Genomic DNA, 72,089 nt, shown 5'->3' on the forward strand with positions numbered 1-72,089 from the left:
TGATTCGTGATTTTAGCGTTGTTTGATGTGATTTGAGGTTTCAAATACATTTGTATGATATTTTAGGACTTGTTGGTGGTTTGGGTGGAGGTCCCGAGGGCCTCAGGTGAGTTTCAGATGGTTAACGGATCAAAAGTGGGACTTTGCTGGTGCAAAAGCTGCTGCAATTTTTCTGCTGGAAATGCTGTCAAAATCGGGCTGCCTATCAATGTGATGACCCAAAATGTCATATTTAAATTTAATAATTAATTTTGTGTTCTAAGAACTATTTACCATTACTCGACTTGCGTGTGCAGTCCGTAAAAATTTTCCGGAAAGTTTTCAGGTGAAAAATGAATTAAAATGTGAATTAGAGCTTTAAAACTCAACTGAGTTGACTTTGGTCAACATTTTGAGCAAACGGACTCAGATCAGTATTTTGATAGTTTTGGTAGGTCCGTATCGTGATTTGGGACTTAGGCGTATGCCCGGAATCAAATTCCGAGGTCCCTAGCCCGAGATATGGAATTTTGATAAAAAATTTAAAGTTTAAGTTTAAATAGTGAACGGATGTCGAATTATGTGCAAATGACCCCAGAATAGAATTTTGATGATTCCAACAGCTCCGTATGGTGCTTTTGGACTTAGGAGCGTGATCGGAATTTTATTTAAAAGTCCGTAGTAAAATTAGGTTTGAAGTGGCTAAAATAGGAATTTAAAGTTTGGAAGTTTGACCGGAGAGTTGACTTTTTGATATCGGGCTCGGAATTCAGTTCTGAAAATTTTCACAGCTCTGTTATGTCATTTATGACTTGTGTGCAAAATTTGAAGTCATTCGGACTTGATTTGATAGGTTTCGACATCGAATGTAGAAGTTTGAAATTCTAAGTTTCATTAAGATTGAATTGGAGCATGATTCGTGATTTTAGCGTTGTTTGATGTGATTTGAGGTTTTAAATAAGTTCGTATGATGTTTTAGGATTTGTTGGTGTTTTGGGTTGAGGTCCCGAGGGCCTCGGGTGAATTTCGGATGGTTAACGAATCAAAAGTGGGACTTAGCTGCTGCAATTTTTCTGCTGGAAATGCTGTCTAAAATCGGGCTGCTGTCAAAATCGAGGTCCCTTTCAAAATCGAGGTCCCTGACAAAATCGAGGTCCATGACAAATCGAGGTCCATAACAAATCGAGGTCCCTTACAAATCGAGGTCCATAACAAATCGAGGTCCCTTACAAATCGAGGTCCCTAAGAAATCGAGGTCCCTTACAAATCGAGGTCCCTTACAAATCGAGGTCCCTAAGAAATCGAGGTCCCTTACAAATCGAGGTCCATGACAAATCGAGGTCCCTTACAAAACGAGGTCCATGACAGATCGAGGCTGCCCATGATCGAGGCAGTCCACGATCGGACTCACCCATGATCGGACTCCCATGATCGGACTCCCCCGTGATCGAGGTCACCCTGGACAGATCTGTAAGTTATAAAAACAGGGAGGCTTCGTCCATTTTGCCATTTTTAACAACTTGGAACTTGAGCAGAAGCGATATTTGATATATTTTCATGGGAAAACATTGGGGTAAGTGATTCTAACTCGGATTTGGTCAATATACACGAATATATCATTGTTTTCACCATTTAATTAGTGTTTTGAGATTGAAATTTGGAAAATTTTAGAAAATCTCATAGAAATGAAAATTTAAGATTTGGAGGTCGAGTTGTTATCGGATTTAGGTAAAATTGGTATGGGTGGACTCATAATTGAATGGGTTGTCGGATTTTGTAAGTTTCATCGGATTCCGAGATGTGGGCCCCACGGGCAAATTTTGAGCTAATTTCGGATTTTAATGAAAATGTAATATTTTCTTATGAAATTGATTACTATAATTTTTGTTGACTGTATCGAATTAATTATGACTAGATACAAGTCGACCGGAGTCGGAAATTCGAGGAAAAAGCATAATACTTAGTTAAATTGGACCAAGTCGAGGTAAGTGACTTGTCTAACTTTGTGTGGGGGAAATTTCCCATAGAATTAATATGAATGTGATTATTGAAATGTGTTGAAAGTCGTGCACACGAGGTGACGAGTGTGTACACGGGCTAAATGTGAAAGATTATATTTTTAAATTGTGTAGATCGCTATTGCGCATTTATTAAATTATTTTATCTTGTTATATTTTTTATCAATGATATGAGATATATACTTCAAATTTGTTTGACCTTTTCCTACTAATTGTTTGACCTGTTTAGTTGAAACTTGGTTTCTTTAATTTTGTGCATTATTTGAAGGTTGATTTTCTTTAGATTAAATATTATTAATATGAAGTATTTGACATTTTTAAACTTGATATTGAAGCAACGTATTAAAGATTTTGAAATATTATTTTCCTGAATTATTTACTCCTGAATATTTTTGTACTCATTGTGATGGAGCAGTGAGCTCTTTATTGTGGAAAAATATTATTGTTGGATTATTTTGGCATGAGCCGTGAGCTCTTTATTATTGAAAAATATTGTTGTCGATTTATTTTTGGAAAAATCGAAATATTGGGCACTTGAAGTGCAGATTGTGATATATTGTGATATTGATACGCATGCGGTGGTATAAGGTCTGGGTGTTGAAACGCATGCTGTGAGATAAGGGTGGCTTGATACGCGTGGCTAGTAGGGGAACTACTAGAAGTCATGCGGTGTGATAAGGGTGGCTAAAACGCGAGATGCTATTTCGGGAAAAATATTTTTTTAAAATAAATTGTGAAGGCTCCCGCGGTGAGATAAGGAAATGAGATATTGTGAAATTATTTATAATTTGGGACTACGAGGCGGTACCTCGGTAGTGCCCTTGTTAATATTGATTTATGGCCATAGTTGCCTTCGATTAATTGTTGTGATTTTCATAAAGTTGAAGGGAATTATGTTTTGATTTCATGAGATATTATTTGCGATTATTTGGTGTCATTAAATGTGACATACTATTTGATTCATTTCCAGTGTCATTTTATTTTACTATATTGTTAAACATTTTACCATTCCATTATTATATTCCAGTAGGGCCTCACCTGACCTCGTCACTACTCTACCGAGGTTAGGCTTGGCACTTACTGGGTACCGCTGTGGTGTACTCATACTACGCTTCTGCACATCTTTTTGTGCAGATCCAGGTATATCTTATCAGACCAGGCATCAGTAAACTAGCTGTACGAGGAGACTTCGAGGTATATCTGCCAGCGTCCGCAGACTCCGGAGTCCCCTTCTATCTTACTATGTTGTCTTCCTTATTTGCTTTAGACTCTCATGTATAGAGACATAAAGAATGAATTCTTAGAAGCTTGTGACTTATTTCTACCAGGTTTTGGGATTTAAAATTGTTTGAATTGTAGTAAATTTATTTAAGATATTTATTATTATTCCGCATTGATAGGCTTACCTAGTCTTAGAGACTAGGTGCCATCACGACATCCTACAGAGGGAATTTGGGGTCGTGACAGTCAAAATCGAGCTCCCTGTCAAAATCGAGCTCCTTGACAAAATCGAGGTCCCTGACAAAATCGAGCTCCTTGATAAAATCGAGCTCGCTGACAAAATCGAGCTCCCTCACAAAATCGAGCTCCTTGTCAAAATCGAGCTCCCTGACAAAATCGAGGTCCTTGACAAATTGAGGTCCCTGACAAATCGAGGTCCTTGACAAATCGAGGTCCCTGACAAATCGAGGTCCCTGACAAAATCGAGGTCCCTGATCGAACTGGACAGATTGAGCTCCCAAGATCGAACTGGACAGATCGAGTTCTCAAGATCAAACTGGACAGATCGAGCTCCCAAGATCGAACTGGACATATCTGTAAGTTATAAAAACAGTGGCATTCAACATTTGCCATTTTTGACAAACTTGAGCTTGAACAGAGGCGACTTTTGACAGATTTTCAAGGAAAGACATTTGGGGTAAGTGATTCCAACTCGGATTTGGTCTATATACACAAATATATCATTGTTTTCACCATTTAATTAGTGTTTTGAGATTGAAATTTGGAAAATTTTAGAAATCTCATAGAAATGAATTTTTGAGATTTCGGTGTCGATTCAGAGTCCGATTGGAGTGAAACTGGTATGGTTGGACTCGTAATTGAATGGGTTATCGGATTTTATAAGTTTCGCTGGATTCAGAGATGTGGGCCCCACGGGCAAATTTTGAGCTAATTTCGGATTTTATTGAAAAATGTAGTATTTTCTTATGAAATTGATTCCTATAATTTTTGTTGACTGTATCGAATTACTTATGACTAGATACGAGTCGATCGGAGTCCAAATATTGATGAAAAAGCATAATACTTGGTTAAATTGGAGCAAGTCGAGGTAAGTGACATGTCTAACCTTGTGTGGGGGAAATTTTTCTAGGATTGGTATTTATTGTAATATGATGAAAGTCGTGTACACGAGGTGACGAGTGTGTACACGGACTAAATGTGAAGGATTATGTGTTTAATTATGAAGATCACTGTTACATATTAATTAAATTATTAGATCTTGTTATATTCTCCATTAATGATTTGATTTGTCTACCTTAAATTTGCTTAACATTTTTCTGCTAATTGTTTTACCTGTTTGATTGAAACGGTTTCATTTATACTGTGCATTATTTGAAGGTTGATTTTTCTTTAAATTAAGTATTATTAATAGGAAATATTATTTTTCTGAATTATTTTATTCCTGATTATATTCACAAGATTTTTGGTACTCATTGTGATGGAGCCGTGAGCTCTTTATTGTGGAAAAATATTATTTTTGGATTATTTTGGCATGATCCGTGAGCTCTTTATTATTGAAAAAATATTGTTGATTTATTTTTTGAAAATTGAAATATTGGACACTTGAGGTGGAAATTGTGATATATTATGATATTGATACGCATGCGGTGGTATAAGGTCTGGGGATTGAAACGCATGTGGTGAGATAAGGGTGGCTTGATACACGTGACTAGTAGGGGTGACCACTAGAAGTCATGCGGTGTGATAAGGGAGGCTAAAACGCGGGATGCTATTTTGGGAAAAATATTTTTTTAAAATAAATTGTGAAGACTCCCGCCGTGATATAAGGAAATGAGATATTGTGAATTTATTTATGATTTGGGACTACGAGGTGGTACCTCGGTAGTGCCATTGTTGATATTGATTTATGGTCATAGTTTCCTTCGATTAATTGTTGTGATTTTCATAAAGCTGAAAGGAAATTCCGTTTTGATTCCACGAGATATTATTTGCAATTAATTGGTGTCATTAAATGTTACATACTATTTGATTCATTTCCGCAGTCATTTTTATCTTATTAAATTGTTTAAATATTTTTCCATGTCATTATCTATTTTTCAGTAGGGCCTGACTTGACCTCGTCACTACTCTATTGAGGTTAGGCTTGGCACTTATTGGGTACCGCTGTGGTGTACTCATACTTCGCTTATGTACATCTTTTTGTGCAGATCCAGGTACATCTTACCAGTTTAGACGTCAGTGAAGCTACCTACGCACGTAGACTTCGAGGTATATCTGCCAGCGTCCGCAGACTTCGGAGTCCCCTTCTATCATTTTATGTTGCTTCCTTATATATTATCTAGACCTTGACATATAGAGACATTGAGAATAAATTCTTAGAAGCTTGTGACTTATTTCTACCGGGTTTTGGGAGTTAAAATTGTTTGAATTGTAGTTTATTTATTTCAGATATTTATTATTATTCCGCATTGATAGGCTTACCTAGTCTTAGAGACTAGGTGCCATCACGACCTCCTACGGAGGGAATTTGGGGTCGTGACAAGTTGGTATCGGAGCACTAGGTTCATAGGTGTTATGAGTCACAAGCAGGTTTAGTAGAGTCTTGCGGATCGGTACGGAGACGTCTGTACTTATCTTCGAGAGGCTATGGAACTGTTAGGAATTATTCACTTCTTTGATTCCTTATCATGCGCCTTTGTTGATTTCAAGGTTCTTAACAATTGTCTTTATATTCTATCATAGATGGTGAGGACACGCACAACTGGATCTGATGATCAGACACCCGCGCCCCCTGTTGGAGCCGCAAGAGGCCAGGGTCGGGGAAGAGGCCGAGCCGGAGGCCGAGGAAGACCACGTGGTGCAGCCAGTGCATCTGCACGAACTGCTGCACCAGAGCCACCAGTAGCTCCAGTTGGAGAGCAGGCACCTGAGACGCCTGTCACTACTCCTGCACTTTAGGAGACTCTTGCCCAGTTTTTGAGCATGTTTGGCACTTTGGCTCAGGCGGGATTAATTCCACTTGCTCCTGCCACATCTCAGGATGGGGGAGGAGTGCAGACTCCTGCCGCCCATACTCCAGAGCCACGTGCCCAAGTTGACCATGCCCCAGAGGTTATACCAGTGCAGCCAGTTGTCCCAGTTCGGCTTGAGATTAGGACAGCAGTTTCAGAGGGAGGGCAGCTCAGGCTCGAGAGTTATAAGAAGTACCACCCTCCCACTTTCAGTGGTCTAGCTTCAGAGGACGCTCAGGGTTTTCTGGAGGAATGTCACTGTATCCTTCGTACTATGGGTATCATGGATTCCAGTGGAGTTTCTTTCACGGCATTCCAGTTTAGAGGAGCAGCCTACCAGTGGTGGCGGGCATATGAGTTGGATAGTCCGGCTGAGGCAGCTTCACTTACTTGGACTCAATTTTTAGATATGTTCTTGAGGGAGTATGTTCCTCAGAGTATTAGGGATGCTTGGCGCGCAGAGTTTGAGCAGCTGCGCCAGGGTTCTATGACCGTGTCAGAATATGCGGTCTGATTCAGTGATTTGGCTAGGCATGCACCAGCCTTAGTTGCTACTGTTCGAGAGCGGGTTCGTAGGTTTATTGAGGGTCTTCACCCTAGTATCAGATACAGTATGGCCCGAGAGCTAGAGATGGACATCACATACCAACAGGTGGTGTCAATTGCTAGAAGATTGGAAGGTATGCGGACTCGGGAGAGGGAAGAGAGGGAAGCTAAGAGACCCCGAGATTCTGGCACATATAATAATTCTCGTGCCCCAGTTGCAGCCTGTCATGGTAGAGGTTATGTGAGCCATCCTATTTATTCAGCACTTCCAGCTTCCAGTGGTATTCCGACTACTCCCAGACCTCAGGTTCCATATTATGCACCACCAGTGTCTTCTGTACCTCCTGTACGGGGTGCTTTCAGCGGACAGTCTAGTCGATCAGGCCCGAGCCAGTCCCAGCAGCCACGTCCTCCGAGGGCTTGTTTTGAGTGTGGTGACACTCGCCATATTATGAGAGATTGCCCCAGATTTAGGAGGGGTGCACCTCCACGGATTTCTCAAGCCCTACCTATTCCACAGGGTCCTCTGGCTTCTCAGGCCATGATTTATGCACCAGTTGGCACTCCACCCGCACAGCCAGCTAGAGGTGGAGGTCGGGAAGGTAGAGGTCGCCCTAGAGAGGAGGCCAAGCCAGATATTATGCCCTTCCTGCTAGGACAGATGTTGTCGCATCCGATTCTATTATCACAGGTATTATTCCGGTCGCCATATTATGAGAGGTCGGGAAGGTAGAGGTCGCCCTAGGACAGGGATCTTGACTTTGGCATTGATTTGTTACCGGGCACTCAGCCCATTTCTATTCCACCATATCATATGGCCCTAGCAAAGTTGAAAGAATTAAAAGAACAATTACAGGAGTTGCTTAATAAGGGTTTCATTCGGCCTAGTGTATCGTCTTGGGGGTTGCTCCTGTCTTATTTGTAAAGAAGAAGGATGGTTCTATGCGGATGTGTATTGATTACCGCCAGTTGAACAAGATTACAATGAAGAACAGGTATCCATTGCCACGTATTGATGACCTATTTGATCAGCTTCCGTGTGCCAGGGTATTCTAAAACATTGACTTGCGTTCAGGCTATCATCAGTTGAAGATTCGAGATCCAGATATCCCGAAGACTGCTTTCAGGACTCGGTACGGTCATTACGAGTTCCTTGTGATGTCTTTTGGGCTGACCAATGCCCTAGCAGCATTTATGCACTTAATGAATAGTGTATTTCAGACCTATCTTGATTCCTTCATCATTGTATTTATTGATGACATTCTGGTGTATTCCCGGAGTCAGGAAGATCATGAACATCACCTGAGGACTGTGCTTCAGATTTTGAGAGAAAAGAAGTTATATGCAAAGTTTTCAAAGTGTGAATTCTGACTTGATTCAGTGGGATTTTTGGGTCATATAGTTTCGTGCGAGTGGATCAAGGTAGATCCAAAGAAGATTGAAGCAGTGCAGAGTTGGTCCAGACCGTCCTCAGTTACGGAAATCCGGAGTTTCCTTGGTTTGGCTGGGTATTATCGCCGATTTGTAAAGGGTTTCTCTTCTATTGCTGCATCTATGACCAAATTTTAACAGCTCTGTTATGTCATTTATGACTTGGGTGCAAAATTTGAAGTCAATCGGACTTGATTTGATAGGTTTCGACATCGAATGTAGAAGTTGGAAATTCTAAGTTTCATTAAGCTTGAATTGGAGCATGATTCGTGAATTTAGCGTTGTTTGATGTGATTTGAGGTTTCAAATAAGTTTGTATGATGTCTTAGGACTTGTTGGTATTTTGGGTTGAGGTCCCGAGGGCCTCGGTTGAGTTTGAGATAATTAACGGATCAAAAGTGGGACTTAGCTGCTGCAAAAGCTGCTGCAATATTTCTGCTGGAAATGCAGTCAAAATCGGGCTGCCTGTCAAAATTGAGCTCCCTGACAAAATTGAGCTCCCTGTCAAAATCTAGCTTCCTGTCAAAATCGAGCTCCCTGACAAAATCTAGCTTCCTGTCAAAATCGAGTTCCCTGACAAAATCGAGCTCCCTGACAAAATCGAGCTCCCTCACAAAATCGAGCTCCCTCACAAATCGAGCTCCCTGATAAAATCGAGGCCCTTACAATCGAGGTCCCTGACAAAATCGAGGTCCCTGACAAATCGAGGTCCCTGACAAATCGAGGTCCCTGACAAAATCGAGGTCCCTAATCGAACTGGACAGATCGAGCTCCCAAGATCGAACTGGACAGATCGAGCTCTCAAGATCGAACTGGACAGATCGAGCTCCCAAGATCTAACTGGACAGATCGAGCTCCCAAGATCGAACTGGACAGATGTGTAAGTTATAAAAACAGTGGCATTCAACATTTGCCATTTTTGACAAACTTGAGCTTGAACAGAGGCGACTTTTGACAGATTTTCAAGGAAAGAGATTTGGGGTATGTGATTCCAACTCGAATTTGGTCTATATACACAAATATATCATTCTTTCACCATTTAATTAGTGTTTTGAGATTGAAATTTGGAAAAATTTAGAAATCTCATAGAAATGAATTTTTGAGATTTCGGTGTCAATCCGGAGTCTGATTGGAGTGAAACTGGTATGGTTGGACTCGTAATTGAATGGGTTGTCGGATTTTATAAGTTTTGCCGGATTCTGAGATGTGGGCCCCACGGGCAAATTTTGAGCTAATTTCGACTTTTATTGAAAAATGTAGTATTTTCTTATGAAATTGATTCCTATAATTTTTGTTGACTGTATCGAATTACTTATGACTAGATACGAGTCGATCGGAGTCAAAAAATCGAGGAAAAAACATAATACTTGGTTAAATTGGAGCAAGTCAAGGTAAGTGACTTGTCTAACCTTGTGTGGGGGAAGTTTTCCTAGGATTGGTATTAATTGTAATGTGATGAAAGTCGTGTACACGAGGTGACGAGTGTGTACACAGACTAAATGTGAAGGATTATGTGTTCAAATTATGAAGATCACTGTTACATAGTAATTATATTATTAAATCATGTTATATTCTCCATTAATGATTTGATTTGTATACCTTAAATTTGCTTGACATTTTCCTGCTAATTGTTTTACCTGTTTGATTGAAACTTGGTTTCATTTATACTGTGCATTATTTGAAGGTTGATTTTTATTTAAATTAAGTATTATTAATATGAAATATTATTTTCCTGAATTATTTTATTCTGGATTATTTTCGCAAGATTTTTGTCACGACCCCAAATTTCCTCCGTAGGATGTCGTGATGGCACCTAGTCTCTAAGACTAGGTAAGCCTATCAATGCGGAATAATAATAAATATCTGAAATAAATAAACTACAATTCAAACAATTTCAACTCCCAAAACCCGGTAGAAATAAGTCACAAGCTTCTAAAAATTTATTCTCAATGTCTCTATATGTCAAGGTCTAGATAAAATATAAGGAAGCAACATAAAATGATAGAAGGGGACTCCGGAGTCTGCGGACGCTGGTAGATATACCTCGAAGTCTCCGTGCGCAGGTAACTCAATGACGTCTAGGCTGGTAAAATATACCTGGATCTGCACAAAAAGATGTGCAGAAGCATAGTATGAGTACACCACAGCGGTACCCAGTAAGTGCCAAGCCTAACCTCGGTAGAGTAGTGACGAGGTCAGGTGAGACCCTACTGGAATATAATAATGGCATGGTAAAGTGTTTATCAATATAGTAAAATAAAATGACATTAAAAATGAATCAAATAGTATGTCACATTTAGTGACACCAAATAATTTCAAATAATATCTCGTAGAAATCAAAACAGAATTTCCTTCAACTTTATGAAAATCACAATAATAATCAAAGGCAACTACGGCCATAAATCAATATCAACAAGGGCACTCCCGAGGTACTGCCTCGTAGTCCCAAATCATAAATAAATTCACAATATCTCATTTCCTTATATCACCGTGGGAGCCTTCACAATTTATTTAAAGAAAATATTTTTTTCGAAATAGCATCCCGCGTTTTAGCCACCCTTATCACACCACATGACTTCTAGTAGTTCCCCTACTAGCCACGCGTATCAAGCCACCCTTATCTCACCGCATGCGTTTCAACACCCAGACCTTATACCACCGCATGTGTATCAATATCACAATATATCACAATTTGTACCTCAAGTGCTCAAATAATTTAACTTGCCAAAATAATTCAACAACAATATTTTTCCACAATAAAGAGTTCACGGCTCCCTCACAATGAATGTAAAAATATTCAGGAGTAAATAATTTAGGAAAATAATATTTTAAAATATTTACTACGTTGCTTCAATATCAAGTTTAAAAATGTCAAATACTTCATATTAATAATATTTAATTTAAAGAAAATCAATCTTCAAATAATGCACAGAATAAAAGAAACCAAGTTTCAACTAAACAGGTAAAATAATTAGTAATAAAAGATCAAACAAATTTGAAGTATATATATCTCAGATCAATGATGAAGAATATAGCAAGATAAAATAATTTAATAAATGCGCAACAGTGATCTACACAATTTAAAAATATAATCTTTCGCAATTTAGCCCGTGTACACACTCGTCACCTCGTGCACATGACTTTCAACATATTTCAATAATCACATCAATACCAATCCTAGGAAAATTTCCCCCACACAAGGTTAGACAAGTCACTTACCTCGACTTGCTCCAATTTAACCAAGTATTATACTTTTTTCTTGAATTTTCGACTCCGATCAACTCGTATCTAGTCATAATTAATTCGATACAGTCAACAAAAATTATAGTAATCACTTTCATAAGAAAATATTACATTTTCATAAAAATCCGAAATTAGCTCAAAATTTGCCCGTGGGGCCCACATCTCAGAATCCGGAAATCTGACCTCGTCACTACTCTATTGAGGTTAGGCTTGGCACTAACTGGATACCGTTGTAGTGTACTCATACTACGCTTCTGCACATCCTTTTGTGCAGATCCAGGTACATCTTACCAGTTTAGACGTCAGTGAAGCTACCTGCGCACGGAGACTTCGAGGTATATCTGCCAGCGTCCGCAGACTCCGGAGTCCCCTTCTATCATTTTATGTTGCTTCCTTATTTTTCTTTAGACCTTGATACATAGAAATATTGAGAATAAATTTTAGAAGCTTGTGACTTATTTCTACCGGGTTTTGGGAGTTGTAATTATTTGAATTGTAGTTTATTTATTTCAGATATTTATGATTATTCCGCATTGATAGACTTACCTAGTCTTAGAGACTAGGTGCCATCACGAACTTGCGGAGGATGATGCTTCGCCTGGAAGCGGTGATGACCAAGCTTCATTTCCGCCACCACCAACGGAAATTCCTCCGGACCTTGAAGGATTTATGAAATTTGTAAGAGATACCATGTAAATTAATATGTAACTTGTATTTTGGCACATCTTGATTAGTTTCTTTTTCTTCTCAATGGTGGTATTAGCACCTTGTTGTGCTCATTCCATAGAGGAGAGGAAGACTAAGAAAGATATTGCCATGATTTTTTAATGCTAGAATAAAATTATAACGCATTGCTTTAAATATCTCTTTACAATATTTTTGTCTTTTTATATACCTTAAGCTATACATATAGTATATACTATACTCGCTCTATCTCTCTCTCTCTCTTTCTCTCTCTCTCTCTCTCTCTCTATATATATATACACACACACACATCTTACTATATACATAGTATATAAGCCATATTCGATAGTATACATCTTAAGATATACTATATATACATCTTAAGATATATATATATATATATATATATATATATATATATATATATATATATATATATATATAAGATGTATATATAGAATAGTATATATATATATATATATATATATATATATATATCTTAAGCCATATTCGATAGTATATAAATATATATATCGAATATAGCTTATAGATTTATATACTATATATACATCTTAAGATATATATATATATATATATATATATATATATATATATATATATATATATATATATATATATATATATATATATACATCTTACTATATACATAGTATATAAGCCATATTCGATAGTATACATCTTACGATATACTATATATACATCTTAATATAGTAAGATGTATATATAGTATATATATATATATATATATATATCTTAAGATGTATATATAGTATATAAATCGAATATTAATGTATAAATCTTAAGATGTATATATAGTAAATTGAATATAGCTTATATATCTTAAGATGTATATATAGTATAGTATAGTATATATATTATAACGCATTGCTTTGAATATCTCTTTACAATATTTTTGTCTTTAAATTTGAATTAAAAAATTTTAGTGGCCAATCTGTTCCTCCTCCACTTCCCCCGGCTCCCCGGCCGAAACCTGTTACCCGTCCTACACCTGCTATTCTTGATAGCGATAATAGTTTATACATAGTATATAAGCCATATTCGATAGTATACATCTTAAGATATACTATATATACATCTTAAGATATATATATATAGGTGACAATTCTATAATATAATTTACAAATTGCCTTAGATATTTTTATTATCATTTTTTTCTCTAATTTGTATATAAAAAAAAAATTTAAAAATAGAAAGTATCCATTGGGCCCACTTAGGCCCGCTTGGGTCCGCTTAGGCCCGGGACCGGCCCACTTAACTCGGGACCGTTAGTTCGTGATCCCGATATATATATATATATATATATATATATCTTAAGATGTATATATAGTATATAAATCGAATATTAATGTATAAATCTTAAGATGTATATATAGTAAATCGAATATAGCTTATATATCTTAAGATGTATATATAGTATAGTATAGTATATATATTATAACGCATTGCTTTGAATATCTCTTTACAATATTTTTGTCTTTAAATTTGAATTAAAAAATTTACGTGACAATTCTATAATATAATTTACTAGGAATTGCCTTAGATATTTTTATAACCATTATTTTTCTTTAAGCTTGTATAAAAATAATTTAAAAAATAAAAAGTTTTCGTTGGCCCCACTTAGGCCCGCTTAGGACCGTTTGGGCCCGCTTAGGCCCGGGACCGGCCCACTTAACACGGGACCGCACCGGTTCCAACGAGAAGTCCGGGACCGCTTAGGACCGGCCAGTCTAGGACCAGCCCACTTAGGACCGGGCCCGCGAAGCCAACTTAGGATAGGGCCCGGCCCACATGCCACCCCTAGGCGCATCCTATCCCACCCGGCTACACTATCAGGATCATCCTCATCATGTCGCCTCTTTATCGTAAGATGCGTTGCAGCATGATCGTCAGTAGGGCTGGTAGGCTCGGTAGAAGGGGTCGTCGGTCCAGCAGTAACCTACAGAATAATAAGATATTTTAGTATATGAAATATGTATTAGTAATGTACGTGTTAAGTCATATAAATTTAAACTGTCTTACCATGGTTTTGTTAGGCTCCTGAATATAATCATCCGTCGCAGCCATGTCAGTATCGCACAAGGTGGCCTCTGTGACGGACGAGGTTGAAGCCTTAAAAAAATATTTTAGATATTTATGACTAATCAATGAGATAAAAACAAATATAAATAATAGTAATACAAACAAAATTGCGCCTGTGAAATATCCTCAGCATCCCTCGATGATGAGCCATAACTCAGTCGGCGCCCACTATCCACATCTCGTATCGAACGATCATCAGCAACGGTCGATGGGTCAGGAAAATACTGATCTCAATCCTCTCGCGTAATGGTTGTGCCCGCGATCAACAATGGAGCTGACGAGGGTACCTGCAAAGTCCCTGGAGTAAGCTAAAGGCTGAATTACGGCATATCACTATGAGCATGGTCTGACTCATGGAGGTCACCCGGCGGATCAACTCCAACATCCTCAACAGGTGCCTCAACGGCCCCTTGCTGAGACCACCTCATCACCGACCCCCACTACCTCGTGGGACATCCCTACCTCGTGGGACATCCCTACCTCTCTGGGCACGCCTACCACGTCAACCATGTTCCGACTCTACTGGTGGCCCACGATGGTACTGCTCTGGCACTATATACTCAGCCTCGTATCCTAAGTGCTCATCATCTCGGGCTCGCCTCAATGTATGAGAAGGCAGATCGGTAACCTGCCGGCCATACTCATGCAAACGGCTGCTCCCTCGTCGGTATGCTGTTGCATCTGCAGTCCCAACTGGTGGAACAGATATAGGCCAATAGCCTTAACAACATGTAAAATATAATTTACGGAACGCTAGGTTAACGTTATTAGTAAGTATAGCAAATAACATACCAGTTCCTCGTGCCTCCCGGCGTATGGAACGTACCGACCGCCAGCGCGATAAACGGGATTCCAGACAAAAAGTCGGGTAACACTGCGGTACCAGCCCATATAATCATGCTCAGTCTCTGTCCGGTCAGGTGAAAGGGGGCAGAATCAGGTCATGTCGCTGGTCCCAAGTATCGATCTGCCTCTAGCCATGCCACATATGTCTGGTCCACCCTGGAACGATCATCCCGCTGGTAATGTGTCATATGCCAAGCGGGCAGTGGCGGTACAAGCTATGGGTGACCAAACTAGCGAAGTACTCGCTCGGTGGCATAATGCTCGACAATGTCGAGACACATCAACGGGACAAAAGAGCTCTATATAATTCGGTCGGTCGAGCAATAATCGGGAAAACCGGCTATTAGCTCGTCTATGTATGGCCTCCAAATGAACAATTAAGTAAAAACAGGAAATGTGAGTATATGCAATACATATAAAGCCAGGCCATGTAAACTTATCTATACATTTACCTGTGCGCCCTCCAGCAAATCCAACAAATCCCTGCAATAGGGATGATTATGTCGAGCCTCATACTCTCGTCCATATCCTCGCCTATCAACCCACCTCCTAGCTAAAGGGAGAAACGGAAGTGGTGCATCCGGAGCTAAGGGTGGTAGAGGTGGCTGCAACTGCAAGAACCGCACCTAGTCCCAAACCTAATATACAACGTGGACGTAAAATTTAAGGTATATTTTTACTAGGTATGTTATAATGAAGAGAGTATTCAACTATGTTTTCACCTGCAGCAGCGGCAAAAATCCTGCAACGTCTCGCTGGGTGCCCATGCTCGCCAGGCACATCTGCCTGTACAAGTAACCAAGAACAACAGCACCCCAGCTGTAATGATGTAAATCATCTAACCGCTCGAGATTATGAAGAAATCTCAAGCTGACTAGGTTCCCCAAAGTGTTCGGGAACAAAACCCCTCCAAACATAAGCTACAGCAACAACAACCTCATGTACCGATGAATATGAAGCTCCGGTGTATCATCTGTGATGTCAGCGTGCATCGCCTCCAAATACTGCCGGACGGGCGTCAACTGCAAACGACTAGCCCCAATCAATGCAGTCTTATCCGGTGGTTGGAAACCGGTGAGCCGCTGCAGCATCTCCAGGTACTGCAAACCCATATAGTCTCTGATGGCATTCTGCAAAGCAACAGGGTGTCCATCAACGGGCAGCCCATACAGGACCTCCACGTCCTGAAGTGTGATAGTGGCCTCGCCAATGGACAAATGGAATGTGTGCTTCTCCGGCCGCCACCGCTCTATTAGGGCCGTGATCAATGACCAATCCAGCTGCAGCCGGCCGATCTCTACAATCCTATAAAAACCCGTATCCTGGAGGCGTCTGACTATACAGGGATGGAGAGGATGGGCCCTAAGAAAGTCCCACATATCGTCTACTCTCCTGGCGGGGAACATCTGGGCCAGTAATTGTCCCTCCCATATGTAAGACGACCTATGCTCGCCTTGTAGCAACAGTAGCTCTAGCGTGGTAGGTCCGGGATGGAAAGGCGGAACCTCCATGTCGGCTACTGTAAATTGAAAAATATTAATTATATTATTTTACTTTAATATTGTGATGACCCAAAATGTCATATTTAAATTTAATAATTAATTATGTGTTCTAAGACCTCGAAAAGTACTATTTATCATTCCTAGACTTGCGTGCGCAATCCGTAAAATTTCATGGAAAGTCTTTATGTGGAAAATGGATTTAAAATGTGGATTAGAGCTTTAAAACTCAATTGAGTTGACTTTTGCCAACATTTTGAGAAAACGGACTCGGATCAGTGTTTTGACAGTTCCGATAGGTCCGTATCGTGATTTGGAACTTGGGCGTATGCCCGTAATCAAATTCTGAGGTCCCTTCCGAGATATGGAATTTTGAAGAAAAATTAAAATATTTAAGTTCGAATAGAGACCGGATATCTAATTATGTAAAAACAATCCCGGAATAGAATTTTGATGATTCCAACAGCTCCGTATGGTGATTTTGGACTTAGGAGCGTATTCGGAATTTTATTTGGAAGTCCGTAGTTAAATTAGGCATGAAATGGCTAAAAGCAAGAATTTAAGTTTGGAAGTTTGACCGATGAGTTGACTTTTTGATACCGGAGTCGGAATCTAGTTCCGGAAATTTTCATTGCTCTGCTATGTAATTTATGACTTGTGTGTAAAATTTGAGGTCAATCGGAGTTGATTTGATAGGTTCCGATATCTAATGTAGAAGTTGAAAACTCTTAGTTTCACTAAGCTTGAATTGGGGTATGATTCATGGTTTTAGCGTTGTTTGATGTGATTTAGAGGTTTGACTAAGTTTGTATGATGTTTTAGGACTTGTTGGTATATTTGGTTGATGTCCCGAGGGCCTCGGGTGAGTTTCAGATAGTTAACGGATCAACAATTGGACTTAAAAGCTGCTGCAGTGTTTCCTCTTCTGTTGGATATTCTGTGTTGATATCGAGCCCAGGTATCGAGCCCAGGGTTGATGAGGCTCAGCCTCGAGCTTGAGATCAAAACCACGATCGAAGGTCCAGCTCGAGAACATGATCAAAGGTAAGGCTCGATGTCTAGGATCGAGACCCATGCTCGATGCCCTGATCGAAGGCCCATGCTCGATGCTCTAATCGAAGGCACATGCTTGATGCCCTGATCGAAGTCATGCTCAATGCCCTGATCGAAGGCCCAACCTCGATGTGCTGATCGAAGGCCCAACCTCGATGCCCTGATCGAGGCCATGACCGAGGTCCAGGCTCGAGTCTGTGATCGAAGCCGCGATCGAGGCCTAGTTCGAGGACCAGTTCCGAAGGCTACTGGGCAGTTTTATAAAAAGAGGGCATCCATCCCATTTGCCATTTTTGACGAACTTGAGCTTGAGCAGAGGCGACTTTTGGCAAATTTTCAAGGAAAAAACATTGGGGTAAGTGATTCTAACTCGAATTTGGTCTACATATACAAGTATATCATTGTTTTCACCATAAATTAGTGTGTTGAGATTTAAATTTGGGAAATTTTTAGAAATCTCATAGAAACGAATTTTTGAGATTTCGGTATCGATTTGGAGTCGGATTTGAGTGAAACTGGTATGGTTGGACTCGTAATTGAATGGGTTGTCGGATTTCATAACTTTTGTGAGATTCCGAGATGTGGGCCCCGCGGGCAAATTTTTAATTAATTTCGGGATCTTTTCTTTAAAAATATGGTATTTTCTTACTGAATTGATTCCTATAATATTTGGTGATTGTATCGAATTATTTTGGCTAGATTCAAGCCAGATGGAGTTGGATAATCATGGAAAAGGCCTTATAGTGGATAAAATTTGAGCAAGACGAGGTAAGTCTCTTGTCTAATCTTGTGAGGGGGAAATTACCTCATAGGTGATTAAAATTAAATAATTGTTGCTAATAGCGGGGGCTACGTACGCACGAGGTGACAAGTGTCCGTGCGTAGCTACTATTAATGCTAAAGTACGGGTAGTTTAAGACTCAAAGCATGAATTACTTGTGTGAATTGTATTCTTTATTAATTAAAATAATTGATGTATATATTGTGAATTGTCATGAAAAGTAGAAAAATATGAAATTTTCATATGTTTAATTTTTTTAAAATCAATTAATTGTTAAAAGAAATTGTTCTCCTCCCAAATTTTATTATTCATAAGAAAATGTCATCCTTTCTTGTGGAGCGGGCCGAACGCCTCGGCAGGATAGATGCATCTATGGATCGCGCCGCACGTCCCTCGGCAGTGTACACGACACTCTGGATCGGGCCGTACGTCCTCGGCAGAAATCGTGCTTAATAATAATAATTACACGATACTTTAATAATTTATTTTAGCTTGTGAAGCTAATTAATAAATTGGAAAATCTTTAGAATTTAATGAATTATTATTCTTGCTTGTTAAGGAATTAATTGTTACTCTTGTAAATGATATTTAATTGATAAATTAGAAATTATTTGAATTGAAGGAATTTAATTAATATATTGAGAATTGTTACATTTGAAGGAATTTGATTATTTCCGCTGATTAAATAAATTATTATAAATTCTGTAATTTATGCTGATTTAAATATCCTAGTTTTATTTCAGTTATTATTGACCCATAGTTAGTGTCAAAGTCGGCCATCTCGTCTCTACCACTTCGAGATTAGGCTTGATACTTACTGGGTACACGTTGTTTACGTACTCATACTACACTTTTTGTGCAGGACCTGAGACAGGTACTAGTGGAGGACCTATCATCACATACCCACGTCATCCCGAGGCATAGTGGTGAGCTGCCTTTCTGAGCCGTTCTGCAGCTACCAGTGTCTCTTCTTATATTTATATTCTGTCTATTTCAATTCAGACAGTATTTGGAGTTTTGTATAATCTACTAGATGCTCATGCACTTGTGACACCGGGTCTTGGCACACACATTGGTAGAAGTTGGTATTTATTATTTTTTTGGAATAAAAGTTTAACCAATGTACGTTTGACTTATTAGTTGGCTTGCCTAGCTATAGTGTTGGGCGCCATCACGATCCTATAGGCGAAATTGGGTCGAGACAAATATGTTAGTTTTATTATTTTTTTATGTTTGTATGTTACTCACCTATTTTTTATTATAATAAAATTAAATAATTAATTTTTATAATTACATAATATTTAATTATTAAATATTCACATATGGGTTCCAGGCTCGATATTTGAGGCCTAGTAACACCAAGGTATACAGAATTCTTGTGTTCATGATGAGAAACTTTTTTCGATTTATCACTCAATAGGTTTGTTATTTTAAATATTAGTTTATTATTTATATGTTAGTTTAATATTGTATATGTTAGTTTTATTAATATATATATCTTAGTTTTATTATTTTATATGTTAGTTTTATTATTATATATTTTTGTTTATGATTCACTTATTTTTGGCTATAAAAAATTAAATAATTAATTTTAATAACTATACAGGATTTAATTATTAAATATTCATATAACAATACTTAGTCCGGGAAATATTATTATTTTCTCATGTTATTTTCTTACAATCGTTGACTAGAATTGGACATAGTTTATGTTTGAACTATCAGCTTTTTGACTTATTTTTGAGTATAAGAGATACTTAAATGATTAATTTTAATAACTACAAGGATACTACGCTAATGGGCACTGCATTTTACTATGCTAAAAGGGCACTACATTACAAATACAAGCACTACATTAGGCCACAAGATACCACTAGAGGGAACTAAAGTAATAATTTATATATTTTACTAGTCTTTAAGCAAATAAATAATCTAAATCGGATAAAAACAAAAAATAAATTTAATCACAACACATTCACGAAAATACATATACCACAGTAAAAAGTAACTAATTAATATTGTTTTAACAACTAATAATAATTTCTCTATTTTTACTAATTTTTTAGCACACTAATACTATAGTCCGGATAAAAATAACAAATTAGTTAAATCGCAAAATAATCACAAAACAACATAGAACACATTAAAAATAACTAATATGAATTTTTTATATGAGTTTTAACAAAAACTAAGTCGAAATACCTCGATTTTAAATTTTTGGAAAATTGAAGATTTGGTGATGTAGAGCCGAAACAAGCAACCCACTTCGAGATAACACCTTAGCTAGGACGTGAGACTGAGAATCTGTACTTTTTATGGGATCGGTGGGCTCCACTCGAGCATTTTTTAATTAAAAATAGGGGGCGTTGTTTATAATCTTTAATTTGGGGAGGGGGGGGGAGGAGGAGGAGAACGACACTGGTTTGGTGGAGAAGGGGACTGAACGCCCTTTTATGTGGGTATAGCGCCCTTTATTAAATCTCTATACTATAGCATCTTAATAAAGAGCGTTATACCTTCCCTCTCATTTCAGGTTCAAATATAACGCCCTTTCAAAGGGCGCTATACCTTAACGGATAGTTAAGGTATAGCGCCCTTTAAAATGACGTTATATATATTTTGGTCATTGTGTTTTTTTCCACACATTTTGGTTCTTGGAGTCCAAAAGAATCACATTTTGGTTCCGAACTCTCTGTAATAGTAGTATAATAATATACACACGAGAATGTCGTATTCTCCTCTCCTTGTGTACGTTCACTTTCTCAACTCCCAAGTATTGATCCCTTATGACTTCCCATTTCTCCCCCCAACCCTTCAAGTACCCATAGGTGTGCCAACCGTGGTCGAGGTAGCGTGTTACGACCCAAAATTCCACCACAGGCGTCGTGATGGCACTTAGTCTCTAAGACTAAGTAAGTCGATTTTAATTACAATTCAAGCCATTTTTTTAATAAACGAAACCAACAGCGAAAATAATTATAACACCTTCCCAAGACTGGTAATACTGAATCACGAACTCTAACTGAATACATAGAATGATCACGAGGACCAAATATACAATACTATTTGATTAAAAATTAACAGTACAATAAAATGAACAGACTCCAAGGGATTGCGACGACCAAGCAGCTCTACCTTGAATCCTTACGATCACACTCTAACTCTATCCGGGTCTGATACCTCAAATACCTGGCTATGCACAAAAATGTGCAGAAGTGTAGTATGAGTACACCATGGTCGGTACCCAGTAAGTATCAAGACTAACCTCGGTGGAGTAGAGACAAGGTACGGTCAAGACACTCACTAGTCAAATAATCTGTGCAATATAGCAGTATACAATAGTACTGGAAAATAACTAACAATGATAACAACAAACTCAACCAGTGATATAACAACAAGGCAACAAGAACATCATAATTATTACTCAGGCGAATAAGGAATACAAGTACAATCAATAAGTCAAGTACTTCAAATATAAATTCTTCACATATTATTCTTTAAGATAAATATCTTTCGAATATACTTCCTTTGAATAATTATCTTTTGAATATACTTCTTTCCAATAAATATATTTTCAAGTAAAAGTCACCACGTGACACCTCATTTCATAATCATAAAAATTACGGGTCTCAGCCCACTTTCATATTTTCCACGGCATCTTGTGCCCATATTTCTATCACCATCACACCGACAATTCACGTGTCAATAATATCAATGTATATAAGATCCGCTTGATCAATTTATTTTCAATAAAGTAAGGTTAAAATCTTTAAATCAAGTAAGAAATCAACGAAAAGATAAGTTTATTTTAGAAATCGTTTGAGTGAGGAAAAATGATATTTCCATTAAAATAAAGCATCAGATAAACTACTGATTTGGATATAGAATTTATTAATTTAAACATACTAGAAATTATTCTTTTATTTAAAACAATTCAATCATCAAAAACAAGTACAACCCAAAAATACAAATCCTCAAAGTCTCGTACGAAAAAGTCAAGGTCAACACAATACATCAAGGAAAACACAAGAATTTACAAATTACTGAAAAACAAGATAACCAAAGGCAAGTGCAGCCATAGAGAGATATCAACAAAAGGGCACTCCCGAGGTACCGCCTTGTAGTCCCAAATCATAAATAAATTCACAATCTTTCGTTATATCACCGCGGGAGCCTTCACATATTATTCTTTTCATTTTTTTCGAAATAACATCCCGCGTTTTAACCACCCTTATCACACCACATGACTTCTAGTAGTTCCCCTACTAGCCACGCGTTTCAAGCGACGCTTATTTCACCGCATGACTTCTAGTAATTCCCTTACTAGCCACGCGTTTCAAGCCACTCTTATCTCACCGCATGCGTTTCAACACCCTGACCTTATATCACCGCATGACTTCTAGTAGTTTCCGTACTCGCCAAGCGTTTCAAGTCACCCTTATCTCACCGCATGCGTATCAATATCACAATATTTCATAAATCGCACCTCAAGTACCCAAATATCACAGCATAATAAAACATGCACCTCAAGTGCTCACATATCACAACATATCACAAAATTGCACATCAAATGCTCAAATCTTACAACATATCACGAATTGCACATCAAGTGCTCAAATCTTACAACATATCACGAATTGCACATCAAGTGCTCAAATCTTACAACATATCACAAGTTGCACATCAAGTGCTCAAATCTTACAACATATCATAAATTGCACATCAAGTGCTCAATTCTTACAACATATCACAAATTGCACATCAAATACTCAATTCTTACAATACATTATTTTTCCACAATACGGAGCCATGACTCGATCATAATGTGCACAACATCTTAACAAAATGTTCAGGAGTGAACAACTCAATCGAATAATATTTCACAATTTGGCACTTTACCTCAATATGATTCACGATCTTTATAATTCAACACCAAATTTTTAACAACGTGAACTGACAAGTAATTCATCTAGGAACAACACCTCTTTTAAATCACAACTTCAGGGAGTAAATAGATTTATTCATCTTATTAACTAAATTTTTCATTAAAATTATCTGTAAGTAAAATCAATAATGAAAGTATTTTCCATAAAAATGACAACTCAAACAAACACAGAGTTCACATAAAATTGAAGTGGCAATCACACCAAATTATCATATAAAAACAACTTCGGCAAACAAAGAACTAGGCATGACAATTAAGGGATTTAATAAGTTACAACAATTTTCCAACTTAATACTTAAAGGGCGTCTACGAATTTCAACCGATATAATTTGCACATATAAACCAAGTATGTACTCGTCACCTCGCATACATAGTTTTCAATTACACAATTTTCACATAAGACTCAATGCCTAAGAGGTAATTCCCCCACTCGAGGTTAGGCAAGATACTTACCTCATTTCGCAACCAATTGTAAGATTCCAATAAACCCTTGCCTAGCAAATTTGTGTCCGAAAGCTTCAAATCTAGTCATAAAAAATTCAATATACTCAACACGAATCGTAGGAATTAATTCCATATGAAAATACTAATTTTCCAACAAAATCCGAAATTTAACTCAAAAATCGCCCATGGGGCCCATGTCTCGGAATCCGACGAAACTCACAAAATCCGACAACCCATTCAATTACGAGTTCACCCATATCAATTTTATCAAATTCCGATATCGGATTGACCTTGAAATCTTCATTTTACATTTTTAGAAGATTTTACAAAAATCTGATTTTTCTTCCATAAATTCATGGATTCATGATGTAAATGAGTATGAAATAATGAAATATAATCAATATAGGATAAGGAACACTTACCACAATGTTTATCCGTGAAAATCGCCCAAACCGAGCTCCCCAACTATTTTTATGTCAAAAATGGCCAAAAAACCCGTTTATAGAGCCTCTGGTGTTTTCGAGCGTCACAGGTAGCGTGGGACGCTGCATGTGGCGCAGTTTCCAGTACCCCAAAAATTTCCAGCGCCAGGGCTGGTACCCCACGCTACCCTGGGCGCTCGCGGCGACGGAAAATCTTTTCCGACACGGAAATAGGCATAACTCTCTCATACGATGTCTGAATTCGACGATTCTTTTTGTTATGGCTCCGTAATTTCAATACGGATCTAATGCTTCAATCAAAACTAAATTTGGAGCTAATTTGCTTAATGTGATACCACGTATTCTTGAAGAATCGATGTCGAAATATAGCAAATTAAGTTCGATTGACCTCAAACTTGGCATACAAGTCATAATATATCATATGAAACTATTCGAGATTTCAAATAGTAGAGAGGAGAGTAATTACTCAAAACGACAAGTCGGGTTGTTACATAGCGTTAAGCTACGGGTTCAATTAAACTCACAACCTTTAAAGCGAATCATAAATTATGTGTAAAAATTCATTAAAATTTTAAGAAATGATCAGAAATATGAAATTGTAACTTTAAAAATATAACGGGTTCAACATTAATAACCTTAAATGTTAAATCCACTTAATTTAAATCTTGGATCCGCGTCAAACACCTAATTTAGCTTTGAAAATTTCAAACGCGAAGCAACTTGAATTTTTTTCTGTGGACAAATTAATATCCACGGCACTTGTTTATAGTAAAAGCTTACTAACTTCTCAACCAGTAGAAATATTCATATTTTCTAGGAGTCTTTTAGCAATATCAAAAACTTTATACCGGTAGATTAGAGAACTTCTAGAAAATAACTTTTATTTTCTAATGTTTTAATTTAGCTTTGAAATTTTCAAGCGTGAGGCAACTTGAATTTGTTTCTTTGTGGACAAATTAGATATACACGGCACTTGTTTATAGTAAAAGCTTACTAACTTCTCAACCAGTAGAAATATTCATATTTTCTAGGAGTCTTTTAGCAATATCAAAGATTTTATACCGGTAGATTAGAGAACTACTAGTGTTTTTAATTTTTATTTTAATTTTTGTATAATATTGATTTGAGATGAGCTTAAAAGAAATGATATGGTCAATGAGATTCATGTAGTTAGCAAATCTCAACTTGAGTTAGGGATTGAAGCATAGTTAGGGGCGAAGCTATAGTGTCGGGAGCGAGTTCGGTCGAATCTAGTAATTTTGGTTCGAACTCTATATTTGTCTTAAAAAAATTCATTTAACATGTATAAATTATTAATTTAGAACTTATTAACTTAAACAGATTAGAATTCTGAATCCATAAGCTTGAAATCCTAACTCCACCTCTGAGCATAGTAATTCATTCTTGCTAGTTTTTCTCACCTCAACTTGAGCTTAAGCTTGAATTAGTTTTTAAGGTATAGTTAGAAAACCTAGATAAATTATATTGTATACTTGGCCTAGTATGAAGTAAATTTTTTACTTTCTTTAATTTACAGTAGTAGGAATCTTGTTACTTTCATGGTGATGCAAGAAAGAAAAAACTTTGATCAGTTCAAAAGTTTATCAAGACTCAGTACTTCTCTCATTATTTTTTCCTGCGATATTTAACTAGTTGATTTGTTTGACATTTTCCTTTCTTCTGTTCAAGGTTAATTTATACATAAGTAAATAGGAGAACTTTTTCTGTTTAAAAAATTATTCTTGAATCACTATAAATACACCCTTTGGTATAGCCTCGATTTCACAAAGTAATTCAAATTAAGGAACTTAATTAGAAATGGCTAGCAAAATAACTTTGTGTGCTGTACTCTTTTGCTTTCTTCTCATGTTTGCTTCTGGTGAGCAATTCTTAACCATTTCTCTCTTTCTTATTTACTTTTCCATTTTCTGGTTACTAAGGTCAGTTCCATAGAATAAACATTATGGGTGTATTTTGTAGCAAAGGAAAATATTTTTCAATTTTTTCATATTTGGTTGGAATAAATATTTTTCTCATGAACTCGTTTTAACAAAATGAGTATTTGTTTTTCACGTTGTATAAAGAGTACTTTTTTTAATAAAAAAAAAAGCATTTTCTTTGTTTTTACGAAGAATTAACCTAAATAGCCGCTCACCCAATCACTTAAATTAAAATTAATCTGCGGATGTGTTTTACCGCTATTTGTGTAAAGATCCGTTTTAATTAATTGCCTTAAGAGTTCTTTTGTCCTATGGTTTAATGCAGAGATGAAGATAACAGAGGCAAAGTATTGTGGGAAGCCTAGCAAAGGCTGGAATGGGAAGTGCTTTCCCAATAAGTGTAACCATTGGTGCAAGAAGGAAGATGCAGCTTATGGGAATTGCTACAACAAATATTGCTATTGCTATTACAAATGCTGAAATACAATATATAGCCATAGGCCTTTTCTTATGGCACGTGAAGTTTGTATTCTATAATATATGGTATAGATAAATAAATGCTGCTATTACGTATGGTTATTGCTGCAATGACCATATTATCTTTTGTGGTCTTATTTAATGTTTGTAACTTGACGTTTTATATGAAATATGTAGTATTACTGTATAGGGTGAAAATTATATTCCTGCGCTTTTTTTTCTTTTCGACTCCTAATATAATAATATCACGACCCAAAATCTATCTACTCGTGATGATGCCTAACCCAATCCGTTAGGTAAGCCAATTAACAATAAACCAGTTCAAATTATATTTATTAAGAAGAAATGATAATACAACTGAACTACTATACAAAGAATTTCCCAATATCTGGTAATACAAATCACGAGCGTCTAAGATTTAGAATTTACAAAGGTGGTATGAAATAAAGTACATCATCTGTTTGAAATATAAATGAACAGAACTCGAATCTAATGCTACCAAGGACTAGTGATAGTCATAACTAGAATGCAGGTACATCTTCCGATCCAGCTCCCGCCATACACATCAACATCAACATCCAACATCTGCACTCAAGGTGTAAAAGTGTAGTATGAGTACAACCGACACTCATGTACTAAATAAGTAGCAAACCTAACCTCAGGTTGAATGTAGTGACGAGCTGGGACAAGGGTCAGGGTCCAACTCCAATAACCATCCACAACTCATAACAATATAATGAAAGTGGTACAAAAAAATAACTCGGAGATTAAATGCTCAACTCGTTCACAGTTACAAAAAATAGGTATGCGTTTCAAGTATAACAGTAAATCCCAAATCTTTCGCCGAAACACCAAAAACATATGAGTAAGTTTGAAAACTGTGATTTTTTCCAAAATCTTTCAACAATAAATAAGATGTTTCATTTTCAGATAGCATGAGAAAAATACATCTCTATGCCTACATGTCAATATACGGGTGTAATCATGAATGTCACCAAAATCGGGTAGCAGAAGAAAATCCATCTCTATGCATATATCTCAAGTACGCATGTCCAATGCAATGTATCTTAGTGATGAACTCATGTATTCATACTCTCACAGTACTCAATCTGACTATCTCACACTTTTCACTCATCACGCTCAATAACTCGACACACTCAGTCACTCAGTACTGTATAAGGCAGATCTAGCCCAAACATAATAACTGCTAGCAACTGCGCCCACTCTGGATGTGCAGACTCCGGAGGGGCCGATCCACCCCGAGCGCTATAATAAGTCAAATCCTGGCATGAATCATTAAAGTCTGATCCGCACGGACAACTCACGTGCCATAGTATCAATATCTGGATCCGCACGGATAACTCACGTGCTACAGTATCCATATCTGGATCCGCACGGATAACTCACATGTTGCACGGACAACTCACGTACTACACGGACAACTCACGTACTATAGTATCAATATCTGGATCCGCACGGATAACTCACATGTTATAGTATCAATATCCTCACAATCAGGCCCTCTGCCTCACTTAGTCATTAATCTCTCTAATCTCTCGATCTTAGAATGTCATGAAATATCAACCCAAAATGATGATGTGATGTATCAATAAATGGTAACAAAGGCTGATATATGATATGCAGAGGAATGCGTATGACTGAGTACGTAATTGCAATGTAAATAAATAACTGAACAACAGAAATGACCTCAGTGGGCCCCAACAGGATAAGCATATAGTCTAGACATGATTTGTAGCATAAATTACAGCTAGAGTGCTCTAACACATAGAGTTCAGTAAAAACGTTCAGATAAGATAGTAGTTACACATTTCCATGGAATCGACTAAATCATAATTCATACGGTGCACGCCCACACGCCCGTCACCTAGCATGCGCGTCACCTCGACATCAATGACATAACACGTAATTTAGGATTTCATACCCTTAGTACCAAGTTTAGAAGTGTTACTTACCTCAAACAAGCCAAATCCAATACCGAGCAAGCCAAACGATACTCCAAAAATGCTATCTCGCACGTACCGATTTCCTAACGGCTCGAAACTAGCCAAAAGCAACTCAAATACATCAAATAATAGCTAAAGAAATAATTCCAAATGATAAAGGTTGAAACTTTAATCAAATGCCCAAAGTCAACATAAAAGTGAAATCTGGGTCTGCACTTCGGAACCCGACAAAACCTATAAAATTCAACAACCCATTCGATTATGAGTCCAACCATACTAGTTTGACTCAAATCCAGCTGTGTTTAAAATTCAAAAATTCACTCTATGAAACTTTAGAAAAAATTCCCCAATTTCTCTCTTGAAATCCTCAATTAAATGCCAAAAACGAAGATAGATTCTTGAAATAAAATCGAAAACGAGTAGAGAACACTTACCCCGATCCATGTGATGCAAATCACCTCAAACATCGCTAAATCCCGAGGTCCCCAACTCAAAATATGGATAAATGGATCAAAGGTCTGAAATTTGACATTAAATCCATTGCCCAGGCTTCCTTCTTCGCGATCGCGGACATCCCTTCGTGATCGCAATGAACAAATTCTTCAACAACAATTTTCAAGCTCTTCTCAGACTGCCTTTAGTGTAATGGTCATAACGTTTTATAAAAAATTCCAAATAACGATTGATTTAACTTTATGAAAACTAGACCTCAAGGGCTACAACTTTCAATTTTTGATCATCTCCAAATTCCTTATAGATTGCAAGATATAAGCTTCCAAAGTCAGCCATGTGCATTAGAAATTTCTCCTATGCGATCGTGAAAAGTCTTTGGCGATCGCGATTCACAAGGCCCCAAGCTGCATTTGGTTATTCTCTAACGTGACCAAATGTTTGCGATCGCAATGTATACCCCTGTATCCAAAAACCAGAAACTTTAAAATGACCTAAAAATGATCCGAAACCACCCTGAACCTCACCCGAGCCCTTGGGGCTCCACACTAAACATCCACACAAGTCTAGAAACATCGTGCGATCTTGCTCGCGCGATCAAATCGCCAAAATAACACCTGAAATCATGAATCGGACATTAACACACATGAAATTTGAAGGGATAACTCAAGGACTTCTAGAATTACAACCAAGCATCCGAATGCTATCAAACCAACTCCGAACGACCCCGAATTTTGCATGCAAATTCCAAATCATAACGCAGACCTACTCGATGTTTCAAATCTCACTTAACAACATCAAAATCACAAGTCGCACCTCAAATCGACTTAATAAAGTTAATGAACTTTAAAAATTCAAAACTAACAGCGAACAAGCCTAAACACCTCAGATTGATCTCAAATTTGGCACACAAGTCATAAATGACATAACAGACCTACTATATCTTCTAGTATCGAAATCCGACCCCAATATCAATAAAGTCAAACCTCGGTCAAACTTATGAACATTTATAAATCTTCAAATTTCCAACTTTTGCCAATTAGTGCCGAAACCTTCTAGAATTATCCAAATGCAAATCTGGCATACACCCGTGTCCAAAATCACCATCCATACCTAACAGACTCATCAAAACTCCGATTCGAGGTCGAATACTAAAAAGTCAAACTTGGTCACCTCTTCCAATGTAAAGCTTCAACTATGAAATTCATTCTTCCAAACTAATTCCGAAAACACCTGAAAACGCCCACGATTCACATACGTCATAATACATCATATGAAGCTACTCAAGACTTCAAATAGCTGAACGGAATGCAAATTCTCAAAACGACCGGTAGGGTCATTACATTATCCCCCACTTAAACATACTTTCATCCTCGAATGTGCCAAGAGTCGTTCCAAATTCATCAAGTCGCCATGTAACCTTACCATGTACATACCCGGGGGTGATCCCACATCACCCTATTCCATATAAGCTTGACAACATAACATAACTGAAGATCATTACTTCAACCTTAGCTCGTAAACCACCGAATCCAATTTCCAACATTCGAAAATTCCTATAGGACCCGAATCTCGCATTTACAAACTATATAAGTCTGAACAAGATGTATCAAGCCATAACCATAATCCAAGATGTAATCACATGATATACTACATAACTCGCGTACTTGTAGCAATAACTTCTTACCATAATAACTTCTCAAAACAAACCGGTAATAAACCGCACATCAAATAAAACCTCCTTCAAATCCTTAGTACACTGCCGATGATGAAAGAAACACGCATAAACTCATAACCACTCATCAAATCAACAAGTCATGGAGCCCTCTCTCGTCCGACAGGAACCGTAGTTTAAATTCTAACCTGACCTCTGATATTATTCCTCCATACATACTGCAATCAAATCTGATAGTACCCATTCTAGGTCCAATGACCTCATCATGTCAAACACAACTATTTTATTGACATGCAACACCAATACAACCTAGAGCTACAAAACGTGCAATCCGTGCACCAATATGCAATAACTCAATGCACCCAAAAACTGCAAACTCAAGAAGTACCACCACAACAACAATGCTATGAGCCCATCATACATAGTAGAACCAAGACACATGAATCAATCACAAAGGATCATATCTCAACATAACTTCGCTGCAATGCATGACCCCATCCTAACACTGGTCCACATGAAATACCTCAAGCCATAATGCTCAAAATCAACAACCACGCACAATTTGACATCAAGTACCCAAGGTGCATGACGGTAACCATGGAGAAGCAAATAATACAATATACCACAACCGGAAAAGGCCATAACCAAGGCGCAATCAACCATTCCACATCCCAATAACCATTTCGCTTGAATTCCGCTATAAGACCCAAATAGAACCGCACCATATGTGCGTATAACCAACAAATCAATGCCCCTCGTGTCATAGAAAAGTAACTCATAGAACCTATCATATACAAATAAGATCAATTCTAACCGAACTGCACATCCCTCAACTATAGCAGTACGGAGTCAACCAATCTGACTTAGTGCAGAATACACATCCTTATTAGGACTACCAATGAGCCCCCAAATCAACTTCGGTTGTCCCCAATTGGATAAATTGCCTTCTAAAAGTCCATCATGACTAACCATAGTACGTGCTACCATATAGCTAACTATGGCTACATCTTCATAGTCTGCAACCTCGAAACAATATGTTTCTGAGAACTACTAGTCTCCAAATCCATAGAATGTATGAATCACCATAGCCGATCCCAACTCCACCACATAAACGATTAACACGTCTCTCATACACAATCATCCCCACGAGAGATATTTCTATAATTCTTCCTTGCCACATAGCAAAATTTGAACATCAGCAGTCGATCAACTAGGCGAGTACCACAATACCAATGAAGCATCCGTAAGTCAACACACAATGCGCCTTCTGAAATGCGCACCCTTCTCAGGAATTACCAAGTAGTTATAACATTCATCTAAATATCTGAAACTGCCCACACTGTGAAAAATTCATGACCTTCCCTCCAAATATGAACCGTGACCTTGCACATGAAAATCTTAATCCCTCACAACACACTGCATCTATCATGTTATCATATGAAAAGTACGAGAATCTCATAATCAACTCTAAGACACAAGTAGAATATATGCCCGATCAGTAAGAAACCTTCCATTTGATCTCATCCAGGAGAAAATCACAATATGCAACATGTTTTTCACGCCAATAGTAAATATACACCTCGAACCATGGTAGAAACCATTAAGAACTCTTTGGAATCCATTTGAAAATAACCAGGCCACACAAGTCGCCAACACCTAAGAGCATTGCCATAAAACACATGTAGAGACTCACCACATCATAAGAACCAAAAGAATCGAGCATACCATTGCCATATTGATCCAAACTACTACCAAGATGCCCTATTTCTCCGAATTGCCTTCCACTTGATATTTCTCCTTACCAGAACACCACGATCCTTACCAAAACTCACCACAAGAGACCCTAACATGAAACCACAACCGAGACACCCACTCGGAAGAGACCTTCTGCGAACCAAAAGTTGTTAACTGCACCTTCCTGATACTGAAATGTATAATCCATAATGATATAAAAATACCATGAGTCTCGACACCATCCAATGAAAAATCTCAGATTCAGATGCTAGCCATGTACCTGTCCGAAATATTCTCAATTGTTGCATATAAATCTTGAAACTATTAGAACCTTCTCTAGAGTCATCCATTCTGCTCGAATCCCAATTGAACCGCCCAAACGGGCCAAATGACCTGTGCAAAATTAGCACAACAACACCCCAAATAAGTAATCCTGCCTTAACACAACCGAGCAAATTCATATAACATGCGCACCACATCTTTCGCAATAAACTCAATCATTTCATGATTCTCATATACCCATAAAGTGTAAAACAACTCGTATCCATAAGTTCCTTTACTCGAGTTATCCTCGATCTTAATCTCTGCAAGTCATATCCGATTCACAAGTTCGCCTCAAATCGAAACTAGTACAATACAAAACACGCGACCAAATCGTCGATAGAAGACTCCCCCACTTGGCTCAAAGCCATAGAAGGAAACACTCGATAACTCATAATACCCATACTCTATTACTGCTATAATTCCGCACCGAAGTTCAACTCAATCCTTCATAAGCTCATGTAACACACACCATCTACTACTTCAAATCATCTACAATTCTCGCATTCATCCTCGTGGCGGTCAGATCAACTTTCTCAACCAATCAGAAATCAAATCGCAACACCTATACCCACTGGTAGAAAAGAAAGCCTTCATACAACATCATAAGGATCACATATCCGTAGATTACCGCGCAGGTGATAACACACCCTCTTAGCCTCAAACTGACATCTCTCTATCCTCTTTCACAGCCACAACTACTACGCAATAGCTTAATCTTCCTGAGTCTGAACTCATCAACAAGACATGAAAATCTACTTCATTCCTCAATTAAACAACATAAAAGATCCATCAACATACTCATAACTCGAGACTATACGTCATATCAAGACAGGAATCAAGCACCCAATAGTCATTTTTACATCTAAAGCAAACTCTTCTCCTCATATTCAAACCATCTGAACACATCCCGCAATCACATCATATTTCATCATATAGCTATCCAACCACTCACCGAGCTATAAATTCCACTTATAGGGACCCTACCGGACATATAAGTCCAAAAGCATATACTCACACAACTAAAATCCCCGTGCTCAAGCTACCATCACAATCCGGCCTCAAGTCCTCCAGACTGACCCATCATCACCACACAGAAATCACATCTAGCACCTCATCCATGGAATCATACGTCGTCGATGCCCAACTGATACCGAGCGCTCATATGCTCATACGAATGAGTGGAAGGAATTCAAAGAGTTACGCTTCAAGATGAATCAATGTCGCACAATAAGGAAAGAAAGATTGGAAATTTATCCTAAATGCCATGTAGCCTCTCGAAGATAGGTATGGACGTCATCATACCGATCCGCAAGACTCTACTAGACACTTGCTCATGACTTGTAGAACCTATGAACCTAGAGCTTTGGTACCAACTTGTCACGACCCAAAATTCAACTAGTCATGATGGCACCTAACCCAACCTGTTAGGTAAGCCAATTAACCATAAACCAGTTCAAATGATATTTATTAAGAGAAAAAATGATAATACAACTGAGCTACTGTACAAAGAATTTCCAAAGGACTGGTAGTACAAATCATGAGCGTCTAAGATTTAGAATTTACAAAGGACTAATGATAGCCATAACTAGAACGCAGGTACATCTTCCGATCCAGCTCCCATTGTAAACAACAACATCAACATCCAATATCTGCACGCAAGGTGCAGAAGTGTAGTATGAGTACAAATGACCCCATGTACTTAATAAGTAGCAAACCTAACCTCAGGTTGAAAGTAGTGACTAGCTGGAACAAGGGTTAGGGTCCAACTCCAATAACCAGCCATAACTCATAACAATATAATAAAAGTAGTACAAGAAAATAACTCGAAGATAAGATGCTCAACTCGTTCAAAGTTACGAAAAATATGCATGCTTTTCAACTATAACAGTAAATCCCAAATCTTTTACCGAAACACCAAAAATATATGAGTAAGTTTGGAAATTGTGATTTTTCCCAAAATCTATCAACAATAAATAAGATGTTTCATTTTCAGATAGCATGATAAAAATACATCTCTATGCCTACATGTCAATATACAGGAGAAATCATGAATGTCACCAAAACCGGGTAGCAGAAGGAAATGCATCTCTATGCTTGTATCTCAAGTACGCAAGTCAAATGCAATGCATCTCAGTGATGAACTCATGTACTCACACTCTCAAAGTACTCAATCTGACTGTCTCACACTTTTCACTCGAAACACTCAGTCACTCAGTACTGTACATGGTAGATCTAGCCCAAACATAATAACTACTAGTAACTGCGCCCACTGTGGATGTGCAGACTTCGGAGGGGCCGAACTAGCCCGAGCGTTATAATAAGCCAAATCCTGGCATGAATCAATAGAGCCTGATCTGCACGGACAACTTACGTGCCATAGTATAAATATCTGGATCATCACGGACAACTCACATGTTGCACGGATAACTCACTTGCTATAGTATCAATATCTGGATCCACACGGATAACTCATGTGCTATAGTATCAACATCCTCACAATTTGGCCCTCGGCCTCACTCAGTCATCAATCTCTCCAGTCTCTCGGGCTCACAATGTCATGAAAAATCAGCCCAAAATGATGATGTGATATATCAATAAATAGTAACAGAGACTAAGATATGATATGCAAAGGAATGCGTATGAGTGAGTACGTAATGGCAATGTAAACAAATAACTCAACAATAGAAATGACCTTAGTAGGCCCCGACAGGATAAGCATATAGTCTAGACATGATTTCTAGCATAAAATATTTCTTGATTGCTCTAACACATAGAGTTTAGTAAATATGTTCAGATAAGATAGCTACACAGTTCCATGGAATCGACTAAATCACAATTCACACGGTGCACGCCCACACGCCCGTCACCTAGCATGCGCGTCACCTCGACATCCATCACATAACACATAATTCAGGGTTTCATACCCTCAGCACCAAGCTTAGAAGTGTTACTTACCTCGAACAAGCCAAATCCAATATCGAGCAAGCCAAATGATGCTCCGAAAATGCCACCTCGCGTGTACCAACTTCTGAACTATTTGAAACTAGCAAAAAGTAACTCAAATACATCAAATAATGCCTAAGGAAATAATTACAAATGATAAAGGTCGAATCTTTAATTAAAATTCCAAAGTCAATCAAAAAGTCAAAACTGGGCCCGCACCTCGGAACCCGACAAAACCTACAAAATGCAACAACCAATTCGATTACGAGTCCAATCATACTAGTTTCACTCAAATCCGACTCCGTTCAAAACTCAAAAATTCACTCTATGAAACTTTAGAGAAAATCCCCCGATTTCTCTCTTGAAATCCTCAATTAAATGCCAAAAACGAAGATAGATTCATGAAATAAAATCAAAATCGAGTAGAGAATACTTACCCAATCCATGAGATGAAAATCACCTAAAAATCACTAAATCCCAAGGTCCCCAACTCAAAATATGGATAAATGCTCAAAGGTCCGAAATTTGACATTAAATCCACTGCCCAGGCTTCTTCGCGATCGCGGTGAACAAATTCTTCAACATCGATTTCCAAACTCTTCCCAGACAGCCTCTAGTATAGTGGTCATAACATTTTGTACAAAATTACAAATGACAAATGGTTTGACTTTTTGAAAACAAGACATCAATGGCTACAACTTTTATTGTTAGATCATCTCCAAATTCCTTATAGATTGCAAGATATAAGCTTCCAAAGCCAATCTTGTGCAGCAGAAATTTCTCCTATGCGATCGCGAAAAGGCTTTCACGATCGCGATTCACAAGGCCCTAAACTATAGTTTGCCCTTCGCTAACGTGACCAAATGTTCGCGATCGCGATGCACATCTCTGTAGCCAAAAACCAACAAACGAAAATTGGCCTAAAAATTATCTAAAACCAACTTGAAACTCACCCTATCCCTCGGGGCTCCATGCCAAACATCCACACAAGTCTAGAAACATCATGCGAATTTGTTTGCGCGATCAAATCCCCAAAATAATACCCGAAACCATGCATCAGACATCAATACATATTAAATTTGAAGGGAGAACTCAAGAACATCTAGAATTACAACCAAGCGTCTGAATGCTATCAAACCAACTCCGAACAACCCCGAATTTTGCAGGCATGTTACAAATCATAACGCAGACCTACTCGGTATTTCAAATCTCACTTAACAACATCAAAATCACAAGTCATACCTCAAATCGACTTAATGAAGTTAATGAACTTTCAAAATTCAAAACTAACGGCGAACAAGCGTAAACACCTAGGATTGATCTCATATTTGGTACACAAGTCATAAATGACATAACAGATCTACTATAACTTCGGAAATCAAAATTCGACCCCGGTATCAATAAAGTCAAACCTCGGTTAAACCTATGAACATTTTCAAACCTTTAAATTTCCAACTTTCGCCAATTAGTGTCGAAACCTTCTAGAATTATACAAATGCAAATACAGACATACACCCGAGTCCAAAATCACCATTCGAACCTAACAGAATCATCAAAACTCTGATCGGAGGTCGAATACTAAATAGTCAAACTTGGTCAACTCTTCCAACTTAAAGCTTCAACTATGAAATTCATTCTTCCAAACTAATTTCGAAAATAGCTTAAAACCAACGCCAACGATTCACAAATGTCATAATACTTTATATGAAGCTACTTAAGATTTCAAATAGTTGAGCAGAATGCAAATGCACAAAACGACCGGTCGGGTCGTTACAAATAATTTTGCGACATAAACAAAATAGATTTTACAGGGTCGGAATTACAGTCGGTAAAGGATGGTTAGTTGAACACCCTTCGTCGAAAAAATATTATACTATGGTATATAGGGGCGAAGCTACATTCACTTAATTAAGATGGTCAACTAACCACCCTTCGTTGAAAAATTACATCATATATATAGGTAAAATATTAGGTTTTAGAGGTATATAACATATATTGAATACCCTTTAGAGAAATTCCTCGCTTCAATACTGAATTGGTATATAAGTCAAATACGACTTTTTTCGTACAATATACAAAATCTTGAACCACTTTAAACACCACTGGATTTTTGTCACGACCCCAAATTCCCACCGTAGAATGTCGTGATGGCACCTAGTCTCTAAGACTAGGTAAGCCTATCAATGCGGAATAATAATAAATATCTGAAATAAATAAACTACAATTCAAACAATTTCAACTCCCAAAACCCGGTAGAAATAAGTCACAAGCTTCTAAGAATTTATTCTCAATGTCTCTATATGTCAAGGTCGAAATAAAATATAAGGAAGCAACATAAAATAATAGAAGGGGACTCCGGAGTCTGCGGACGCTGGCAGATATGCCTCGAAGTCTCCGTGCGCAGGTAACTCACTGACGTCTAGGCTGGTAAAATATACCTGGATCTGCACAAAAAAAGATGTGCAGAAGCGTAGTATGAGTACACCACAACGGTACCCAGTAAGTGCCAAGCCTAACCTCGGTAGAGTAGTGACGAGGTCAGGTGAGGCCCTACTGGAATATAATAATGGCATGATAAAATGTTTATCAATGTAGTAAAATAAAATGACATTGGAAATGAATCAAATAGTATGTCACATTTAATGACATCAAATAATTACAAATAATATCTCATGGAATCAAAACAGAATTTTCTTAAACTTTATGAAAATCACAACAATTAATCGAAAGCAACTATGGCCATAAATCAATATCAATAAGGGCACTCCCGAGGTACCGCCTCGTAGTCCCAAATCATAAATACATTCACAATATCTCATTTCCTTATATCACCGCGGGAGCCTTCACAATTTATTTAAAGAAAATATTTTTCCCGAAATAACATCCCGCGTTTTAGCCACCCTTATCACACCGCATGACTTCTAGTAGTTCCCCTACTAGCCACGCGTATCAAGCCACCCTTATCTCACCGCATGCGTTTCAACACCCAGACCTTATACCACCGCATGCGTATCAATATCACAATATATCACAATTTGCACCTCAAGTGCTCAAATAATTTAACTTTCCAAAATAATTCAACAACAATATTTTTCCACAATAAAGAGCTCACGGCTCATGCCAAAATAAATCATCAATAATAGTTTTCCACAATAAAGAGCTCACGGCTCCCTCACAATGAGTATAAAAATATTCAAGAGTAAATAATTTAGGAAAATAATATTTCAAAATCTTTACTACGTTGCTTCAATATCAAGTTTAAAAATGTCAAATACTTCATATTAATAATATTTAATTTAAAGAAAATCAACCTTCAAATAATGTACAGAATAAAAGAAACCAAGTTTCAACTAAACAGGTAAAACAATTAGTAAGAAAAGATCAAACAAATTTGAAGTATATATCTCAAATCAATGATGAAGAATATAACAAGATAAAATAATTTAATAAATGTGCAACAGTGATCTACACAATTTAAAAATATAATCTTTCGCAATTTAGCCCGTGTACACACTCGTCACCTCGTGCACACGACTTTCAACACATTTCAATAATCACATCAATACCAATCCTAGGGGAAATTTCCCCCACACAAGGTTAGACAAGTCACTTACCTCGACTTGCTCCAATTTAACCAAGTATTATGCTTTTTCCTCGAATTTCCGACTCCGATCGACTCGTATCTAGTCATAATTAATTCGATACAGTCAACAAAAATTATAGTAATCACTTTCATAAGAAAATATTACATTTTCATTAAAATCCGAAATTAGCTCAAAATTTACCCGTGGGGCCCACATTTCGGAATCCGGCAAAACTTACAAAATCCGATAACCCATTCAATTACGAGTCCACCCATACTAATTTTACCAAAATCCGATAACAACTCGACCTCCAAATCTTAAATTTTCGTTTTTGGAAGATTTTGCAAAAATCTTGATTTCTTCCATTTAAATCCGAAATAAATGATGAATATGACCATGGATTTATGAAATATAATCACATTTGGATATAGGACACTTACCCAAGTTGAAGTCTTGAAAAATTTCATATCTATGGCTAGGGACCTCGGAATTTGATTACGGGCATACGCCTAAGTCCCAAATCACGATATAGACCTACCAAAATTGTCAAAACATTGATCCGAGTCTGTTTGCTCAAAATGTTGACCAAAGTCAACTCAGTTGAGTTTTAAAGCTCTAATTCACATTTAAATTCATTTTTCACCTGAAAACTTTTCGATTTTTTTTTCCGGACTGCATACGCAAGTCGAGTAATGGTAAATAGTGCTTAGATCACATAATTAATCATTAAATTTAAAGATGACATTTTAGGTCATCACATTCTCCACCTCTAAAACAAATGTACGTCCTCGAACGGAGTTAGAAAAAGTACCTGAGCTGGTGAATAAGTGTGGATAACAGCTACGTAAATAATTCTCGACCTCCCAAGTCGCCTCCTCGACTAGATGACCCCTCCACTGAACCTTTACAGAAGCAATGTTCTTTGACCTCAGCTTTCGAACCTGCCTATCTAAAATAGCCATTGGTTCCTCAACATAAGATAGATCCTTGTCCAACTGATCCGAACTGAAGTCTAACACATGAGACGGATCGCCGTGATATTTCTGAAGCATAGAAACATGGAATACCGGATGAACCGCAGAAAGACTAGGTGGTAGTGCAAGTCTGTAAGCCACCTCTCCAACTCTCTCAAGAATCTCAAAAGGCCCAATATACCTAGGGCTCAAATTATCCTTCTTCCCAAACCTCATCACACCCTTCATAGGCGAAACCCGGAGCAATACCCGCTCACCAACCATGAATGCAACATCATGAACCTTCCGATTCGCATAACTCTTTTGTCTAGATTGGGCTGTACGAAGTCAATCCTGAATCAACTTAACCTTTTCCAAGGCATCCTGAACAAAGTCTGTACCCAATAGCCTAGCCTCGCCCGGTTCAAACAACCCACTGGGGATTGGCACCACCTACCATACAAGGCCTCATACGGAGCCATCTGAATGCTTGACTGGCAACTGTTGTTGTAAGCAAACTACGCAAGTGGTAAGAACTGATCCCAAGCACCCCCAAAATCTATCACACACACACGAAGCATATCCTCTAGTATTTGAATAGTGCGTTCGGACTGCCCGTCCGTCTGAGGGTGAAATATTGTACTCAACTCCACACGAGTACCTAACCCTCTATGTAAAGCCCTCCAAAACCGTGAGTTAAACTGTGTACCCCGGTCAGAGATGATGGATACTGGTACACCGTGAAGTCTGACAATCTCGCGAATATATACCTGAGCCAGCTGCTCTGAAGAGTAAGTAGTAATCACAGGAATAAAATGAGCTGATTTGGTCAGCCTATCCACAATCACCCAAACTGCGTCCAACTTCCGCTGAGTCTGTGGGAGCCCAACACGAAATCCATAGTGATCCGCTCCCATTTCTATTCTGGAATCTCTAACTTCTGAAGTAATCCACCCGGTCGTTGATGCTCATATTTTACCTGTTGATAATTTAAACACCGAGATACATACCCCCACTATGTCCTTCTTCATCCGCGTCCACCAATAGTGTTGTCTCAAGTCCTGATACATCTTCGCAGCACCTGGATGAATCGAGTACTGTGAGCCTCCTGGAGAATCAACTCACGCAAGCCATCCACATTAGGTACACATAGCCTGCCCTGCATCCGTAGTACATCGTCTTCTCCAATAGTGACTTCCTTGGCATCACCGTGCTGAACTGTATCCTTAAGGACAAGCAGATGGGGGTCATCATACTGACGTTCCCTGATACGATCATAAAGTGAAGACTGGGAAACCACGCAAGCCAAAATTCGACTCGGTTCGGAAACATTCAATCTGACAAACTGGTTGGCCAAGGCCTGAATATCCAAGGCCAAAGGCCTTTCTACTACCGGTAAATATGCTAAGCTGCCCAAACTCTCCGCCTTACGACTCAAGGCATCGGCCACTACATTGGCCTTCTCAAGATGATAGAGAATGGTGATATCATAATCCTTAAGCAACTCCAACCATCTTCGCTGCCGCAAATTAAGATCCTTCTATTTAAACAGATGTTGTAGACTTCGGTGATCGATGTAGACCTCACAATGGACACCGTACAAATAATGTCGCCAAATTCTTCAAGGCACGAACAATAGTTGCTAACTCAAGGTCGTGGACCGATTTTTTTTTTTGTACCTTTAACTGTCTAGACGCGTAGGCAATCACCCTACCGTCTTGCATCAACATCGTGCCGAGACCAATATGCGACGCGTCACAAAACACAGTATAAGACCTTGAACATGTAAGTAATACCAACGCTTGTGTCGGAGTCAAAGTGATCTTGAGCTTCTGAAAGCTTAACTCACACTCGTCTGACCCTGCAAATGGGGCACCCTCTTGGATCAATTTGGTCTTAATAGTTATTCATAATCAATTACAGAATCGTCATTTAACCTCATGTTACAAAAATCTCGTTGCAAACCTTCACAATACTGATAACTAGATGCGAGGCATGAAGACTTCATAATTATTTACCTGAATTAACGAGTCACATTTAATGCCACCTAGGCGGGCACCTACCTCGTAGGTTAAAAATTAATAATTACAACACGAATTTGACAACTATGCACAGAGAATTTCATATAAGAATTTTCAAATAAGCCTAACAGGCATGACTCCCTATTAGTACTATAGTACAAATATAATTTCACAAGGGAGAACTTAAACACAAGAATTTTTCTCACAAGGATCTCGTCCTTATATAACTTCCACCGCAGCTCATTGCCTGGTTTAAACATATCAATTTATATAAAAATGTGATGATCTCGTCCTCAGTTCTGAATCACAAGTAATATGCACATCCTGCCAATTAAAAATTTCTATTTTCTCCTTTTAAATAATTTCGGTTACACCAAATCACAACACATAATGAACCCCACACCGGTAGGGCATATAATTCATAATTTGCAATTAATTATTCGGAATATACATCAAATTTACCGAAATGAGTAACAGAAAGCCACATTTAGCCTCGCAGCTCTTATTAGTGACCAACACGAAATGATAGGCGTAGTTATCTCCATAAAATCTTCCAACAGGGGTAAACACATAAGTAAATTATAGAATTATGAAGCTCACTCATAAGTGGAGCACAATAGGAAGACTCATTTCGATATTGAGAACCGAATCAACTTAAGAAAATCATTCCTTTATATTATATCAAGGTCGTACCTGTAACGACATCAACTGATGTAGCGACCTCCGCCATACCATAAAAGAAATATATCAATGGCTGGGTCTTCACCTCTAGGACGCCTTTTACCCGTCTGTCCTCCACCCCTAACTGGTCGTGTGGGTGGTGTAGTAACTGCAATGGGGCACGTAGCCTGAGTGATTTAATGAAATAAGTCTCTCCCAAGTTTGGGAAATTTTTCTCCTGATGTTCCAGTATCACCATATTCATAATAACCCCTTTGCGGGTTAGGCTGCTCATATTGAGTTTGTGCCAGATAACTGGAATAACCATTGTAGGAACTCATGTCGGTGGTGCATTACAAGAACTTACTAGAGCACCCCGAGTAATCCGATGTGTGGACTGGGATGGACGACTGCCTGAGCCAAGTGGCCGGTGTTGCATTGGCTGGTCTGCCCTCTTCATAGGCTTACCACGAACACTGGTGGAGAATTATCTCTCCCAAGGCAAATTTCTTCTTTTGTTATGCTGACAAAACACTGTTGAGCTGACCCATTTCTTAACATACTCTTTGATTCTTCTTTGGGGTAACTCTTACCCCTATTTATACACAACGATCACAAAAGTAGAGCTCCATACAGACAAATCTTGGCACGAACCACATAGTCCAGAATCTCGTCAACAACTATACTTACTCCGAAGCACTCCAAAATCCGCAACCGTGACGTCCACGCTGAGTAGACCTTCTATAAATTTAGAGTTGTTTCTATAACTCCTTTGGTATTGAAGTATAGGATTATTAAGGAGGCGGACATACCGCAAGTCCCAACCTTATCCTCTACGAAATCTCAGGCCTTAAACATGTGTAAATTTTAGGGAACCTTTCAGTACACATATATACATTTCAGGCCCAAAACTGATATAATACATGACCCCGCAATCCACCCATTGATAGTGGACGGCGTGAATTCATAGGTCACAACGTCCGATGATCCACAATAATAACCTTCACAGCTCGTATAAATTAACCAGACGCCAATGTACATTGCACCCCGCATATGATTCACTAGGTGATCTCTCAATACGTCCGCATCTTCAGTAGGAACCACACGTTGAGGCAATGTTTGAGCATCTCTGACTCCCTCATAGTCCATCTACGACATCACAAACCGTCGATGCACAACTGATGCTGAGTGCACAATGTCATACACGAGTGGATACAAAGGAATATAAGATATGTGTTTCAAGCTAAATCAATGTCGCACGATAAGGAGTCAAAGAAGTGCATATTTTCTAACAGTTCCATAGCCTCTTGAAGATAAGTACAGACGTCTCCGTACTGATCTGCAAGACTCTACTAAACCTGCTTGTGACTCATGACACCTATGAACCTAGTGCTCTGATACCAACTTGTCACGATCCCAAATTCCCTCTGTAGGATGTCGTGATGGCACCTAGTCTCTAAGACTAGGTAAGCCTATCAATGCGGAATAATAATAAATATCTGAAATAAATAAACTACAATTCAAACAATTTTAACTCCCAAAACCCGGTAGAAATAACTTACAAGCTTCTAAGAATTTATTCTCAATGTCTCTATATGTCAAGGTCTAAACAAAATATAAGGAAGCAACATAAAATGATAGAAGGGGACTCCGGAGTCTGCGGACGCTGGCAGATATACCTCGAAGTCTCTGTGCGCAGGTAATTCACTGACGTCTAGGCTGGTAAAATGTACCTGGATCTGCACAAAAAAAGATGTGCAGAAGCATAGTATGAGTACACCACAACGGTACCCAGTAAGTGCCAAGCCTAACCTCGGTAGAGTAGTGACGAGGTCAGGTGAGGTCCTACTGGAATATAATAATGGCATGGTAAAATGTTTATCAATATAGTAAAATAAAATGACATTGGAAATGAATCAAATAGTATGTCACATTTAATGACATCAAATAATTACAAATAATATCTCGTGGAATCAAAACAGAATTTCCTTCAACTTTATGAAAATCACAACAATTAATCGAAAGCAACTATGGACATAAATCAATATCAACAAGGGCACTCCCGAGGTACCGCCTCATAGTCCCAAATTATAAATACATTCACAATATCTCATTTCCCTATATCACCGCGGGAGCCTTCACAATTTATTTAAAGAAAATATTTTTTCCCGAAATAGCATCCCGCGTTTTAGCCACCCTTATCACACCGCATGACTTCTAGTGGTTCCCCTACTAGCCACGCGTATCAAGCCACCCTTATCTCACTGCATGCGTTTCAACACCCAGAACTTATACCACCGCATGCGTATCAATATCACAATATATCACAATTTGTACCTCAAGTGCTCAAATAATTTAACTTTCCAAAATAATTCAACAACAATATTTTTCCACAATAAAGAGCTCACGGATCATGCCAAAATAAATCATCAATAATAGTTTTCCACAATAAAGAGCTCACGGCTCCCTCACAATGAGTATAAAAATATTCAGGAGTAAATAATTTAGGAAAATAATATTTTAAAATCTTTACTACGTTGCTTCAATATCAAGTTTAAAAATGTCAAATACTTCATATTAATAATATTTAATTTAAAGAAAATCAACCTTCAAATAATGTACAGAATAAAAGAAACCAAGTTTTAACTAAACAGGTAAAACAATTAGTAAGAAAAGATCAAACAAATTTGAAGTATATATCTCAGATCAATGATGAAGAATATAACAAGATAAAATAATTTAATAAATGCGCAACAGTGATCTACACAATTTAAAAATATAATCTTTCGCAATTTAGCCCGTGTACACACTCGTCACCTCGTACACACGACTTTCAACACATTTCAATAATCACATCAATACCAATCCTAGGGGAAATTTTCCCCACACAAGGTTAGACAAGTCACTTACCTCGACTTGCTCCAATTTAACCAAGTATTATGCTTTTTCCCCGAATTTCCGACTCCGATCGACTCGTATCTAGTCATAATTAATTCGATACAGTCAACAAAAATTATAGCAATCACTTTCATAAGAAAATATTACATTTTCATTAAAATCCGAAATTAGCTCAAAATTTGCCCGTGGGGCCCACATCTCGGAATCCGGCGAAACTTACAAAATCCGACAACCCATTCAATTACGAGTCCACCCATACCAATTTTACCAAAATTCGATAACAACTCGACCTCCAAATCTTAAATTTTCATTTTTGGAAAATTTTGCAAAAATCTTGATTTCTTCCATTAAAATCCGAAATAAATGATGAATATGACCATGGATTTATGAAATATAATCACATTTGGATATAGGACACTTACCCAAGTTGAAGTCTTGAAGAAATCCTCAAAATCGCCCAAGAACCGTGCTCCAAAACTCCAAAACGAAATGAAGGAATTGACCATTTTTGGTCCTTAAGTTTCTGCCCCAAAAACACTATTTCGGTCGCTAAATGTCAAATCCCATCGCTAAAAGTGTCACATCTGGTCGCTAAAGGTGCACACCAGGATTATTTACATCAATAGTTTTATTTAACTAAAAAGGCTCTAACTCCATCATACGAATTCGGAATTCGATGATTCTTGTTCATATGAGTCACAAATAAAACTACGAACCCATTCGTTCAATCGAAACTCATTTCGGATCTCATTTGCTCAATGTGATACCAATTTCGCTCGTTAAATAATTAACTCATATTTCGCGCTTAAAACTGAATCGCGACTTGATGAAATTAGACCAAACTTTCCAGATCACTCCTATAATTCATTATCAAAATGTCGAAAGTGTCAAAATCGAATTTCAATCTCTAGAACTAAAAATGGACTTTTGGATCATTACATGCTTATGTTGAAAACATCAAACTCCTCCTCGACAGCCTGTAGTGTATCAATCATAACTTCTTGTACTCAACTCCAACTGCCAAACGGTTTAAAGTTCTGCAAACTAGATACAAAGTACTACAACTTTTATGTTTTTCTCATCGCCCAACTCCTTATAGATTGCGAGATATAAGCTCCCAAAGTCAGCCCTGTGCAGCAGAAATTTCTGGCAATGCACATTGCTGTAGCAAAAATCTGCAGTACCAGTTTCAGTCAATCGATCATAATATTTTGTATAAATATCTGAATGATAAATGGTTTATCATTCTGGAAACTAGAATCAAAGGGCTACAACTTTCATGTTTTGATAATTTTCAGATTCCTTATAGATGTCGAGATATAAGCTTCCAAAGTCAGCTCTGCGATTGCACCGGTTGCTGTCCAAAAATAGCTTCTGCAGCAGAAATATTCCAGCAGTTCCTTTTTGTCCGAAATCTATTCCGTTAACCTTCCGAAATTCACCCGAGGCCCTCGGACCTTAACTAAATATACCAACATGTCCCAAAATACAATATGAACTTAGTTGAGGCTTCAAACCATGCCAAACAATGCCGAAATTACGAATCGCGCATCGAATCGAATTATGAGTTTTCAATTCTTCCAACTTCTATATTTTGCGTCGAAACATATCAAATCAATTTCGATTGACCTCAAATTTTGCACACAAGTCATAAATGACATAACTGAGTTATGAAAATTTTCAGAATCGAATTTCGACCCCGATATCAAAAAGTCAACCCCTCGGTCAAACTTCCCAAAAATTCAACTTTCGGCATTTCAAGCCTAATTCTACTACGGACTTCCAAATAAAATTTTGATCACGCTCCTAAGTCCAAAATTATCATACGGAGCTGTTGGAATTATCAAAATTCTATTCCGGGGTCGATTGCACATAATTTGACATCCGGTCACTATTTGAACTTTTAATTTTTCATCAAAATTCCATATCTATGGCTAGGGACCTCGGAATTTGATTACGGGCATACGCCTAAGTCCCAAATCACGATACAGACCTACCAAAATTGTCAAAATACTGATCCGAGTCTGTTTGCTCAAAATATTGACCAAAGTCAACTCAGTTGAGTTTTAAAGCTCTAATTCACATTTAAATTCATTTTTCACCTGAAAACTTTTCGATTTTTTTTCGGACTGCACACGCAAGTCGAGTAATGGTAAATAGTGCTTAGATCACATAATTAATCATTAAATTTAAAGATGACATTTTGGGTCATCACAATTTTGGACTCATAAGAGTACATAAAGTTATTTGATTATTCTTTTCAATTTTATTACATGAAAAGTAGTAACAACAAAGTGGAAGCATAATTTATTGTCTCAGAAATGGCATTTGATGATTTCCCTTAGCATAAATAGGTGCATATGCAAGCCATTCCCTTTAAAAATCCTTTCCACAAACAATACCCTCCAAAAATATGGCCCTCGTGTTTGCAAGTTTGATCACAACTATCCCAACTTAAACATGGCCCCTTATATGTTGAACTCCACTTTTCGCAAAATCCAGGATTACCCTCCACAACTTCAGTATCTGTATTAAAAAAAATTAAATAAACAAAGATCAAATAAGAAAGAAAAAAAAACTGAATAGCATTATTATGATACTCATGAAGTGAAGGTTTAAGAAAATTGAAACCAAAATTATTGCTTTCATTTTTTTTAATTTTTGTTTTCAGCACTAACCGTATGTATATTGAGATAGCATCGGGTTAAGTTCACGTGCTACAATAAATATAATTTTTCATAACAAGATATCTAGCATGGTATCAAGAAAAATATGTATTGACCTATTATAACTGATTAAATTACTCTAATCGATATTTAAATCTAAATCCTTTTTTTTTTTTGACTAACCAGTTGAAGCAATGAGGAGTAAGCCAAAAAGAATTACGAGAAACCTAGAGTAGCAAACATAAAATTCAGCCATTTTTTTTAACCTTTCTTCCTTCTATCAAAATAACGTGGAGCTAGTTATAGGAATGGGGTTTCAACTTAGGACTAACAGATATTTATAGGAAGAATAAATTTGGGTGGTTAATAAATGCATAGATAGAATTAAATTTAATTGAAGAAGCAACATTCTTGGTATCCTCAAAACTACCGTACGTAAAGATAAAAAACTACACTTAGATAATTAAGAGATCAATTTCGTTTTTTTCGTTTAACTTTTTCTAAATTACTGGACTTTTCTTTGTGTTAGTATTCACTATTCAAGGGCGAGAACATGAGTATTAGGGCAATGATGAAGTTTCTATGTGACCTATAGATTACGGGTTTGAGCTGTAGAAGCAACCACTAATGCTTACACTAGGGTAGGTTGTCTATATCACACTCATAGGGGTGGGGGTCCTTCCCTGGACCATATGTTAATACGAGATATTTTGTGCACCAGATTGCCCTTTTTTGATATTCAGGGGCAAAGCTAGACTTCTAGTTAATGGTTCTCGGTAGCTTTTACCAAAATTTTATATTTCTGTGAAAAATCACTTAATGTATAAATGTTTTATTCAGAACCTAGTTCTAGAACTCATACATTCAAAATTCTGAATCTGTCTCTATTAGTATTGCTTGTTATACTCCAGTATATACCAATTCCAACAATCTTTGCCTCGATCAGTTTTTGTAAGTGTCAATTCTAACAAACGAAAAACTCCAATCATAACTTAAACGAAAAAACCATGCACAATTTCAGCTCCTCTATTATAGATTATAATTATCGAAAGCAGAAAACTACAAAAATAGAACAAGGATGCAAACAACTCAATTTTTGTTTTTTGAAGATACCAAGAAAATTAGTGGTTCTTTAAGATGACCTGATAGGTTATCTTTTAAATTTAACATTCAATTATATGCCCCGAGATCTCGAATAGTACCGTTCAATATTTTTCGACTTACGTGCGTAGTCCGTATATTTTTTCGAAAAATTTTTATCTAAAAAATTGATATAAATTTGAAATAATGCTTTAAAACTCATTTAAGTTGACTTTGGTCAACATTTTGAGTAAACAGACCTGAATCAGTGTTTTGACGGTCCCTGTGGGTCTGTATCGTGATTTGGGACTTGGGCCCCGGAATCAAATTCGAAAGTCCCTAACTCGAATTATCGCTATTTGACGAAAACTAGAAACTTAAAGGTTAAAGATTTTTAAAGTTTAACCGTATATTTGACTTTATTGATATCAGACTCGGATTGAGATTCCAAGAGTTGCAATAGCTCCGTTATGTCATTTGAAACTTTCCTGCAAAATTTGAGGTGATTCTGTATTGAATTGACACGTTTCGACGCGAGTTATAGAATTGAAAATATCATAAACTCTTAAGTCCAAATCGAGTTGTGATTTATAGTTTCGACGTTGTTTGACGTGATTTGAGATCTCGAGTAGGTGCGCGTTATGTTACGAGGATGGTTGTCCGCGTTATGTTACAGGAATTATTGGTATAATTGGACGGGGTCTCGAGTGGGTCGGGTGAATTTCGGACCATTTCTAGGCCGTTTTTAATTGCTGGTTTTTTGCTACAGCAGTGTGCATCGCGAGAAATTTCTACTGCACAGTGCTGATTTTGGAAGCTTATATCTCACAATCTATAAGGGATTTGGAGATGATCAAAACATGAAAGTTGTAATTCTTTGAATGTAGTTTCCAGAAAGGTAAATCATTCATCATTTGGACATTTGTACAAAAAGTTATGATCAATTTATCAAAAGCTTGTACTGCAAATATTTGCCTGGGAATAACGAGACAAGTCGCATTTTACACTTGCGACTTGCCTGGACAGAATGTATAAGTCCGGAGTCCGACATTTTTGTTCATTTTTAGAGTTTCAGACCTCGGTTTTTTGTGATTTCAGAGGAAATTTTCACGAGTTTGAGTTGGGTAAATATTCTTTATCCGAAATTAGTTATATTTCTTGATTTCATACTTATTTACATCAGTAATTAGTGAATTAGATGGAAGAAAATGAGGGGGGGGGGGGGGTTTACAAAATATTCTAAAAATAAAAAATGAAGATTTTAAAGGCGATCCGATGTCGAAATGTAATAATTTTTATATGGTTAAACTCGTATCGGAACGGATGTTCGGATTTCATGAATTTTTGTCGGGTACCGAAAAGTGGGCTCATGTTGACTTTTGGTTGACTTTTTCGAAAATAACTTAAATTAAGTTTTTTTCGAATTGTGAATAATTTCTAAAGCTCCAATTTAATTGTTGATAAATAAATTGCTAGGTTTGATTGGTTTTGAGACTAATTTGAAAGGAAAAGCCGTTGTCGAGTGATCACTTGAATTGCGAAGTAAGGTAAGTGTCGTGGTTAACCTTGACTTGAGGGAATAGAATACTTGAACTATGTGTTATGTGAATTTCAAGTGTAGCGACGTATAGACGAGATGACGAGTGTCTATACGTCATCAAGTTGCTTGTTTATATGTTTTTACGTATTTTTACCAATTGCCTTATTTCATGAATAATTGTTATATTAATTGATTCTCTTATTTTCATTGCCTACTATTATGTCTTAATTTCATGCCTTAATTGCTACCTGCTTACCTGACTTTTATATTATAATTGCTACTTGACATTTATCATTTTATATATTAAATTGCATATCTCCTCCCTGATTCTACATTTATTTATTACATGTCCCTATTTGTTTCCTACATAATTTATAATTGTTGTAAACCTTGTTGCCTAATAGTTTCATATTAATTGTGACATTTATTGAAGTAGTCTTACATATAAGTGTTGTTAATTTATATCGTTGGATCGGGTTGCACGCCGCACCAGAATTTATTTGAAAGATTATATTGTGGGATCGGGTTGCACGCCGCAACAGAATTAATTAAAAGTATACATTGTGGGATCGGGTTGTACGTCACAACAGAATTTATTGAAAGTTTATATTGATGGATCGGGTTGCACGCCGCAATGGAATTTAAGTGAATGATTATATTGTGGGAACGGGTTGGATGTAGCAATAGAATGATAAAAGAAATAATTGATTGTGATTGCCGAATTGGCCTCGATTGTTGATATGATTGATGTATTATTATTATTATTATTATTATTATTATTATTATTATTATTATTATTATTATTATTATTATTATTATTATTATTATTATTATTATTATTATTATTATTATTATTATTATTATTATTATTGTTGTTGTTGTTGTTATTATTATTGTTATTATTATTTTTATTATTAATATTATTGTTATTATTATTATTATTATTATTATTATTATTGTTATTATTATTATTATTATTATTATTATTATTATTATTATTATTATTATTATTATTATTATTATTATTATTATTATTATTATTATTATTATTATTGCGTACAGGTTAATGTAAGCGACATGCCTTAGCCTCGTCACTGTTTCATCGAGGTTAGGCTCGACACTTACAGAGTACATGGGATCGGTTGTACTCATACTACACTCTGCACTTCTTGTGCAGATACCAGAGTCGGGCGTACTATAGACTTGCCCGGATTCAGCTACTCAGAGGAGACTTGAAGTATAGCTGCACGACGTTCGCAGCTCTGAAGTCCCTTTCTATTTTATCTTAGATGAGTATTTTCTTTCAGACAACTTTATTTTCATTCGGACCTTTATTTGTATTATTCTAGTAGTTTGTGCACTTGTGACACCAGTTCTAGAATGGTATTTAGACATCGTTATTATGTTTTTTTATTCACTTTAATTCAGACTTTATTCCAGTTATTTGGTTTCTTTATTATTAACTAAAATAAAATGAATTGTTAAGAATGGCAAAAAAAAAAATTATTCTAATATTGGGTTGCCTAGCAAGTGAAATGTTAGGCGCCATCACGGTCCCGAAGGTAAAAATTTCGGGTCGTGACAGTTTTTAACGAGGCAACAAGAAAATCGTGTTTAACTTAGAATCGAAGGCCGGCAATGAACCGGTAAAAGCGATCAAAACAGTATTTGAGGTGCTAAGCACGGGCCCAATAGTTATATTATGGACGTAAAATTTTCTTTTGTAGTATTATTTGTTTTCCTTTTATCTTTCTAGACATCTATATGTTAAACAGATGATCCAATTTACAGGTTATTTATAAGTTCTGTAATTTAATATATGGAAGCAAATGGTGAGGGTTTGCATATAACATAGCTATGCTCTCCAAAGTAGTGACACACATGATGAGGAGGAATTGAAATAATAGAAGAGGTAAGCGGAATTTTAGAAAAGGGAAGATGGGAAATGAAAATGACAAAAATGATGAAAGATGCTATGAATGTGGAAAACACAGACACATTCAAGAAGAATACCCTGAACTAAAAAAGAAACTCAGCAGAAATTTTCAAAAGAAAAAGTCTTTTAGAGCATGGAGTGATAAAGAAGATCTTGATCATGAGGAAATCGCGAACATGCGCTTCATGGCTATAAATGATGACAGTGATGAAGACTCAAGTGAGCTGAGTCTCATGAAAGATGAAGGAACCAGTGAGGTACGTTCACCTATGTGTCCTAAATGTAATGAACTTCAAAAATTCATTGATATTGCTCTTGTAGACATTGAGAAGGTCTCAAATGAGCTTCGAACGATTCAATGAGAAAAGAAAGACTGGGTTCTAAAACTTGAAGTATGTGAAATAGAAAAAGACTTGCTTCAAGAAGAGGTTCATGAACTTCAACTTCAACTAATGGATTGAGAAAGTCCACCAGTCACAGTTCCATCAGATCGAACCAGTCAACTCCTCGTAATAACGCATTTATGGCAAGAACTAATACTGTATGCATTTATTGTGGCAAAAATAGACACAAATTTAACCATTGCAGGTTCAAATATAATACTTCTGAAAGTCCTATCAATCCATCTTGTTTTTATTGCGGAAAACCTGGCCATACCTCTAATCATTGCAGGTTTAAAAATAACAAAGATGGGTTTGGCGACCCAAGACCTCTAACCTGGCTAATAATCAGAACACTAACCGTTCAAGACCCAAGCAAGCTTGGGTCTTGGACACAATTCACAATTCTATGGAATAGACTAAATCACAATTCACACGGTACACGCCCACACGCCCGTCACCTAGCATGCACGTCACCTCGACATCAATCACATAATACGTAATTCAGGATTTTATATCCTCAGCACCAAGTTTAGAAGTATTACTTACCTCAAACAAACCAAATCCAATACCATCTCGCATGTACCGACTTCCAAACGGCTCGAAACTAGCCAAAAGCAACTTAAATACATCAAATAATAGCTAAGGAAATAATTCCAAATGATAAAGGTCGAATCTTTAATCAAAAGCCCAAAATCAATCAAAAAGTAAAATACGGGTCCGCACCTCGGAACCCGACAAAACTTACAAAATTCAACAACCCATTCGATTACGAGTCCAACCATACTAGTTTCACTCAAATCCGACTGTGTTCAAAACTCACAAATTCATTCTATGAAACTTTAGAGAAAATCCCCTAATTTCTCTCTTGAAATCCTCAATTAAATGCCAAAAACGAAGATAGATTCTTGAAATAAAATCGAAACTGAGTAGAGAATACTTACCACAATCCATATGATGAAAATTGTCTAAAATATCGTTAAATTCCGAGGTCCCCAACTCAAAATATGGATAAATGGATCAAAGGTTAGAAATTAGACATTAAATCCACTGCCCAGGCTTCCTTCTTCGTGATAGCGGACATCTATTGGCGATCGCGATGAACAAATCCTTCAACAGCAATTTCCAAACTCTTCTCAAACCGCCTCTAGTGTAATGGTCATAACGTTTTATACAAAATTCGAAATGACAATTGGTTTAACTTTATGTAAACTAGACCTCAAGGGCTAAAACTTTTATTTTTGGATCATCTCCAAATTCCTTATAGATTGCAAAATATAAGCTTCCAAAGTCAACCATGTGCAGCATCAATTTCTTCTATGTGATCGCGTAAAGGCTTTCGCGATCGCCATTCACAAGGCCCCAAACTGCTGTTTGTTCTTCGCTAATGCGACCAAATGTTTGCGATTGCAATGCACATCCCTGTAGCCAAAAACCAGAAACTTTAAAATGGCCTAAAAATGGTCCGAAGCTATCCCCGAAACTCACCCGAGCCATCGGGGCTCTACACTAAACTTCCACACAAGTCTAGAAACATCATGCGAGCTTGCTCGCGTGATCAAATCACCAAAATAACACCTGAAACCATGAATCGGACATCAACACATATGAAATTTGATGGGAGAACTCAAGAACTTCTAGAATTGCAACCAAGCATCTGAATGCTATCAAACCAACTCCGAACGACCCCAAATATTGCAGGCAAGTTCCAAATCATAACACAGACCTACTCTGTGTTTCAAATCTCACTTAACAATATCAAAATCACAAGTCGCAGCTCAAATCGACTTAATGAAGTTAATGAACTTTTAAAATTCAAAACTAACGGCGAACAAGCCTAAACACCACAGATTGATCTCAAATTTGGCATACAAGTCATAAACGACATAACAGACCCACTATATCTTCCGGTATCGAAATCCGACCCCGATATCAATAAATCAAACCTCGGTCAAACTTATGAACATTTCTATACCTTCAAATTTCTAACTTTCGCCAATTAGTGTCGAAACCTTCTAGAATTATCCAAATGCAAATCCGGCATACACCCGAGTCCAAAATTACTATCCGAACTTAACATAATCATCAAAACTCCGATTCGAGGTCGAATACTAAAAAGTCAAACTTGGTCACCTCTTCAAACTTAAAGCTTCAACTATGAAGTTCATTCTTCCAAACTAATTCCGAAAACACCTGAAAACCAACGCCGACGATTCACACGCGTCATAATATATCATATGAAGCTACTCAAGACTTCAAATAGCTGAACGGAATAAAAATTCTCAAAACGACCGGTAGGGTCATTACATTATCCCCCACATAAACATACGTTCGTCCTTGAATGTGCTAAGATTCGTTCCAAAGCTATCAAGCCGCCGTGTAACCTTACCATGTACATACCCGAGGGTGATCCCACGTCACCCTATTCCATATAGGCCTGACAACACAACATAATTGAAGATCATTACTTCAACCTTAGCCCGTAAACCACATAATCCCATTTCCAACATTCAAAATTTCCTATAAGACCCGAATCTCGCATCTACACACTATATAAGTCTGAACAAGATGTATCAAGCCATAACCATAACCCAATATGTAATCACATGATATACTGCATAACTCGCGTACTTGTAACAATAACTTCTAACCACAATAACTTCTCAAAACAAACCCGGCACCAGTAATAAACCGCATATCAAATAAAACCTCGTTCAAAACAATAGTACACTGCCGATGATGAAAGAAACACACAGAAACTCATAGCCACTCATCGGATCAACAAGTCATGGAGCATTCTCTTGTCCGACAGGAACCGTAGTTTAAATTCTATGCTGACCTCTGATATTATTCCTCCATATATACTGCAATCAAATCCTATAGTACCCATTCTAGGTCCAATGACCTCATCTTATCAAACACAACTATTTTATTGACATGCAATACCAGTACAACTTGGAGCTACAAACCGTGCAATGCGTGCACCAATACGCAATAACTCAATGCACCTAAAAATGAAAAATGACTCAAATGAGAAAATCATCCCCGCAAGCTCAAGAAGTACCACCACAACCACAATGCTATTAGCCCATCATACATAGTAGAACCAAGACACATGAATCAATAACAAAGGATCGTATCTCAAAATAACTTCGCTACAATGCGTGACCCCATCCTAACACTGGTCCGCATGAAATACCTCAAGCCATAATGCTTAAAATCAATAACCACGCGCAATTTGACATCAAGTACCCAAGGTGCATAACGGTAACCACGGAGAAGCAAATAATACAATATACCACAACCAGAAAAGGCCATAACCAAGGTGCAATCAACCATTCCACATCCCAATAACCATTTCGCTTGAATTCCGCTACAAGATTCAAACAGAACAACACCATGTGTGCGTATGACCAACAAATCACCGCCCCTCGTGTCATAGAAGAGTAACTCATAGAACCTATCATACACAAATAAGATCAATTAACCGAACTGCACATCCCTCAACTATAGCAGTACGGAGTCAACCAATCTGACTTAGTGCAGAATACACATCCTTATTAGGACTACCAATGAGCCCCCAAATCAACTTCGGTTGTCCCCAATTGGATAAATTGCCTTCTAAAAGTCCATCATGACTAACCATAGTACGTGCTACCATATAGCTAACTTTGGCTACATCTTCACAGTCCGCAACCTCGAAAAAATCTATTTCTGAGAACTCCCAGTCTCCAAATCCATAGAACACATGAATCACCATAGACGATCCCAACTCCACCACGCAAACGATTAACACATCTCTCATACAAAATCATCCCCACGAGAGATATTTCTATAATTCTTCCATGCCACATAGCAAATCTTGAACATCAGTAGTCGATCAACTAGGCGAGTACCACAATACTAATAAAGCATTCGTAAGTCAACACACAGTGCGCCTTATGAAATAGGCACCCTTCTCAGGAATTGACAATTAGTTATAACATTTATCTAAATATCTGAAACTGCCCATGCTGTCAATAATTCATGACCTTCCCTCCAAATATGAACTGTCACCTTGCACATGCAAATCTCAATGCCACACAACATATCGCATCTATCATGCCATCATATGAACAGTACAAGAATCTCATAATCAACTCTAAGTCACAAGTAGAATACATACCCGATCAGCCAGAAACCTTCTATTTGATCTCATCCAGGAGAAAATCACAATACGCAACATGTTTTTCAAGCCAGTAGGAAATATACACCTCAAACCGTGGTAGAAACCATTAAGAACTCTTTGGAATCCATTTGCACATAACCAGGCTACACAAGTCGCCAAAACCTAAGAGCATTTCCACGAAACACCTGTAGAGACTCACCACGTCATAAGAACCAAAAGAATCGAGCATACCATTGCCATATTGATCCAACCTACTACCAAGCTGCCTATTTCTCCGAATTCCTTCCGAATTTCCTTCCAGTTGATACTTATCCTTGCCATAACACCACGATCCTTACCCAAACTCACCACAAGAGACCCTAACATGAAATCACAACTGAGACACCCACTCGGAAGAGACCTTCTACGAACCAAAAGTCGTTAACTTCACCTTCCTGATACTGAAATATATAATCTGTAATGATATAAAAATACTGTGAGTCTTGACACCATGCAATGCAAAATCTCAGATGCTAGCCATATACCGGTCAAAAAAATTCTCAATTACTGTATATAAATCTTGAACCCGTTAGAACCTTCTCGAGAGTCATCCACTCTACTCGAATCCTAATTGCACCGCCCAAATGGGCCGAATGACCTGTACACAATTAGCACAACAACACCCCAAAGAAGTAATCATGCCTTAACGCAACCGAGCAAATTCATACAACGTGCGCACCATATCTTCCGCAATAATAACTCAATCATTCCATGATTCCCATATACCCATAAAGTGTAAAATAACTAGTATCCAGAAATTCCTTTACTCGAATCATCCTCGATCTTAATCTCTGCAAGTCATATTCGATTCACAAGTTCGCCTCAAATCGAAACTAGTACAACACATAACCACGCGATCAAATCATCGATAGCAGACTCCCCTACTTGGCTCGAAGCCATAGAACAAAACACTCGATAACTCATAATACCCATACTCTATTACTGCTATAATTTCGCACCGAAGTTCAACTCAATCCTTCATAAGCTCATGTAACACAAACCATCTAATACTTCAAATCATCTGCAAATCTCGCATTCATCCTCGTGACGGTTAGGTCAACTTTCTCAACCAATATGAACTCAAATCGCAACACCTAAACTCACTGGTAGAAAATAAAGCCTTCATACAACATCATAAGGATCACACATTCGTAGATTACCGCACAAGTGATAACATACCTGCTTAGCCTCAAACTGACATCTCTCTATCCCTTTCACAGCCACAGCTACTACGCAGTTGATTAATCTTCCTCAGTCTGAACTCATCAACAAGACATAAAAATCTACTTCGTTCCTCAATTAAACAATATGAAAGATCCATCAACATACTCATAACTCGAGACTATACGTTATATCAAGACAAAAATCAAGCACCCAATAGTATTTTTTACATCTCAAGCAAACTCTTCTCGTCACATTCAAACCATCTAAACACATCCTGCAGTCACATCATATTTCATCATATAGCCATCCAACCACTCACCGAGCCATAAATTCCACTCATAGGGACACTACCGGACATGTAAGTCCAAAAGCATATACTCACACAACATAAAAAACCTCGTGCTCAAGCTACCGTCACAACCCGACCTCAGGTCCTCCAGACTAACCCATCATCAGCACACAAAAATCACATCTCGCACCTCATCTATGGAATCATAAGCCGTCGATGCACAACTAATACCGAGCACTCACATGCGCATACGAATGAGTGGAAGGAATTCAAAGAGTTATGCTTCAAGCTGAATCAATGCCGCACGATAAGGAATGAAAGATAGAAAGTTTATCCTAAATGCCCTGTAGCCTCTCGAGGATAGGTGTGGACGTCATCATACCGATTGGCAAGACTCTACTAGACACTCGCTCATGACTTGTAGAACCTATGAACCTAGAGATTTGTTACCAACTTGTCACGGCTCAAAATCCAACTAGTCATGATAGCACCTAATCTAACTTGTTAGGTAAGCCAATTAACAATAAACCAATTCAAATGATATTTATTAAGAGAAGAAATAATAATACAACTGAACTACTATACAAAGAATTTCTAAAGTACTGGTAGTACAAATCATGAGTGTCTAAGATTTAGAATTTACAAAGTTGGTATGAAGTAAAGTACATCATCTGTTTGAAATGTAAATGAACAGAACTCGAATCTAATGCTACCAAGGACTAATGATAGCCATAACTAGAATGCAGGTACATCTTCCGATCCAGCTCCTGCCGTAAACAACAACATCAACATCCAACATCTGCACACAAGGTGCAGAAGTGTAGTATGAGTACAAACGATCCCATGTACTTAATAAGTAGCAAACTTAACCTCAGGTTGAAAGTAGTGACTAGCTGGGACAAGGGTCAGGGTCCAACTCCAATAACCAGCCACAACTCATAACAATATAATAAAAGTAGTACAAGAAAATAACTCAGAGATAAGATGCTCAACTCATTCACAGTTAAGAAAAATAGGCATGTTTTTCAAGTATAACAGTAAATCCCAAATCTTTCACCGAAACAATAAAAATATATGAGTAAGTTTGAAAACAGTGATTTTTCCCAAAAACCTTTCAATAATAAATAAGATGTTTCATTTTCAGATAGCATGAGAAAAATATATCTTTATGCCTAAATGTCAATATACAGGTGAAATCATGAATGTGACCAAAACCGGGTAGCAGAAGGAAATGCATCTATATGTTTGTATCTCAAGTACGCATGTCAAATGCAATGCATCTCAATGATGAACTCATGTACTCACACTCTCAGAATGCCCAATCTCACTGTCTCACACTTTCCACTCATCACGCTCAATCACTCGACACACTCAGTCACTCAGTACTGTACAGGGCAGATGTAGCCCAAATATAATAACTACTAGTAACTGCGTCCACTGTGGATGTGCAGACTTCGGAGGGGCCGATCCAGCCCGAGCGTTATAATAAACCAAATCCTGGCATGAATCAATAAAGTCTAACCTGAACGGACAACTCACGTGCCATAATATAAATATCTGGATCCGCACGGACAACTCACGTGTTGCACGGATAACTCACGAGCTATAGTATCAATATCTGGATCCGCACAGATAACTCATGTGCTATAGTATCAATATCTAGATCCGCACGAATAACTCACGTGCTGCACAGACAAATTATGTGCTATAATATCAATATCCGCACAATTTGGCCCTCGGTCTCACTCAGTCATCAATCTCTCTAGTATCTCGGGCTCACAGTGTCATGAAAAATCAGCCCAAAATGATGATGTGATGTAACAATAAATGGTAACAGAGACTGAGATATGATATGCAAAGGAATGCGTATGACTGAGTACGTAATTGCAATATAAACAAATAACTCAACAATAGAAATGACCTCAGTGGGCCCTGATAGGATAAGCATATAGTCTAGACATGATTTCTAGCATAAATTATAGCTCGAGTGCTCTAACACATAGAGTTCAGTAAAAATATTCGGATAAGATAACTACACAATTCCATGGAATCGACCAAATCATAATTCACACGGTGCACGCCCACACGCCCGTCACCTTGCATGCGCGTCACCTCGACATCAATCACATAACACATAATTCAGGGTTTCATACCCTCAGCACCAAGTTTAGAAGTGTTACTTATCTCGAACAAGCCAAATCCAATACCGAGCAAACCAAACGATGCTCCGAAAATGCCATCTCGCGTGTACCGACTTCCGAGCGGCTTGAAACTAGCCAAAAGTAGCTCAAATACATCAAATAAGGCCCAAGGAAACAATTACAAATGATAATGGTTGACTCTTTAATCAAAATCCCAAAGTCAACCAAAAAGTCAAAATCGGGCGCACCTCGAAACCCGACAAAACAGATAAAATACAATAATCCATTCGATTACGAGTCCAACCATACTAGTTTCACTCAAATCCGACTCCGTTCAAAACTCAAAAATTCACTTAATGAAACTTTAGAGAAAATCCCCCGATTTCTCTCTTGAAATCCTTAATTAAATGCATAAAACGAAGATAGATTTATGAAATAAAATCGAAGCCGAGTAGAGAACACTTATCTAATCCATGCGATGAAAATCGCCTCAAAAATAGCTAAATCCCGAGGTCCCCAACACAAAATATGGATAAATGGCTCAAAGGTTCGAAATTGGACATTAAATCCACTGCCCAGGCTTCCTTCTTCACGATCGCGATGAACAAATTCTTCAACATCAATTTCCAAACTCTTTCCAGACAATATCTAGTATAATGGTCATAACATTTTGTACAAAACCACAAATGATAAATGGTTTGACTTTCTGAAGACTAGACATCAAGGGCTACAACTTTTATTGTTGGATTATCTCCAAATTCCTTATAGATTGAAAGATATAAGCTTACAAAGTCAGTCATGTGCAGTAGAAATTTCTCCTATGCGATCACGAAAAAGCTTCCACGATCGCGATTCACAAGGCCCCAAACTGCAGTTTGCCCTTCGCTAACGTGACCAAATGTTAGCGATCACGAAGCACACCTCTGTAGCAAAAAACCAGCAAATGAAAAATGCTCTAAAAATAGTCCGAAACCACCTTGAAACTCACCCGAGCTCTCGGGGCTCCACGCCAAACATCCACACAAGTCTAGAACTATCATGCGAACTTGCTCGTGCGATCAAATCACCAAAATAACACCCGAAATCATGAATCGGACATCAACACGCATGAAATTTTATGGGAGAACTCAGGAACTTCTAGAATTACAACCAAGCGTCTGAATGCTATCAAACCATGAACAACTCCAAATTTTGCAGGCAAGTTCCAAATCATAACGCATACCTACTCGATATTTCCAATCTCACTTAACAATATCAAAATCACAAGTCACACCTCAAATCAACTTAATGAAGTTAATGAACTTTCAAAATTCAAAACTAACAGCGAACAAGCCTATACACCTCAGATTGATTTCAAATTTGGCACACAAGTCGTAAATGACATAACGGATTTACTATAACTTTCGAAATCGAAATCCAACCCCAATATAAATAAAGTCAAACCTCGGTCAAACCTATGAACATTTTCAAACATTCAAATTTCCAATTTTTGCCAATTAGTGTCGAAACCTTTTTAAATTATCCAAATGCAAATTCGGACATACACCCAAGTCCAAAATTACCATACGGACCTAATGGAATCATCAAAACTCCGATCCGAGGTCGAATATTAAAAAGTCAAACTTGGTCAACTCTTCCAACTTAAAGCTTCAACTTTGAAATTCATTCTTCCTAACTAATTCCGAAAATAGCTTAAAACCAACGCCAACGATTCACACACGTCATAATACATCATATAAAGCTACTCAAGACTTCAAATAGTTGAACGGAATCCGAATTCTCAAAACGACTGGTCGGGTCGTTATAAATAATTTTGCGACATAAACAAAATAGATTTTACAGGGGCGGAGTTACAGTCAGTAAAGGGTGGTTAGTTGAACACCCTTCATCGAAAAAATATTATACTGTGGTATATAGGGGCGAAACTACATCTACTTAATTAGGGTGGTCAACTAACCACCCTTCGTTGTAAAATTACATCATATATATAGGTAAAATATTAGGTTTTAGAGATATATAACATATATTGAACACCCTTTGGAGAAATTCATGGCTTCACTACTGAATTGGTATATTAGAAAAATACGATTTTTTTCGTACAATATATTAAATCTTGAACCACCTTAAACACCACTGGATTTTGGACACATAAGAGTACATAAAGTTATTTGATTATTCTTTTCAATTTTATTACATGAAAAGTAGTAACAACAAAGTGGAAGCAGCTTAATTTATTGTCTCAGAAATGGCATTTGATGATTCCCCTTTCAAGTTTCCACAAACAATACCCTCCAAAAATATGCCCCTCATTTTTGCAAGTTTGATCACAACGATCCCAACTTAAACATGCCCCCTTATATGTTGAACTCCACTTTAACTTCAGTATCTGCATTAAAATAATAAAATAAACAAAGAACAAATAAGAAAGAAAAAAAACTGAATAACATTATTATGATACTCATGAAGTGAAGGTTTAATAAAATTGGAACCAAAATTATTTCATTTTTTTAATTTATGTTTTCTGCACTAACCGTATGTATATTGAGATAACATCGGGTTAAGTTCACGTACTACAATAAATACAATTTTTCATAACAACATACCTAGCGTGGTAACAAGAAAAATATGTATTGACCTATTATAACTGATTAAATTAGTTTAATTATATTATAATATTGAAATCTAAATCCTGTTTTTTTACTTACCATTTTAAGCAATGAGGAGTAAGCTAAGAAGAAATACGAGAAACCTAGAGTAGCAAACATAAAATTCAGCCATTATTTTAACCTTTTTTCCTTTTATCGAAATAACGTGGAGCTAGTTATTGGAATGGGTATCAACTTAGGACTAACAGATATTTCTAGGAAGAATAAATTTGGGTGGTTAATAAATGCATAGTTAGAATTAAATTTAATTCAAGAAGCACCATTTTTGGTATCCTCAAAACTACCGTACGTAAAGACAAAAGACTACACTTAGATAACTAAGAGATCAATTTCGTTTTTTTCGTTTAACTTTTTCTTAATTACTCGACTTTTCTTTGTGTTAGTATTCAGCGCCGGAACATGAATTTTGGAGCAATGATAAAGTTTACATGTGACCTATAGGTTACGTGTTTGAGCTGTAGAAGCAGCCACTAATACTTACACTAGGATAAATTGTCTATATATATCGATCATAGGGGTGACGGTCCTTCTCTTGACCATATATTAATACGAGATACTTTGTGCACCAGATTGTCTCTTTTTGGTATTCAAGGCAAAGCGAAACTTCTAGTTAATGGTTCTCGGTAGCTTTTACCAAAATTTATATTTCTGTGAAAATCACTTAATGTATAAATAATTTATCCAGAACCCAGTTTTAGAACTCATACATTCAAAATTCTGAATTTGTACTGTTGGTATTGGTTGTTATACTCCAGTATATACCAATTCCAGCAATCTTTGCCTCGATCAGTTTTTTTAAGTATCAATTCTAACAAACGAAAAACTCCAATCATAACTTAAACGAAAAAACCATGCACAATTTCAGCTCCTCTATTATAGATAATAATTATCAAAAAACAGAAAACTACAAATAGAACAAGGATGAAAACAGCTCAATTTGTTTTTTGAAGATACCAAGAAAATTAGTGGTTCTTGAATCAATTAACCTTGAAATGATTAAGAACCCAACTTTTGTTCTCCCTCTAAATAAATGGTTATTCATTCCAATTCTCATAAAATTCTCATCGCTATTTGATATTAGGAGAAGATTTGAATATGGCTGAATCTCATGTTTGCTTCTCTAGGTTTCTGGTAATATTTTTCAGCCTACTCCTCATTGCCTCAAACGGTGAGGTTATATATAGAGAGAGAAAATGGAAGCAAATCATTATAATTTGATGCCTTCTAAAGGGATAGCTGTTGAATTATATAAACATCTCATCTAAAAGCTATTGTTATTAGAGATAATGCACATTAGTTGTTATTTATTATATTGAGTGTGTGTACATAAAGTCCCACATGAAAAATAGAAAAGAAAAATAAAATACTTAAAAGTGTAAGATTCTCTTAATGGAGGGAAGCCTTTTGGAAAATCTGTGTGGGTTTGGCTCAAAGAGGACTATATCATACCATATTAAGAGTATTTGGGACTGTTTTAGCCAAATACCATATATGGGAATTAATGTCCTCGTTTTGGACAAATTGGATAGAGTTATATATGGACCAAACACATGATTTGTTTTTTGATAATGTGTGTTAGTGAGACTTAAGAAGTCAGACTCTCTATCTGCTTTAATAGTATGTTGAATTGTGTGACTATTTTATCCACCATTTATGTCACGATCCAAACTCCCTCCGTATAATATCGTGACAACACCTAGTCTCTATAACTAGGTAAGCCTAAGAAATTGCGGAAAATAAAAAAAATGAAAATAAAACATGGCAACTAGCAACAGCGGATAACTGAGTAACTAGTAACAATGACGCTCGGCATGTACAATAACCAATATTCTATAAATACACAGTCTTCCCAGAACCCGAAACATCATACGTCACAAGCTACAGAAGGAAACTAGTATCTCTATACACCAGAGTCTAACAAAAGAAGTACAGAAGGTAAATGACATATGAGAGAATAGAAGGGGACTCCGAGTTCTGCAGATGCGGAAGATGTACCTTGAAGACTCCGTACAACAGCAAGCACTCTCAGCTAATAGCGGGGCTGATAAGAAATACATGGATCTGCACACAAAAATATGTACAGAAGAGTAGCATGAGTACACTACAATGGTACCCAGTAAGTACCAAGCCTAACCTCAGTCGAGTGGTGACGAGGTCAGGTCAGGCCCACTGGTAAATAATGAATAAGGCAGGAGAATATACAGTAGAATAAGAGACTGGAATTTAACAAAAGGAAACACAGCAAGGAAACAATATAACACACAGGGGTAAACAACTGGTGATCTCTCGAGATACCGTCTCGTAGTCCCAAAAATAATATGTAGGGAGAACTCCTGAGGTACCGCCTCGTAGTCTCAAAAGTAAATATACAGAGAGAACTCCCGAGGAACTGCCTCGTAGTCTCAAAAGTAAATATGCAAGGAGAACTCCCGAAGAACTGCCTCGTACTCTCAAAAGTAAATGTGCAGGGAGAACTCCCGAGGAACCGTTTCGTAGTCTCAAAAGTAAATGTGTAAGGAGAACTCCCGAGGAACCGCCTCATAGACTCAAAATTAAACACACAGCTCAAGCCGATAAATACAACAGTTAACAACAAGATTTCTATAGTTATACTGATAAAGAATAAAGAAAAGTAGGGAATCAACTAGGCATGCCTCACGGAGTTCAAATAAGCAGTTAAAGCATGTAGGCATGCGATATTAGACTAAACAAGATAACTACACATATTGGAATAACTCAAATAAGAATGAAAATAAACTAATACTCATTTAAACGGTATAACGCAAATTAAAGGATAAACAGGTTGTTACTCAGTAAAATAAATTGGGTTTTATAACAAATAGACCGTGTACGTACTCGTCACCTCACGCAACAGCGCTCACATATCACAATAGTACCAAATCCTAAGGGGATTTCCCCCACACAAGGTTAGGCAAGCCACTTACCTGGAACCAAGCTCAATCAATCGGTAACAATGCCTTTTTCACGAATATCCGACTCTAAGTGGTCCAAATCTAGCCAAAACAATTACATATCTTAAATACAACTACAATAGACTAATCTAATTAATGAAATCAAGACTTTAACAAAAATTCTGAAATCCGTCCTAAAAGGTCGACCCGGGTCCACGTCTCGGAATCGGGTAAAAATCACAAAATATGAACACCCATTCACTCAGAAGCTCATTCGTACCAAAATTATCCAAATCCGATATCAAAATCTGAATCAAAACTCAAAAATTTATTTGAAGAACTTCTCCCATTTTTCTTAAAAGTTTCAACCAAATTCCTTAATTAAAGAGTGGAATTAATGATAGATTAGTGGAATATAACCACAAATGGGTTAAGAATCGTTACCCAAAAGCTTCCTCTAAAAATCTCCCAAATTATCGCCCAAATCCGAGCTCTCAAAGTCCCAAAAATGAAAATGAGACCAAACTCTCGAAATTTCCTCTTTTCTACTAAGCGATCTCGCACCTGCGGACCACCAGTCGCGCATGTGATGCCGCACCTGCGAAATTTCCATCGCAGGTGCGGAAATGGCTTAAGGTGACTGAGACCTCTTCTGCGATCTGGTGGTCGCACCTATGTATGCGCACCTGCGGACAGTGGTCCGCTTCTGCGGTCTCCCCTTCCAGCTCACTCTCCGCATCTGCGGGCTCGCAGATGCGGAAATTCGCTCTCACCTGCAACCACTGGCCATCTCTTCAATCTCGCTTCTGTGCTTGGCCTCTCGCATGTCCGTGTCTGCACCTGCGGCTACCCCACCGCAAGTGCGATTAAACCTGAAGCTTGAAAACTTCAGTAATTACACAAGTCCAAATTTTTGATCTGTTAAGCATCTGAAACTCACCCAAGGCCCCCGGGACCTCAACCAAACATACCAACAAGTAGTAAAGCACCATACGAACTTAGTCGAGCCTTTAAATCACATCAACCAATGCTAAAAATACGAATTACACCTCGATTCAAGCCTAATGAACTTCAAATTTTTAAACTTCCACAACCGATGCCGAAACCTATCAAACAACGTCCGATTGACCTCAAATTTTGCACACAAGACATATTCAATATTACGGACCTACTCCAACTTTTGGAATCGGAATCCGACCCCCATATCAAAAAGTCTACTACTGGTCAAACATCCCATAAATTCAACTTTCGCCATTTCAAGCCTAATTTAGCTACTGACCTCCAATTCACAATCCGGACACGCTTCGAAGTCCAAAATCACCCAACGGAGCTAACAGAATCGACAAAACTCTATTCCGGAGTCGTCTCCACACAGTTCCAACTACAGTCAAAATTCTAAGATTTAAACTTCCGTTTTAGGGACTAAGTGTCCCTAAACACTCTGAAACCAGAAACAAAACCTCCCGGAAAGTCACGTAAGAAGAAAAAGATACGAGAATATATTAAATAAGGAATCGGGGCTATTACTCTCAAAACGACAGGCTGGGTCGTTACATTCTCCCCCCTGTTAAAACAATCGTTCGTCCTCGAATGAGCATAGAGACATACCTGAAGTGGTGAAAAGATGAGGATAACGGATGCGTATATCATGCTCGGTCTCCCAAGTCGCCTCCTCGACCGGCTGACCTCTCCACTGAACCTTCACTGACGCAATGTTCTTTGACCTCAGCTTTCAAACCTGCCTGTCCAAAATAGCCACCGGCTCCTCAACATAAGATAAATCCTTGTCCAACTGGACTGAGCTGAAATCCAACACATGGGACGGATTGTCGTGATACTTCCGGAGCATTGAGACATGGAATACTGGATGAATTCCTGCTAGACTGGGAGGCAAGGCAAGCTCATATGAAACCTCCCCAACACGCCGCAACACCTCGAATGAGCCGATAAACCTTGGACTTAGCTTGCCCTTCTTTCCGAACCTCATAATATCCTTCATGGGTGACACCTGGAGCAGGACCCGCTCTTCCACCATGAATGCAACATCGCAAACCTTCCAATATACATAACTCTTCTATCTGAACTGGGTTGTACAAAGTCGATCCTGAATTAATTTAACTTTCACCAAGGCATACTAAACCAAGTCTGTACCCAATAGCCTAGCCTCACCCGGCTCAAACCAACCCACTGGAGACTAGCACCGCCTCACATATAAGGCCTCATACGGTGCCATCTGAATGCTCGATTGATAACTGTTATTGTAAGCAAACTCCGCAAGTGGCAAGAAGTGGTCCTGAGCAACCCCAAAATCTATCACACAAGCACAAAGCATATCCTCTAGAATCAGAATAGTGTGCTCAGACTGTCCGTCCGTCTAAGGGTGAAATGCTATGCTCAACTCAACCCGAGTACCCAATTCCTATTGTACAGCCCTCCCGAACCGTGATGTAAACTGCGTACCCCGGTCAGAGATGATAGATACCGGTACGCCATGAAGCCTGACAATCTCATGGATATAAATTCGAGCCAACTGATCGGAATAATAGGTAGTCATCACAGGAATGAAATGATTTGACTTGGTCAGCCTATCCACAATCACCCAAACTGTATCAAACTTCTGCTGAGTCAATAGAAGCCCAACAACGAAATCTAATAGTGATACGCTCCCATTTCCATTCCGGAATCTCTAACTTCTGAGGCAATTCCCCTGGCCAATGATGCTCATACTTTACATATTGGCAATTCCGACATCGAGCTACATATTCCACTATGTCCTTCTTCATTCTTCTCCACTAGTAATGCTGTCTCAAGTCCTAATACATCTTCGCGACACTCAGATGAATGGAGTACCGTGAACTGTGAGCCTCCTGGAGAATCAACTTATGCAACCCATATACATTGGGCACACATATATTGCCCTACATCCTCAATGCACCATCATCTCCAATAGTGACCTCCTTAGCATTACCATGCTGAACTATGTCCTGAAGGACAAACAAATGAGGGTCATCATACTAACGCTCCCTGATAGGACCATAAAGAGAAGACCGAGAGACCACACAAGCCAATACACGACTCGGCTCAGAAATATCCAATCTAACAAAATGGCTGGCTAAGGCCTGAACATCCAACGCCAATGACCTCTCTGCTGCTGGTAGATATGCTAAGCTCCCCAAACTCTCCGCCCGGCGACTCAAAGCATCTGCCACTACATTAGCCTTCCCAGGATGGTACAAAATGGTGATATCATAATCCTTAAGCAGCTCTAACCACCTCTGCTGATGCAAGTTAAGATACTTTTTCTGGAACAGATGCTGCAAACTCTGATGATTGGTGTAAATCTCACAAGGGACACCGTACAAATAGTGCCGCCAAATCTTCAAGGCGTGAACACTAGTTGCTAACTAAAGGTCGTGGACATGATAGTTCTTTTCATGCACCTTCAGCTATCTGGACGCGTAGGCAATCACCCTACCGTCCTGCATCAACACTACGCTGAGACCAATTCGTGACGCATCACAATATACAATATAAGACCCCAAACCTGTAGGTAATACCAATACTAGGGATGTAGTCAAAGCTATCTTGAGCTTCTGAAAGCTCTCCTCACACTCCTCTGTCCACCTAAACGGAACACCCTTATTGGTCATCCTGGTCATAAGTGCTGCAATAGATGAGAAACCCTCTACAAATCGACAGTAATACCCTACCAAACCAAGAAAACTCCGGATTTCCGTAGCTACGGACGGTCTGGTCCATCTCTGCACTGCTTCAATCTTCTTCGGATCCACCTGGATCCCATCACTCGATATTACATGACCCAAGAATGCCAGTGAGTCTAGCCAAAACTCACACTTTGAGAATTTTGCATATAACCTCTTTTCTCTCAAGGTCTGAAGCACAGTCATCAGGTGTTGCTCATGATCCTCCCGAGTCCGGAAGTACACCAGAATGTCGTCAATAAACACAACGATGAAGGAGTCAAGATAGGGTCTGAACACACTATGCATCAAGTGCATAAATGTTGCTGGGGCATTGAACAACCCAAATGATATCACAAGAAACTCGTAGTGACCATACCGAGTCCTGAAAGCAGTTTTCGGGATATCTGGCTCCCGAATCTTCAACTGATGATAGCTTGAACGTAAGTCAATATTGGAAAACACTCTGGCACACTGTAACTGATCAAATAAATCATCAATACGAGGCAACCGATACATGTTTTTCACTATAACTTTATTCAGCTGGTGATAATCAATACACATACGCATAGAGCAATCTATCTTCTTCACAAACAAGATAGGAGCACCCCAAGGTGACACACAGGGCCGAATGAAGCCCTTATTAAGCAACTCCTGTAATTGCTCCTTCAACTCCTACAACTCAGGAGGATCCATACGATACGGAGAAATACAGATGGGCTGAGTGCCCGGCAACAAATCAATGCCAAAGTCAATATCTCTGTCGGGCAGCATGCCCTGAAGATTAGCTGGAAACGCATCTGGAAAGTCCCTCACTACTGGAACTGACTTAATTGTAGGGGTATCAATACTGACATCTCTCACATAAGCTAGATACGCATCACACCTCTTCTCAACCATTCATTGAGCTTTAAGAAATGAAATAACTCTACTGGGAGTATACTCTGAGGTACCTCTCCACTCTAATCGCGGTAATCCTGGCATAGCCAGTGTCACAGTCTTAGCGTGACAATCAAGAATAGCATAATGGGGCGACAACCAGTCCATGCCCAAGATAATATCAAAGTCTACCATACTGAGAAATAATAAATTGGCTCTGGTCTCAAAACCACTAAGAGCAATCAAACACGACTGGTACACGCGGTCCACAATAAGAGAATCTCCCACAGGAGTAGATACATAAATAAGGGAACTCAAATAATCTGAGATATGCCCAAATACGGGGCAAAATAAAAGGACACATATGAATAAGTAGACCTGGATCAAATAAGATCGATGCATATCTATGACAGACCGGAACAATACCTGTAATGACAGAGTCGGAAAAAACTGCCTCTTACGAGCAGGAATAGCATAATATTTGGCGTGGCCTCCCCCTCTAGGGAGACCTCGACCTCCCCGACCTCCATCTCGAGCTGGCTGAGCAGGTGGGGCGGTAGCTGGTGCTAAAATTATAGCTTGGGGACCATTTGGAGCACGCGGTAGCTGAGAAGTATGT

At 37.9% G+C, this 72,089-nt stretch overlaps 1 long non-coding RNA gene across 1 annotated transcript; it reads left to right on the forward strand.

Moving 5' to 3' along the window:
• The first annotated feature begins 26,036 nt into the window (after window positions 1-26,036).
• On the forward strand, window positions 26,037-26,890 carry LOC107794550 (uncharacterized). The gene is made up of 2 exons (XR_001649948.2): window positions 26,037-26,165; window positions 26,552-26,890. It is a non-coding gene; the product is annotated as an uncharacterized LOC107794550 (long non-coding RNA).
• Window positions 26,891-72,089: the final 45,199 nt, after the last annotated feature.

The sequence above is a fragment of the Nicotiana tabacum genome, chromosome 18 (genome assembly GCF_000715075.1).
Source record: "Nicotiana tabacum cultivar K326 chromosome 18, ASM71507v2, whole genome shotgun sequence".
NCBI lineage: Eukaryota > Viridiplantae > Streptophyta > Magnoliopsida > Solanales > Solanaceae > Nicotiana > Nicotiana tabacum.